Here is a 72,089-nt window from a genome sequence, read left to right on the forward strand (position 1 = left end):
GTCACCACTGGATGTCACGCTGGAACTCTGTCGCCTCTGAGGTATCTGCTGGTGGGTTGCAGGCCTGGTCAATCTCCATTAGCTCGGTGATGAGAGTCGCTTTGGATTTGTTGCTGGAGACTTTTCCACGGGCTTCCAAGAGATCTTTCAAGGTGCTGCGCTTGAGTCTGGCGTAGTGATGTTCCATCTGCTGTTAAGAGCAGGGGGTCCCGGTGGTGATTTGGGTGTGCCTAGGCAAGAGGAAGCATCCCAGAGCTTGCCACCAATTGTGACGGATCCTATCCCACACTCCACTGAGTGCTTCCGTCAGTAACACCGCTTCCTCCAGTCTGACCATCAGAGAGATATATTATTATAGCTGCATTGAATACAAATCTAGCCGAAAATAGCTTGTAGAATCATGAATGGGGTTAGATAACGAGGTAGGGCTGACTCATGGATACTCCCCCCTCCCCTCTAGCAAAAACTTAAAAGACAATAATATAATTAACATGTTAATTAACACAACACTTAAGGCAGACCTGGTGACCAGACAGTTCGTCTCCGCAGCTCTTTCAAGAATCATGTATTGTTCAGAATAAACAACCAAGAATAGTCTTTGGGCAAGTCACAAAAAAATAACAAAAAAAAGATTAATATAGAAATATCAAATAACAGGGTGAATGTGGACAGAAAACGGTCCTTGCAGCCAGTGTCCGCAACAGAGTGTAATAAGGTCCTGGCATTCCAGAGGTCAGGAGCAGCAGCAGAGGACGTGTATGTACCCAGTCTGTGGTACTACAACAAAATGCATTTTCTGGAAGACCAGACTTAAGTTAGGTCATCACTTTCCACACTTCCTTCCCCCCCAGCTGAGGCTTCCGAGGACCAACCCGGGCCTTCCATCCAGGAAGAAGTGGAGGAGCCCAGCTTGAGGCAGGTATAGTATTTTTCTACATATTTCTTGTCCTAAAATTAATGATGTTAACTTGATGTTATTATTGATAAGAAATTAATGATTGAACAAAAAGTGTTTTACATATAAATAGACAGTAGTGGCCAAAAATGATTGGGACAATAATGAAAAATGCTGGGGTCAGAATGATAGTCTGGAGATAAAAGACAAGATGTGCCAATCTAAGTGCAGTATCAAAATGAATTTTAATATAAATATAAAAAAAAGAACGGCCAAGTGGCTACTCACAAGGATTAAGTAAAAGTAAGGCACATAAAAACATGTAGATAGCCCAGGGACGACATCTCAGCTGCTCACAGTGCAGGATCCAAAGGATGTTACAAAACACTGGGAAGACTGTAAAGAGGCTGTCCGCAGTGTGTGAACCTCCGCCGGTGGGTGCTTTGCTGTGGGGAGGATGGTAAGACCCAGGTGTCCGCAAGGTAGAGCCGGCATCTAGTTCTGGTTCTGGTTCCGGAAGCCTGGAACCGGAAGCAGGAACTGGATGAGGACCAGCGTGGAGCGCACCTTACACTGTAGAGAGGGCAGAGGAAATGTCATATGGACGTGTCAGATGACGCGTTTCAATGCATCCGCATTTTCTTCAGCTCTAATAGGCTGATGGAGTAGGCATCATTTATATAGAGGGGCGTTTTCTGGAGAATGCTTTCATCTTTCTTCCTTTTCAGAAGGCCACAATTTATGTTCTGTCATCTACATTTGAAAAGCCTTTTGTGTTCCAGAGAATCTTCTTCTTGTTCCACCTTGTCCTTTCTCAGACTGCCATGGATGGGCGAGTCGTCCTTCGTTATCACCACCACCTGAGCAAAACCCAATAGAACCAGTAAAGTTGACAAAATCGCGGCGGCAAATCGCGGTAAAATCTCACGACTTTGAAGTCGCACAAGTTTGAAAGGGGCCTAAATAAGGGCTTGAGTGGCCAACTTACAGAAAATACACACCTTTCTGAGTTCGTCCATCCTCCTCCACCTCCTCTACCTCCTGCCACAACTCGACGAACAAAGCCACAGTGTGCAGGGAAGCATGCAAGTAAGACAAGAGAGTGATGGCCTGGGTTCAGTCTGGTCTGACAGAAGACGCAGGATGTTGTAGTACCACAGCCTGGGGACATATACAGTGGGGCAAAAAAGTATTTAGTCAACCACCAATTGTGCAAGTTCTCCCACTTAAAAAGATGAGAGAGGCCTGTAATTGTCATCATAGGTATACCTCAGCTATGAGAGACAAAATGTGGAAACAAATCCAGACAATCACATTGTCTGATTTTTGAAAAAATGTATTTGCAAATTATGGTGGAAAATAAGTATTTGGTCACCTACAAACAAGCAAGATTTCTGGCTCTCACAGACCTGTATCTTCTTCTTTAAGAGGCTCCTCTGTCCTCCACTCGTTACCTGTATTAATGGCACCTGTTTGAACTTGTTATCAGTATAAAAGACACCTGTCCACAACCTCAAACAGTCACGCTCCAAACTCCACTATGGTGAAGACCAAAGAGCTGTCGAAGGACACCAGAAACAAAATTGTAGACCTGCACCAGTCTGGGAAGACTGAATCTGCAATAGGCAAGCAGCTTGGTGTGAAGAAATCAACCGTGGGAGCAATAATTAGAAAATGGAAGACATACAAGACCACTGATAATCTCCCTCGATCTGGGGCTCCACGCAAGATCTCACCCCGTGGAGTCAAAATAATCACAAGAACGGTGAGCAAAAATCCCAGAACCACACAGGGGGACCTAGTGAATGACCTGCAGAGAGCTGGGACCAACGTAACAAAGGCTACCATCAGTAACACACACTACGCTGCCAGGGACTCAGATCCTGCAGTGCCAGATGTGTCCCCCTGCTTAAGCCAGTACCTGTCCGGGCCCGTCTGAGGTTTGCTAGAGAGCATTTGGATGATCCAGAAGAGCATTGGGAGAATATCATATGGTCAGATGAAACCAAAGTAGAACTGTTTGGTAGAAACACAACTCGTCGTGTTTGGAGGAGAGAGAATGCTGAGTTGTAACCAAAGAACACCGTAACTACTGTGAAGCATGGGGGTGGCAACCTCATGCTTTGGGGCTGTTTTTCTGCAAAGGGAACAGGACGACTGATCCGTGTACATGAAAGAATGAATGGGGCCATGTATCGTGAGATTTTGAGTGCAAACCTCCTCCCATCAGCAAGGGCATTGAAGATAAAACATGGCTGGGTCTTTCAGCATGACAATGATCCCAAACACACTGCCTGGGCAATGAAGGAGTGGCTTTGTAAGAAGCATTTCAAGGTCCTGGAGTGGCCTAGCCAGTCTCCAGATCTCAACCCCATAGAAAACCCTTGGAGGCATTTGAAAGCCTGTGTTGCCCAGCGACAGCCCCAAAACATCACTGCTCTAGAGGAGCTCTGCATGGAGGAATGGGCCAACATACCAGCAACACTATATTGCCCAAATGTTTGATGAAATATAAAAGATGATCTTAGGCCGAGTACATGGATACCAAACATGACATGCTTTAAAATTGCGCACAAACGTGCAGTGGCGACAAACTACATGCATTTTTAAAAGCCTTTAAAAGCCTTTACAGGTTACCACCTTAGGTTTACCGAGGAGATCTACTGCTAAAATTACTGCCCTCGATCTGACCTTTGCGGTGATACCTCACATGCATGGTGCAATTGCTGTTTACATTTGACGCCAGACCAATGCTTGCGTTCGCCTTTGCGCGAGAGCAGGGGGGGACAGGGGTGCTTTTTTTTTTTTCTTTTTTTTTTTTTCTTTTTTATCTTATTTTTAAACTGTTCCTTTCATATTTTTTTTAATCATTTTTTTTGTTATGTCAGGGAATGTAAATATCCCCTAATGATAGCAATAGGTAGTGACAGGTACTCTTTTTTGAAAAAAATGGGGTCTATTAGACCCTAGATCTCTCCTCTGCCCTCAAAGCATCTGACCACACCAAGATCAGTGTCATAAAATGCTTTCCCAATTTCCCAATGGCGCTGTTTAGCTGTTAAATCTAAGTCATGAAATGCTCGTAGCTTCCGGTTTCTTAGGCCATAGAGATGATTGAAGCCATTCTGGTCTCTGATCAGCTCTATGGTCAGCTGGCTGAATCACTGGCTGCATTCTCAGGTTCCCTGTTGGGACAGGAGAGCCAGAGAAAAACATGGAAGACGGTGGGAGGGGGGACATTCCCTCCCACTGCTTGTAAAAGCAGCCTAGAGGCTAATTAGCCGGAAACCCGACTGCTGGCTAAAAAGAATGATACCAAGATGATACCTAAACCTGCAGGCATCATTCTAGTATAACCACTCAAAGTTCAGCAACATACCAGTACGTTGCTGGTCCTTGTTGGGCATATATTGTAATCTTTTTATTCATGCAGCCTGTGGGCTGAACGAAAAAAAGAGATTGATTGGTGGGTATGCCTCCCTTCATCCACTCACTTCTAATGATGGGCATACATGCACCATTTATATATGCCGAAGCATGGGGGCATCCGCCCCAAAAGTTAGGGGCAAATTGTTCCTCCGCCCCTGCTGCCCCCATGCTTTGGCATATATCACCTCCGATAGCGCTGGAGTCACGGCCTTATGTATCGTCGGAGCAAACGCTGTTGCTGTCAAGATAAATAAATCCACGTTGCAGCTGAATGGCGTACCTGAAAACAAAAAAATGGTTAACAATAAAACACAGTAAACAGTGAAGTATAAAAAATTGCCAGTTTGGTAGTGTAAATCCCACCCTACAAAATTGGCTGCCTTTCTATACAGTTGTTTCTCTTATTACAACACAGAGACAGGCCATACGATTATAGAAGACCTAGTGGAAGTGAATGGAAACCATGTATCTGACTGAATAGAAACAGCAGCAGGAGACCCAAAACGATCGTTGGAGGACGAATTCGTGGTACCGCTCAGGATTGGGGACCCATCCAGGACCCTTTTGCCATGGACCAAGGACAGCTGTAACCTTACCGTACCTAATGGTGTAAGCTCGTTTGACTCACCGCCAACGGCCTGTGAGTCCACCACGTCCGGTAAGGGTATTCTATATTGCTTTTTGCTTGGTTGAATATTGGAAAAGTTCACAGGGGACAGGACTAGATGCTACTGTGAGATTTACATCTATGCTCTAGGACATCTTTGCTCGATCGAATGAACTATTTAATACCCCGGAGACTTACCATTTACCTCCATCTTAATTTTTATTATACATGTTTGCCTTTGATCTGAGAGTCTGGGACTATTTTACTATGTACACCTAAATTCACATTATCGTTCACTATACAGCACATTGTTATTTATGATTTTTAGATCACTTGATTTGTGTACACATGTTATGATTAACTTGTCTAATATATTTTTTTATGGGTCTAGCAGGACCTAGTTTTGATATATGCACAGGTGTTTCATATAAAACATTTCACATTAATGTTTATTGGCACAATATAGCGCTACACTTTTTCTTTCTTTCATTGATTTATACAATTAGTCTAATTGGTGGTGTTGGCTGCTTGATATTTTTTGGGTTGGCGCAGCAGATTTTTCTTATTTTATAAAAAATTGCATACCTGAAAAGCAATCATGATAAAACATAATAACAATAAAACATTGCAGAATAGAAGTAATACAGTAAAAAAGAGCAGAACAACAGAGAGAGAAAAGAGAGAGAGAGAACAATAAAACAATAACTATTTTTGTTTTTTTTATTCTATATATATTTTTTTGTTTTTTTTTTACACTTTTTTTGTAACTATAACTTTTATAACTGTAACCGGTTCCAGGTTCAGGTCTCTCAAAATGCAATGGCATCTTGGGAGACCCTGTGAAAGTGTGCCTAGTCTGTGCAGTGCTGTACCCTACGCTAATACTCAACTAGTGCATGGTAGCATTCAAAACAGTCACCAATGCAAAGACCAGGATTGTCAGGACAGGAGGGACAATAATAGTGGGTGTCCCGCCTATATCCGCACTTGCTGCAGACACAACATCTTTTTTGGGGGGTTCGTTAGGTAGGGGTACTCGGGAGGACATAAAGAAAATGCCTCTCATGCAGCCAACTGCATTTGGTTGGGGATGTGAATGGGTGAAGTACGGGTGCTGCAGAAGTGGTGGGTTCCCAATTAGGATTGGCGAATGCAGCAGGAAGGGCATTATGGGCACGACGGGCCTGTGTTTGTCTTCTTCTTGGTGGCAGCGGGACACTACTTGTGCTTGCCAACTTACCAGCTTGAACTGCACTTATGGGACTCACCACGTCACCAAGTGTTACTACAGTGCTGGTTTGACTACGACCGGGGTGTACTAGGCTGCTGGTGCTTGCCAGTTCACCAAAACGCTACCAAAAAAACTGTTAGCGATCACAGGGATCAGGCCTGACTCTGTGAACACTGCAGTTATGTATTTAGTGTTTTGTAAGTGACAGTGATCGATCGATACATTGCATTTTTGGGAACCCTAAACTGCTGGGGACGCTAGCATAGATCTGATCGGATCAGATATTGATCCGTTCAGATACTATACCACTAAGGGAGGTGTACGGTGCGTGCGTGGGTGTTAGCGTTACTGGCACTAACCTGACACTGCCTGGGGCTGGTGCTTGCCAGTTCACCAAAACGCTACCAAAAAAACTGTTATCGATCGCAGGGATCAGGCCTGACTCTGCAAATGCTGCAGTTATGCGCTTAGTGTTTTGTAAGTGACAGTGATCGATCGATACTGCACTTGGGTGGGCTGGGCTGGGCCGGGCGGAGGGGCAAAACGCAGGTGCTAGCAGGTATCTGGGCTGATCCCACTAACACTGCATTTTTTGGAACCCTAAACTGCTGGGGATGCTAGTATAGATCTTATCGGATCAGATATTGATCCGTTCAGATACTATACCACTAAGGGAGGTGTATGGTGCGTGTGTGTGTGTTAGCGGTACTGGCAATGAACTGACGCTGCCTGGGGTGACGCAGACCCTATCTGACCCTAAAATCTAACTTATATCACCGCCGGGCGATCAGGGGGTTAAACCTTTATTAGGTAATAAATGGCGGGTGCCCTGACACTATAAAAAATAAACTAACTAACCAGCGTCACCCGTAACAGTTATACGGTGATCACTGGTGAAAGGGTTAACTAGGGGGCAATCTAGGGGTTGAAACCTTTATTAGATAGTATATGGGGGTCCCTGACGCTATAAAACGCTGACAGCAAACCTATATATTTACCTCCCTAACTAGCATCACCAGTGACACTAATACAGCGATCAGAAAAACGATCGCTTCGTGACACTGGTGACGGGGGTGATCAAGGGGTTAAAACTTTATTAGGGGGGGTTAGGAGGGTACCCTAGACCTAAAGGGGCTAACACTAAGGCTATGTTTCCACTACTGCGTCCCCAAAGTGGCGCGATTTACACTGCGACTTTGCAATGCGATTTGTGGTGCGTTTTGTTGCGACTTTAAATACGACTTTGTGCGACTTGGATGTTCTGCGATTTAGCCATAGTGATGTAATTCCTTATCCTGCTTACTTATTTCCCCTTCCTCTTTCGTTGTCACGTGTTGTATGTTTGTTAGCAAACATGTTGGCTATGCAATATGTTGGGTCAGCAGTCATTTTGGCTGCTGTAGCAGCATTTATAGATGAAGAAGAGGAGGATAACCGGAGGAGGAGAAGGCATAGGTTTTGGATCCATCCCATCATCGCCCAAAGGGAAGTGAGAGGCCAGTTTGGGGTCCTTTACAACGACCTCCGTGCTCATGAAGACAAATTCTTCAACTACACAAGGATGTCAATTAGAAGGTGAGAACATTTTTGGATGTCAACTTGCAAATGCTGCCAGATATATTTAGGAAAATGTGTATATGCCTGGTCAGTATGACTCTTTTTAGAATTTTAAGGTTTGAATAGCTAGAAGTGTTAACTATAACCTGTTCAAATTGTTATAATAATGGAACTCGAATTGTAAATATTTTATTTTTACATGGTCAATGTAAATAATAGCCATATTTTATCTCTTTACAGTTTTGATGAATTGTTGGCTTTGCTCTCTAGCCATTTAGAGCGACAAAACACAAGTTTCCGAAGGAGTATTCCAGCTGTAGAAAGACTCATTATAACATTGAGGTAACTTTTCATACCTAATTTTTCTTCTATGTGGCATTTGGATATCCACAGCATTCTTTCATCCTCTTTACATGAAGTAAACCAAAAAATACTAGCATGTAATTGTGCGCGAGATTGTTTTTACAATATTAACTTTGCCTCTACATCACCAGTGTCTTTCTCCTGATCCTCTTCTTCCTTCACTTCCTCAGGAACCTCCTTCCTAGCTTATTTTATTTTAGTTTATTGAAGTAGCTTAGTGTAAATATGTATCATTATAATAAACTGTATGTACTTTTCCATTTTAGGTACCTGGCAACTGGACATTCCTTTGCAAGTTTGCATTATGAGTTTTTGGTTGGCAAAACTACTGTCAGCAATATTGTCCACGATACCTGCAGAGACATCTGGAATGTCCTTAAGGATTTGGTCCTGAAGAAGCCCACTTGGGAAGATTGGTGCAAGATCGCTGAAGTTTTCTGGGATCGTTGCAATTTCCCGAATTGTCTCGGGGCAATTGACGGAAAACATATGAGGGTAGTGATGCCCATCGGCAGTGGAACAAAATACTTTAACTACAAAAAATATTTTTCTTTTGTATTACTAGCAGTGTCTGATGCCAATTATTGTTTTACCTATATAGACATAGGATCATATGGCAGCAGCTCAGACTCCAGTATTTTCCAAAGATCATCGTTTGGAAGAATGTTGCGGGAAAATGGTCTGGACCTGCCACAGGACTGTCCGTTGCCAGGAACAAATGGGCCGCCAATGCCATTTGTGTATGTTGGGGATGAGGCCTTTGCTCTCAGTGAGCATCTATTAAGGCCTTATTCCAATAGGTGTCTAAGTGAAGAGAAGCGAATCTTCAATTACCGGTTAACGAGGGCAAGACGAGTGGTAGAATGTTCATTTGGCATTTTAGCCAACAAGTGGCGTTTGCTACATACACCGATTAATTTAAAACTTGAGAATGCAATATCTGCAGTAAAAGCAGCATGTGTGCTTCATAATTTTGTTCGAATTCGTGATGGCTACCTTTTTGAAGATTCCCTCATGCACGATCTGGAAGGTGCACAATGGAGTGCCAGTAGGGGCACCACCAATGGTGCCACTGTGCGTGAGGGATTCTCGTCTTATTTTATGTCTGCTGCTGGTTCTGTCCCCTGGCAGCAGGATGCCATTGCATAATGTAATTCATGCATTTTATTGTAATATTATTTAAATGTCTGTTATGTTTCATTGCATCCAAATGCAGAATAACAGGTCTTGAACACAAATTCTAAAAAAGGATAAGCAGAAAATGCATAATGTAACCAGAATAATATTTATTTTCCAGATTTTTGTGCAAGAATGCACCGAAAATGTTTTTTTTTTGGTTTTTGGTGAACTACACCATTTTCTTTTACTTTTTAACAAGCACAACAAATATTAAAAAAATAAAAGATTTCACTTTCAAAAACACAAACATAAAAGTCATAAAAAAAATAAAATATATAATCTGAATCTTTTTTACAAGACAAATCTTTTTTCAAAAAGGAAAAAATAAAGAAAGAACTTCCATGAACTGAAAAATTCTACAGTTGTTGTTTTGGCCTCCACAACCAACCAAAAAATATAGAACAAGTGTTAAACCCACATAAAAAATTATCAAAAATTACAATTGCTCGTATGTTTTGTTTTCATTGGTCCCGGAAACGGAACTATTGGTTGGTCTAGGGAAATCCACTGATGAACCAGGGTAATATTTCCTTTCCAGAAAAGGCGGAACCTGACTGGGTGTAGGCTGCCTAAGTTGGTGAGTGGTTGGGGGGCCAAGGGTAGAGGTAGAGGGGGCAGGAATTGGATGCAACATGCGTGGCCTTGAGGGATTCAGCATATTACCATACTGGTCACAGTATGGACGGTTTATTGGTGGAGCATACTGTGTACTTGGAAAGTGAGTGTATTATTGATAAGGGGGATATTGGGGAAGGGGGGGTTGCATATATGCAGAGGATGTTGTTGGCCCCTCACCCACAAATGATTGAGCAGTTGACATCAAAGCCATCCTGAGTGCATATTTTTTCTCAGGGGGTACCTGTTTACATATGCCTAAAATTACAGTGAGAAATGCTGTGTCTTCACACTGGTTTTCTGCCATTTTAGTGGACATCTGACTAACTACATTTAAAATTTTTTCCATGGGTTTCACAGGCCGGGCACTTCCCCTTGAAGATCTTCGCAAAGGCCTAGAGACATTGCTAGGCCCTGGTTCTGCATCCTCCTCATTCATTGAGTTTGATGTTGACCTTGATTCATCTACGAACAGTTCCTTGTCAACATTGTCTTGGAATTGTTCTTGCTCCTCCTCCGCAGCAGCTTCCTCTGACTCATCCTCTGCTGCCAAACCCTGTGTGCTGTCTTCCCAGCTTGCTTGGGTTCTGAAATACCAATCACAGATTTGTAAAGTAAGCATTACAATTTGATATGTACAATTCGTAACATATGCCTGCTGATAACTTACTCTCGCATTTCCAACACTGGTTTTAAAAAATCCAGATCCCCGGCATGGGCATATGGGGCTAATCTTTTGGAGCCGGAACCACTCCTTCCTTCTTTTAATTTTCGTAAGTACCGGTTGTAGCAGTCTTTGAGACTTCTCCATCGAGTTTGTAACGAGTGCACTACAAAATATAAAGCAAATAATAAATTAAAACAAAAAACTTTATTAACTGCCTATAGGTCATTCATTTGCTAGGCCGCATAATTGATATGGATGGTGTTAAAACAACCGCTAAATATATTAACCATGACACCTACATAATTGGACATGTGCTGGAGGATGTTGACAGGGCCATCTTTAATATTATTTTATATTATTAGGACCGTGGTCAAATATTATTTGTTGTCCCACACACACACACACAGATTTACTTTCCTGCAGCCACAGGTTACACGAAAGTAACTATATAAATTCCACCATCAACACAGATAGTGTTGACAAGGGATTCCCTCCTGCCGAACCACTGTGATCTAAGGCAGGAGAAGCGGTCCCCACCAAGAAAACACAGTGCACATTGTTAACACACACCCATTTGTTGCAGAATATTTAAATAGGTGCAAGGCACAAAGTGCTAAGCAGCATATATCAACCACTTACTTTTTGAAGAACGTTCTGTGGCTGATAAAGAGTCCCAGGTCTCATAATATATGCGAGCCACTTCCAACCATGCTCTCTCCTTCTTTGCATGATCTTTGTAACCTGCATCTCTGAGGTCATTCATATATTGCCGGACGTTGTCTGACAAGCCTAATAATTTCCTCATTGTCATGCACTTGTCGCTTGTTTTTTCTAGCCCTAGGCATGCTTCCTGCTGTCTTCCACACTCACAGACATCAATATAGGAAGTGATGTATTTGGGAGGAGCAGAGATCATGTGCTTCCGTAGACTTCCGTGGAAGTCGCAACAAAGTCGCGGTGTCAGACATGTACATACGACTGCATTGCGACTTAATACCTTTCTATGGAGAACAAGTCGCACCGAAGACGGAACAAAGTACTGCAAGAACCTTTTTTGGAGTCGCTGCGACTTGAGTCGCACCAATTAGAACGGGGACCATTGAAATACATGGGTTTTGACTTGTCATGCGACTTGACATGTGTCAAGTCGCAAAATAAGTCGCAGTAGTGGAAACAGAGCCTAACTGCCCTACCACTTATAACTGTCACAAACTGACACCAATGCAGTAATCAGAAAAAAAACTGCTATTGGTGTCACTGTGACAAGGGGGGGTGATCAGGGGGTGATCGGGGGGGTGATGTGGGGTGAAAAGTGTGCCTAGTGTGTTTTACTGTAATGTGTTGTGTTGTGCACTTACTCAGATGTCTTCTCTCCTCGGCGCCGGAACGGAAAATACCGACCCGAGGAGAGATGACATCACTTCCTCTGCCGCTGTTTACATTACAGCAGCAGAGGAAGATTCTCATTCGTTGGGAGCGATCGCGAGGGGGTGGCCGCGAATGAGTGGTCTCCCCCTCAGCCTGGATCACTCCCCTAATGAAGCCGACCGCCTCAGGCACCGGGGGGGAGCGTGATGCGCCCCCCGCCCACGGGAAGCAGATCACGTACCAGGTACGTGATTTTGCCTGCCCGTGCCATTCTGACTCAGTATATCTTTGTTAGGCGGTCGGCAAGTGGTTAAGAATGTTTAAAGTGAAACAATAAAAGTGTAATATTCCTTTAACCTCCTGACATCCGGCCGTAGCCGAATGACGGCTTCAGCGCGGATGTCAATTCCCGGGAGGACGTCATATGACGGCCTCCCCTTTCCTCGCTCCCCGTGCACGCTCACGAGCGCGCAACGGGGAAATTCTGTGTTGGCCGTGTCCCTTGGACACAGCCAATCACAGATCGCTGTAAACGGCCAATCACAGCGGCCGTTTACAGCGCGATCGCTGCCTCCAATGAGAGATGATCTAAAATGTAAACAATTGAGATCATCTCTCATTGCCTGCTCTCTCTCCTCACACAGAGACAGCGTGTGAGGAGAGAGAGATCTGTCAGCCTTCAGTGAGTGTTTGTTTGCCATTTACTGTGCCCACAGTGCCCATCAATACAGTGCCCATCAACACAGTGCCCCATCAACACAGTGCCCCATCAATACAGTGCCCCATCAATAGTGCAGCATCAGTACAGTGCCAAATCGGTGCCCACCTGTGCCAATCGGTGCCCACCTGTGCCAATTGGTGCCCACCTGTCTGCCCAGCGGTGATCAGTGCATCAGTGATCCAGCTGCACATCTGCACAATCAGTGACCACCTGTGCCACCTCATCAGTGCCCACCTGTGCCACCTCATCAGTGCCCACCTGTGCCAATCAGTGCACATCTGTGCTGCCTCAGTGCACATCTGTGCCGCCTCATCAGTGCCCATCTGTGCTGCTCCATCTGTGCCGCCCCATCTGTGCCACTCCATCTGTGCTGCCCCATCTGTGCCGCCCCATCTGTGCCGCCCCATCTGTGCCGTCCCATCAGTGCCCAGATGTGCCACCTCATAAGTGCACATCTGTGCAATCTCAGTGCAGATCTGTTCCACCTCATCAGTGCCCACCTGTGCCGCCTCCTTAGTGCCCACCTGTGCCACCTCATCAGTGCCCACCTGTGCCGCCTCATCAGTGCCCACCTGTGCCACCTCATCAGTGCACATCTGCACATCTGTTCCACCTCATTAGTGCACATCTGTTCCACCTCATCAGTGCACATCTGTTCCACCTCATCAGTGCCCCTCTGTGCCACCTCATCAGTGCCCATCTGTGCTCATCAGTGCCGCCTCATCAGTGCCCATCAGTGCAGGCTTAGCAACCATGGCCAAAAGAAGCTTTTCCGCCGAGGAGGCGTACCAAATACTGTCCCAGGCCGACGAGAGCAACGGGGAGCTCTCTTTTTCAGATTCCCTTTCCGATTCCGAGTCGGACATAAATTATGAGCCAGTCCTCAGTAGTGAAACACTGAGTGACTCAGAGGAGGAAGAGATTCGGCCCGCCAAACGAAGGCGTTCTGGTGGGGAGGCAGTGGCATCTACCAGCACCGCAGTCCCGTCCACCAGCACGGCAGTCCCGTCCACCAGCACGGCAGTCCCGTCCACCAGCACAGCAGTCCCGTCCACCAGCACCGCAGTGCCATCCACCAGCACCGCAGTGCCTCGGCAAGAAAGGCCAAGGACCCATGCCAGCCTTCCCTATGCCCTGCAGAACCCCTTGTGGCTTCCTCCTAATTCAGGAGAAGCCAACATTCCCCCTTTCACTGCCCAGCCAGGAGTCCAGGTGAACACGGGGAATTTTTCCCCAATAGATTTTTTTAATTTAATTTTTACCGAGGACATGCTGTCAAGTATTGTGGCCCAGTGCAACCTTTATGCACAGCAATTCATTGCGAATAATCCAACGTCCTACTATGCCCGTCCCTACGAATGGAGAGACCTAACGGTGGAGGAATTGAAGGTGTTTTTTAGGGCTCACATTTAACATGGGACTCACGAAAAAAAACACTTTGCTGTCCTATTGGTCAACCCACCCCCTCCAACACATGCCAATATACTCCAAGGTAATGCCCAGAAACAGATACCTCATGATAATGAGGTTTCTTCATTTCAACGACAATACCCAGTGCCCTCCCCGAAATGACCCAAACTATGATAGACTTTTCAAAATTCGGCCACTTTTAAATTATTTTTCTGCACTATTCCCCCTGCTGTTTACCCCAGACAAAAACATATGTGTGGATGAGTCCCTTCTTAAGTTTAGTGGCAGGCTTAAAATAAAGCAATATATTCCCAGTAAAAGGGCACGCTATGGGGTGAAGGTATACAAATTATGTGACCGAGTCACAGGTTACTTGTATGCCTTCAAAGTGTACGAAGGGAAGGACACCCAGCTGCAACCCCCTAATTGCCCAGACTACTTGGGATCAAGCGGGAAAATTGTTTGGGATCTCACATACCCCCTACTGGAGAAAGGCTACCACCTGTACGTAGATAACTTCTACACATCTCTGCCCCTGTTCCACAACCTGCATCGGATGAAGACGCCTGCATGTGGTACCATCAAAAAGAACTGGAAGGGCTTTCCTCAAAGTCTGGTCAATAAAAAATTGAGAAAAGGAGAAACGGCGAGTCTACGAAACAACGAGATTTTGGCAGTGAAGTGGAGAGACAAAAGAGATGTGTACATGTTGTCTTCAATCCACGATGATACTTTCATGGAAATCCCCAGAAGAAATGGCCCCATACAGAAACCTAAATGCATCTTTGACTATAATTTGTTTATGGGGGGAGTCGACTTGAATGACCAGATGCTGGAACCGTACCTTGCCACAAGACGGACATACCATTGGTATAAGAAAGTTGCAATTTATTTTTTTCATTTGGCCATCTACAATTCTTATGTCATTTATCGTAACTCCACCCAAAACCCCAAACGCTTCCTTGGCTACCAGGAGGAAGTTTTCACTGCCCTTACATTCCCGAACGGCCCCCCAGAAAATATCCGATCTGATGTTCTAAGTTGACTCTCCGAACGCCACTTTCCAGATAAGATCCCTCCCAAACCAACAGGCCAACGATGGCAAAAAAAATGTAAGGTGTGTACCAGAGCTGGATTCAGAAGAGACACATCTTATTATTGTGCACAATGTCCTTCTGAACCAGGCCTCTGCGTAGGTGAATGTTTTCGTCGTTACCATACTTCAGTAAATTATTAGTGAAGTATGGTAAACGTAAGCCTCCGTTCCTGCAATTTACCCTCACACCCCTTATGCCACTGCCTCCTCTGTAACTGACCCTGGCTTGTTATTTGACCACGCTTCTGCCTAACGATTCTGCACATACCTCTGCCTGATCTGGAACTGACCCTGGACTGTTATTCGACCATGCTTCTGCCCAACGATTCTGTACATACCTCTGCCTGATCTGGAACTGACCTTGGACTGTTTGACCATGATATTTGCCTGCCTCTTGGACTGATCTTGTACCCTGCAACTGGACTAGTGGGATTCAACACAGGGGTCTCACATATGTGAGGGGCTCCAGAATTGTTTTTCTGGATGAAGAAAACAATTTATTTTGTTTTCTCAATCCTAGATTAGGGTCTGGAGACTCGGAGGCTTCAAAGAGATTTGGGTGGGGGAAGCCTCTATCCCTGTCCCCATTCTGTCCTGAATGAGGCCCTACTTCTGCCTGTAGGACTTACTGCCGTCATGCCTCTGCCTGTTGTACTGACCACACCACATGGACCTGCCTACTACCAGGACCAATATTTTTGGCACTGCGGACAATATCTCTGCCTGCACTGACCCTGGACTTTATATGTACAGTAACCCTGCCTGCTGCCTGGACAATTGTGTTCGCCACTGCTGACCAAGTCCCTGCCTGCTGCCTGGACCAGTGCTATCCTCCTGTGTACAACTGTGCTACTACAACCACAGGTAATCTTTTTTGTTTACGCTTTGCTTAGCATAATGTATTTTTGGGTGTAATTCTTGGTATGTGCATGCTATGTGTCCCTGGAACACCTGACGGTGTTCCTTGCATGTTGGATCTCTGTATGTGGCCAGGCTGTGTAGAAGTCTCACACATGTGGTATCGTCATACTCAGGAGGAGTAGCAGAATGTATTTTGGGGTGTCATTTTTGCTATCCAAATGCTATGTGTTGGAAATATCTTATAAACTGACAACTTTGTGTAAAAAAAAATGCGTTTTCATTTTTTTCCACATTTTCCAAAAACTTCTGGAAAAAAATAAACGATTCAAAAGACTCATTATGCCTCATAGATTATACGTTGGGGTGTTAGCTTTCCAAAATGGGGTCATTTTGTGGGTGTTTCCATTGTCCTGGTGCTCCAGGACCTTCAAAAGTGCAATAGGTGGTTGAGAAATGTGATGTGTAATTTATGCTCCTAGAACACCTGATGGTGCTTCATGCATGTTGGACCTCTGTATGTGGCCAGGCAGTGAAAACGTCCCACAAATGTGGTATCGTAATACTCAGGAGGAGTAGCAGAATGTATTTTGGGGTGTCATTTTTGCTATCTAAATGCTATGTGTTGGAAATATCTTATAAACTTACAACTTTGTGTAAAAAAAAAATGCGTTTTCATTTTTTCCACATTTTCCAAAAACTTCTGGAAAAAAATAAACCATTCAAAAGACTCATTATGCCTCATAGATTATACGTTGGGGTGTTAGCTTTCCAAAATGGGGTCATTTTGTGGGTGTTTCCATTGTCCCGGTGCTCCAGGGCCTTCAAAAGTGTAACAGGTGGTTGAGAAATGTGATGTGTAATTTATGCTCCTAGAACACCTGATGGTGCTCCATGCATGTTGGGCCTCTGTATGTGGCCAGGCAGTGAAAAAGTCCCACACATGTGGTATCGTAATACTCAGGAGGAGTAGCAGAATGTATTTTGGGGTGTCATTTTTGCTATCTAAATGCTATGTGTTGGAAATATCTTATAAACGGACAACTTTGTGTAAAAAAAAAATGTGTTTTCATTTTTTTCCACATTTTCCAAAAACTTCTGGAAAAAAATAAACCATTCAAAAGACTCATTATGCCTCATAGATTATACGTTGGGGTGTTAGCTTTCCAAAATGGGGTCATTTTGTGGGTGTTTCCATTGTCCTGGTGCTCCAGGGCCTTCAAAAGTGTAATAGGTGGTTGAGAAATGTAATGTGTAATTTATGCTCCTAGAACACCTGATGGTACTCCATGCATGTTGGGCCTCTGTATGTGGCCAGGCAGTGAAAAAGTCCCACACATGTGGTATCGTAATACTCAGGAGGAGTAGCAGAATGTATTTTGGGGTGTCATTTTTGCTATCTAAATGCTATGTGTTGGAAATATCTTATAAACGGACAACTTTGTGTAAAAAAAAATGCGTTTTCATTTTTTTCCACATTTTCCAAAAACTTCTGGAAAAAAATAAACCATTCAAAAGACTCATTATGCCTCATAGATTATACGTTGGGGTGTTAGCTTTCCAAAATGGGGTCATTTTGTGGGTGTTTCCATTGTCCTGGTGCTCCAGGGCCTTCAAAAGTATAATAGGTGGTTGAGAAATGTGATGTGTAATTTATGCTCCTAGAACACCTGATGGTGCTCCATGCATGTTGGGCCTCTGTATGTGGCCAGGCAGTGAAAAAGTCCCACACATGTGGTATCGTAATACTCAGGAGGAGTAGCAGAATGTATTTTGGGGTGTAATTTTTGCTATCTAAATGCTATGTGTTGGAAATATCTTATAAACGGACAACTTTGTGTAAAAAAAAATGCGTTTTCATTTTTTTCCACATTTTCCAAAAACTTCTGGAAAAAAATAAACCATTCAAAAGACTCATTATGCCTCATAGATTATACGTTGGGGTGTTAGCTTTCCAAAATGGGGTCATTTTGTGGGTGTTTCCATTGTCCTGGTGCTCCAGGGCCTTCAAAAGTGTAATAGGTGGTTGAGAAATGTGATGTGTAATTTATGCTCCTAGAACACCTGATGGCGCTCCATGCATGTTGGGCCTCTGTATGTGGCCAGGCAGTGAAAAAGTCCCACACATGTGGTATCTTAATACTCAGGAGGAGTAGCAGAATGTATTTTGGGGTGTCATTTGTGGTATACACATGCCATGTGAGAGTAATAAGCTATTACAATGACAATTTTGTGGGAAAAAAAAAATCTCAATTTTGCAAAGAATTGTGGGAAAAAAATACAACTTCAAATAACTCACCATGCCTCTAACTAAATACATTGAAATGTCTACTTTCCAAAAAGGGGTTATTTGGGGGGCATTTATACTTTCCTGGCTTGTTAGGGTCTCAGGAAATGAGATAGGCCTCAGTACATCAGATGTGATAATTTTTTTGTGATTTGCACCATAGCTTGTAGACTCTAAAACTTTCACACAGACCAAATAATTTCCACAAATTTTTGGTTATTTTTACCAAAGATATGTAGCAGTATAAATTGTGGCCAAAATTTATGAAGAAAAATTAAGAATTTGCAAAATTTTATCACAGAAATTAGAAAAAATTTGTTTTTTTTCAAAATTTTTGGTCTTTTTTCATTTATAGCAAAAGAGGGAAGACACATTAAGGAGTCAATGCTGCTCACCCCAATATGGACAAAAAAATGGAAAAAGGTCCCCCGAGCGGGGTTTTTAGGCAGCTAACCATAGATATGAACAAGGCATTAAATAAAATATTATATTAAAGTGCTTTATTGAAGGGTAATGAATGAATGTAACATATAAATATAAATTGGGAGCTCCAGTGGGAAAATACCCATACCAAATACATATAATAGCAAACATAGGTTATACACAGCATATGATAAGGCTATTGCATAACAATCCTGACGCGTTTCGACCCATGAATTTTGGGGTCTCTTCAGAGGATGAGTTTGCTACAAAAAAGAAGAAAAATTTATAACAGTATGTCCAGCTTATTTAAAAGAATTACAGCATAGGCAAGTTTGTTTAGCAACACTTTGCACATAATTACCACTGAGTTTGGATGTACCCCTCGATCAGAGCCTCCCCACACAGCAGCCAGACCATCCAGTGTGCCCGCACGTAGCAGTACCCCAGGAAGAAGGGGGAACAGGAATCCACTTGATATGGCTTGCAAGGAGTCACACGTATAATTGCCCCCCTACCAACACACCACTGGGGGGTGGGGCCGGAACCTACGAAAATTGTCAGAGCGTTAGCTCCTGAATATACCCATATAGGTTAGTAGTTAGATTTAACTATTGGGCGGTCAGAAAGTATTGTAATAATCTATTGCAACTTGAATTGATCATGTGAAGGATAATAGAATGAGTGGAGTGACTATATTGGTATAACCAATATAGAATATGTCAGGGATGACCTTGTCCTTAAATGCTGACAATGGCAGTGATAGGAAGAGAAGTGAAGGATGTGTACAGTGAATGTGATGTGTGAATTTGAGGAAAAAGTGCATGATATTGCCAAGTATCTAAGTCTACGGCATCCAAAGCTAGTGTGCACAAAAATCAAAATTAAATATAAGTAAAATATTATTCTATGGGGTCTGACAAAGCATTGATAATCAGAGGTATCATAAGTTCTTACTCACTCCTACTGTTGAGGAAAAGAGTCTGGCCGTCCAAGGAGGAAGTGGAGGGATCACACCCAAATCCACCCTCATTAAATAGTGTCCTTAATTAGTACTGAAATTAACAACAGGTATCGTTTCTTCCGCCCCTTAACCCCGGAGTGTAGAGGGAGACTATGGCTGCCATTGGCAGGCCTCGTGTGGCTCCCTCGGCATCCATCAAGGCGAAGCCCCGACATCTGTCGTCACCTTCGCCGTAAAATACGTGACACCATGAGGCCGCACGCACATGCGACCCGCACATGCGCGCACACCGCACGCAATGTCCGAAGGTGATGAGGGATGCCGCCGGCAGGGTAATCACACCCGTGGGTGGCCAACCCGGGAATCCGGGCATCCACGGGGAGAGACAAGGGGAGCGCAGGTAACTGAGCTCCCCACCCTGCCGGGAAGACACATCAGGGAACGTGATCCCCGACCCAGGGAGCATGCGACAGTGCAGGCATCACAGGGGCCCCGATGGCGCAAGCTGCAAGCGGGGAGGCGCCGATCGAGAGGCACACAAACGAGCTCACATATGCGATTTGTGAAAAACAACAAATGACAAAAGTTTTCTACATAATTACTTGTTAATAATACAAGGTAAAACATTAGAAACTGCGCACTGACAATTCTAACAATATTCCCAAAAGTATGCAAGAACCACAGCCACCCAGAAATGGCAACATAATTTCAACGTTTAAATAGATTTGTTTGAAAGGACATAACTCTCAAATACACAGAAATATCTCCCAGATACACAAAATAGTATAACAACCCAGATAAGGAAATTTGCATCGGATCCAATGGATCCCTCATTGCTCACGGTTGCGATGCGATTTTACTCTATTCGCAACCACGAACAAGGCTATGGATTATAGACTCAATTAGGTATAATAATAATACAGACTCATAATACAAGAGCGTAACTAATTTAGTGAGCTCAAGGGAAGAAATATTTAATCCTCTTATTGAGAGTCTACTTAAAATCCTAATGTGCGATTTAACATGCGATTTAACACATTTTTTTGGAAAATATGTGGATAAAATCTAATGTGGTGTCTGGGATTAACACAGAGGGATATATACAGGAGAACAGACAGTGCACAGCTCATGTCTAACTCCCATGTGTCAAATGGGGGAAGGGGTGTTTAACCACCCAAATTTGTATAGCAAAAGAGGGAAGACACATTAAGGAGTCAATGCTGCTCACCCCAATATGGACAAAAAAATGGAAAAAGGTCCCCCGAGCGGGGTTTTTAGGCAGCTAACCATAGATATGAACAAGGCATTAAATAAAATATTATATTAAAGTGCTTTATTGAAGGGTAATGAATGAATGTAACATATAAATATAAATTGGGAGCTCCAGTGGGAAAATACCCATACCAAATACATATAATAGCAAACATAGGTTATACACAGCATATGATAAGGCTATTGCATAACAATCCTGACGCGTTTCGACCCATGAATTTTGGGGTCTCTTCAGAGGATGAGTTTGCTACAAAAAAGAAGAAAAATTTATAACAGTATGTCCAGCTTATTTAAAAGAATTACAGCATAGGCAAGTTTGTTTAGCAACACTTTGCACATAATTACCACTGAGTTTGGATGTACCCCTCGATCAGAGCCTCCCCACACAGCAGCCAGACCATCCAGTGTGCCCGCACGTAGCAGTACCCCAGGAAGAAGGGGGAACAGGAATCCACTTGATATGGCTTGCAAGGAGTCACACGTATAATTGCCCCCCTACCAACACACCACTGGGGGGTGGGGCCGGAACCTACGAAAATTGTCAGAGCGTTAGCTCCTGAATATACCCATATAGGTTAGTAGTTAGATTTAACTATTGGGCGGTCAGAAAGTATTGTAATAATCTATTGCAACTTGAATTGATCATGTGAAGGATAATAGAATGAGTGGAGTGACTATATTGGTATAACCAATATAGAATATGTCAGGGATGACCTTGTCCTTAAATGCTGACAATGGCAGTGATAGGAAGAGAAGTGAAGGATGTGTACAGTGAATGTGATGTGTGAATTTGAGGAAAAAGTGCATGATATTGCCAAGTATCTAAGTCTACGGCATCCAAAGCTAGTGTGCACAAAAATCAAAATTAAATATAAGTAAAATATTATTCTATGGGGTCTGACAAAGCATTGATAATCAGAGGTATCATAAGTTCTTACTCACTCCTACTGTTGAGGAAAAGAGTCTGGCCGTCCAAGGAGGAAGTGGAGGGATCACACCCAAATCCACCCTCATTAAATAGTGTCCTTAATTAGTACTGAAATTAACAACAGGTATCGTTTCTTCCGCCCCTTAACCCCGGAGTGTAGAGGGAGACTATGGCTGCCATTGGCAGGCCTCGTGTGGCTCCCTCGGCATCCATCAAGGCGAAGCCCCGACATCTGTCGTCACCTTCGCCGTAAAATACGTGACACCATGAGGCCGCACGCACATGCGACCCGCACATGCGCGCACACCGCACGCAATGTCCGAAGGTGATGAGGGATGCCGCCGGCAGGGTAATCACACCCGTGGGTGGCCAACCCGGGAATCCGGGCATCCACGGGGAGAGACAAGGGGAGCGCAGGTAACTGAGCTCCCCACCCTGCCGGGAAGACACATCAGGGAACGTGATCCCCGACCCAGGGAGCATGCGACAGTGCAGGCATCACAGGGGCCCCGATGGCGCAAGCTGCAAGCGGGGAGGCGCCGATCGAGAGGCACACAAACGAGCTCACATATGCGATTTGTGAAAAACAACAAATGACAAAAGTTTTCTACATAATTACTTGTTAATAATACAAGGTAAAACATTAGAAACTGCGCACTGACAATTCTAACAATATTCCCAAAAGTATGCAAGAACCACAGCCACTCAGAAATGGCAACATAATTTCAACGTTTAAATAGATTTGTTTGAAAGGACATAACTCTCAAATACACAGAAATATCTCCCAGATACACAAAATAGTATAACAACCCAGATAAGGAAATTTGCATCGGATCCAATGGATCCCTCATTGCTCACGGTTGCGATGCGATTTTACTCTATTCGCAACCACGAACAAGGCTATGGATTATAGACTCAATTAGGTATAATAATAATACAGACTCATAATACAAGAGCGTAACTAATTTAGTGAGCTCAAGGGAAGAAATATTTAATCCTCTTATTGAGAGTCTACTTAAAATCCTAATGTGCGATTTAACATGCGATTTAACACATTTTTTTGGAAAATATGTGGATAAAATCTAATGTGGTGTCTGGGATTAACACAGAGGGATATATACAGGAGAACAGACAGTGCACAGCTCATGTCTAACTCCCATGTGTCAAATGGGGGAAGGGGTGTTTAACCACCCAAATTTGTATAGCAAAAGAGGGAAGACACATTAAGGAGTCAATGCTGCTCACCCCAATATGGACAAAAAAATGGAAAAAGGTCCCCCGAGCGGGGTTTTTAGGCAGCTAACCATAGATATGAACAAGGCATTAAATAAAATATTATATTAAAGTGCTTTATTGAAGGGTAATGAATGAATGTAACATATAAATATAAATTGGGAGCTCCAGTGGGAAAATACCCATACCAAATACATATAATAGCAAACATAGGTTATACACAGCATATGATAAGGCTATTGCATAACAATCCTGACGCGTTTCGACCCATGAATTTTGGGGTCTCTTCAGAGGATGAGTTTGCTACAAAAAAGAAGAAAAATTTATAACAGTATGTCCAGCTTATTTAAAAGAATTACAGCATAGGCAAGTTTGTTTAGCAACACTTTGCACATAATTACCACTGAGTTTGGATGTACCCCTCGATCAGAGCCTCCCCACACAGCAGCCAGACCATCCAGTGTGCCCGCACGTAGCAGTACCCCAGGAAGAAGGGGGAACAGGAATCCACTTGGTATGGCTTGCAAGGAGTCACACGTATAATTGCCCCCCTACCAACACACCACTGGGGGGTGGGGCCGGAACCTACGAAAATTGTCAGAGCGTTAGCTCCTGAATATACCCATATAGGTTAGTAGTTAGATTTAACTATTGGGCGGTCAGAAAGTATTGTAATAATCTATTGCAACTTGAATTGATCATGTGAAGGATAATAGAATGAGTGGAGTGACTATATTGGTATAACCAATATAGAATATGTCAGGGATGACCTTGTCCTTAAATGCTGACAATGGCAGTGATAGGAAGAGAAGTGAAGGATGTGTACAGTGAATGTGATGTGTGAATTTGAGGAAAAAGTGCATGATATTGCCAAGTATCTAAGTCTACGGCATCCAAAGCTAGTGTGCACAAAAATCAAAATTAAATATAAGTAAAATATTATTCTATGGGGTCTGACAAAGCATTGATAATCAGAGGTATCATAAGTTCTTACTCACTCCTACTGTTGAGGAAAAGAGTCTGGCCGTCCAAGGAGGAAGTGGAGGGATCACACCCAAATCCACCCTCATTAAATAGTGTCCTTAATTAGTACTGAAATTAACAACAGGTATCGTTTCTTCCGCCCCTTAACCCCGGAGTGTAGAGGGAGACTATGGCTGCCATTGGCAGGCCTCGTGTGGCTCCCTCGGCATCCATCAAGGCGAAGCCCCGACATCTGTCGTCACCTTCGCCGTAAAATACGTGACACCATGAGGCCGCACGCACATGCGACCCGCACATGCGCGCACACCGCACGCAATGTCCGAAGGTGATGAGGGATGCCGCCGGCAGGGTAATCACACCCGTGGGTGGCCAACCCGGGAATCCGGGCATCCACGGGGAGAGACAAGGGGAGCGCAGGTAACTGAGCTCCCCACCCTGCCGGGAAGACACATCAGGGAACGTGATCCCCGACCCAGGGAGCATGCGACAGTGCAGGCATCACAGGGGCCCCGATGGCGCAAGCTGCAAGCGGGGAGGCGCCGATCGAGAGGCACACAAACGAGCTCACATATGCGATTTGTGAAAAACAACAAATGACAAAAGTTTTCTACATAATTACTTGTTAATAATACAAGGTAAAACATTAGAAACTGCGCACTGACAATTCTAACAATATTCCCAAAAGTATGCAAGAACCACAGCCACCCAGAAATGGCAACATAATTTCAACGTTTAAATAGATTTGTTTGAAAGGACATAACTCTCAAATACACAGAAATATCTCCCAGATACACAAAATAGTATAACAACCCAGATAAGGAAATTTGCATCGGATCCAATGGATCCCTCATTGCTCACGGTTGCGATGCGATTTTACTCTATTCGCAACCACGAACAAGGCTATGGATTATAGACTCAATTAGGTATAATAATAATACAGACTCATAATACAAGAGCGTAACTAATTTAGTGAGCTCAAGGGAAGAAATATTTAATCCTCTTATTGAGAGTCTACTTAAAATCCTAATGTGCGATTTAACATGCGATTTAACACATTTTTTTGGAAAATATGTGGATAAAATCTAATGTGGTGTCTGGGATTAACACAGAGGGATATATACAGGAGAACAGACAGTGCACAGCTCATGTCTAACTCCCATGTGTCAAATGGGGGAAGGGGTGTTTAACCACCCAAATTTGTATAGCAAAAGAGGGAAGACACATTAAGGAGTCAATGCTGCTCACCCCAATATGGACAAAAAATGGAAAAAGGTCCCCCGAGCGGGGTTTTTAGGCAGCTAACCATAGATATGAACAAGGCATTAAATAAAATATTATATTAAAGTGCTTTATTGAAGGGTAATGAATGAATGTAACATATAAATATAAATTGGGAGCTCCAGTGGGAAAATACCCATACCAAATACATATAATAGCAAACATAGGTTATACACAGCATATGATAAGGCTATTGCATAACAATCCTGACGCGTTTCGACCCATGAATTTTGGGGTCTCTTCAGAGGATGAGTTTGCTACAAAAAAGAAGAAAAATTTATAACAGTATGTCCAGCTTATTTAAAAGAATTACAGCATAGGCAAGTTTGTTTAGCAACACTTTGCACATAATTACCACTGAGTTTGGATGTACCCCTCGATCAGAGCCTCCCCACACAGCAGCCAGACCATCCAGTGTGCCCGCACGTAGCAGTACCCCAGGAAGAAGGGGGAACAGGAATCCACTTGATATGGCTTGCAAGGAGTCACACGTATAATTGCCCCCCTACCAACACACCACTGGGGGGTGGGGCCGGAACCTACGAAAATTGTCAGAGCGTTAGCTCCTGAATATACCCATATAGGTTAGTAGTTAGATTTAACTATTGGGCGGTCAGAAAGTATTGTAATAATCTATTGCAACTTGAATTGATCATGTGAAGGATAATAGAATGAGTGGAGTGACTATATTGGTATAACCAATATAGAATATGTCAGGGATGACCTTGTCCTTAAATGCTGACAATGGCAGTGATAGGAAGAGAAGTGAAGGATGTGTACAGTGAATGTGATGTGTGAATTTGAGGAAAAAGTGCATGATATTGCCAAGTATCTAAGTCTACGGCATCCAAAGCTAGTGTGCACAAAAATCAAAATTAAATATAAGTAAAATATTATTCTATGGGGTCTGACAAAGCATTGATAATCAGAGGTATCATAAGTTCTTACTCACTCCTACTGTTGAGGAAAAGAGTCTGGCCGTCCAAGGAGGAAGTGGAGGGATCACACCCAAATCCACCCTCATTAAATAGTGTCCTTAATTAGTACTGAAATTAACAACAGGTATCGTTTCTTCCGCCCCTTAACCCCGGAGTGTAGAGGGAGACTATGGCTGCCATTGGCAGGCCTCGTGTGGCTCCCTCGGCATCCATCAAGGCGAAGCCCCGACATCTGTCGTCACCTTCGCCGTAAAATACGTGACACCATGAGGCCGCACGCACATGCGACCCGCACATGCGCGCACACCGCACGCAATGTCCGAAGGTGATGAGGGATGCCGCCGGCAGGGTAATCACACCCGTGGGTGGCCAACCCGGGAATCCGGGCATCCACGGGGAGAGACAAGGGGAGCGCAGGTAACTGAGCTCCCCACCCTGCCGGGAAGACACATCAGGGAACGTGATCCCCGACCCAGGGAGCATGCGACAGTGCAGGCATCACAGGGGCCCCGATGGCGCAAGCTGCAAGCGGGGAGGCGCCGATCGAGAGGCACACAAACGAGCTCACATATGCGATTTGTGAAAAACAACAAATGACAAAAGTTTTCTACATAATTACTTGTTAATAATACAAGGTAAAACATTAGAAACTGCGCACTGACAATTCTAACAATATTCCCAAAAGTATGCAAGAACCACAGCCACCCAGAAATGGCAACATAATTTCAACGTTTAAATAGATTTGTTTGAAAGGACATAACTCTCAAATACACAGAAATATCTCCCAGATACACAAAATAGTATAACAACCCAGATAAGGAAATTTGCATCGGATCCAATGGATCCCTCATTGCTCACGGTTGCGATGCGATTTTACTCTATTCGCAACCACGAACAAGGCTATGGATTATAGACTCAATTAGGTATAATAATAATACAGACTCATAATACAAGAGCGTAACTAATTTAGTGAGCTCAAGGGAAGAAATATTTAATCCTCTTATTGAGAGTCTACTTAAAATCCTAATGTGCGATTTAACATGCGATTTAACACATTTTTTTGGAAAATATGTGGATAAAATCTAATGTGGTGTCTGGGATTAACACAGAGGGATATATACAGGAGAACAGACAGTGCACAGCTCATGTCTAACTCCCATGTGTCAAATGGGGGAAGGGGTGTTTAACCACCCAAATTTGTATAGCAAAAGAGGGAAGACACATTAAGGAGTCAATGCTGCTCACCCCAATATGGACAAAAAAAAAAATCTCAATTTTGCAAAGAATTGTGGGAAAAAAATACAACTTCAAATAACTCACCATGCCTCTAACTAAATACATTGAAATGTCTACTTTCCAAAAAGGGGTTATTTGGGGGGCATTTATACTTTCCTGGCTTGTTAGGGTCTCAGGAAATGAGATAGGCCTCAGTACATCAGATGTGATAATTTTTTTGTGATTTGCACCATAGCTTGTAGACTCTAAAACTTTCACACAGACCAAATAATTTCCACAAATTTTTGGTTATTTTTACCAAAGATATGTAGCAGTATAAATTGTGGCCAAAATTTATGAAGAAAAATTAAGAATTTGCAAAATTTTATCACAGAAATTAGAAAAAATTTGTTTTTTTTCAAAATTTTTGGTCTTTTTTCATTTATAGCGCAAAAAATAAAAAACCCAGAGGTGATCAAATACCACCAAAATAAAGCTCTATTTGTATGAAAAAAGGACAAAAAAATCATTTGGGTACAGTGTTGCATGACTGAGTAATTGTCATTCAAAGTGTGAGAGCACTGAAAGCTGAAAATTGGTCTGGATAGGAGGGGGGTTTAAGTGCCTAGTAAGCAAGTGGTTAAATATTGTGCCTGGGGGTGTCTATAGTATGCCTGTAAAGTGACGCATTTTTCCTGTGTTTAGAACAGTCCCTGCACAAAATGACATTTCTACAGGAAAAAAAGTCATTTAAAACTGCTTGTGGCTGTAATGTAATGTTGCCCCCCCAGCCCATTACCGGGCCTTTTGGGTCTGGTATGGATATTAAGGGGAACCCCACACCTAAATAAAAAAAAAGGTGTGGGGGCCCCAGGCCCTATATACTCTGAACAGCAGTATACAGGCGGTCCCTGGGTTACAAAAAAGATAGGGACTGTAGGTTTGTTGTTAAGTTTAATCTGTTTGTAATTTGGAACAGGTACATTTTTTAAGAGTAGCTCCAGCCCAAAAATCTATTTTTAAGCTTTTTGGATAATATAGGGAAGGGTTATCACCCCTGTAACATTTGTTTTGTTGTCTGTGCCCCTGTTCAGAAGATTTCACTTTCTGTCCCAATGACAATTGAATTTTAAACATTTTGGGTTATTAGGGAAACAAGGATTGGTGATAAAGCATCAGTGGAGACACCTTTTTCCCATATTAACTCTTACAGGAGAGAGTATCCCTTCCTAGAGGTAGATTTCCTCTCACTTCCTGTTGTCTCCCTCCGTTTGTAAGTAGGAGTCATTTGTAAGTCGGATGTTTGAAAATAGGGGACCGCCTGTATATACTATACGGCCTGCCCTATACACTCTGTGGAAAATTTGGCCTTAGGTGTTGGTGGTACCACAACACTGTAAGCCCTCACAGTTACTCTTGGTGGGCGCTGGAACGGGCCCTTCTGTGAAATATTATATCAACAATTGTAATTACATGCCCCTGTTAAACAGGGGCAGAAAAATTGGGCCTTAGGCAGTGGTGGTGGGGGTGGTGCCACAACACTGTAACCCCTCTCAGATACTCTTGGTGGGCACAGAAATGGGCTCTGCTGTGAAATATTAGATCAAAAATTGTAATTACAATACAGTGCAGCCATAGTGCAGTTGCTACTACTTTTCTGGTGGTGTACACAGTACACAATACAGTGCAGCCATAGTGCAGTTGCTACTACTTTTCTGGTGGTGTACACAGTACACAATATAGTGCAGCCGTAGTGCAGTTGCTACTACTTTTCAGGTGGTGTACACAGTACACAATACAGTGTAGTGGGGTGTTGCAAAACAAAATATACATCATGTCCAGAAGGCCACCAAGGAGAGGCAGACACTCATAGGCCACTAAAAGAGGGCAAGCAGGCTCTGTGTCTATATTTAACAGAGCTGGTCATGGACATGGTGCATCCTCTGCTGGTGGCCGTGGGGCACACTTGTCCTTTTTTTCTGCTGCTGGCCGTGTTATTGAGGCAGAACATGCAGAAGAGTTGGTGGAGTGGATAACAAAGCCGTCCTCATCCTCCTCATCCACATACAAAATCTTAGAATCCCCCTTTCATGACTTTACATATTGTCAGCTTTATTGTACACATCGATTTTATACTTATACTATACTGCATATTTACATTTAGGGACCTGCACCTCTCTCCTTTTTTGCTGTTCCTTTTTGGCCTGACATATGCGATGCGATGTTGAATTCTACTTAGACATACTGGAGGAATTTCAGATAATGTCTAATTTGTAGCTCTCGTTCTACTTTTCAAAAGACAACTTTGACTGGTATTATGGAGATTGGAACTCGGAATGTCATTTGATAAACCATCAAAATTTCATCTATCTAGGATACGTTTATGGTTTTATGAATTAGTAAGTCTTTCTACTATTATCAGCTGTTTCCCCTTAATCCGAGAATAATTGTACTAATAAGTAATAATCCGAAACATGTTGGGTTTCTACCATATCATGTTTATATGTGTTTCTTTACCCTAGAGCTCTTGTTAACATGCTATAGGAATTATTTGTATGAGCTGTTCATTGTCTTTTAATTATCTATTCCTTGTAGTTTTTGAATTAAGAATATTTTTACTACATTTTTCAGTACCCGTGTTATACCAATCATATACCTACTACTCCCCCTATAAACCCCCCCACCCATACAATCCCTGGGGCATTTTTTTCCTTTCATTCCTTCCATTAGATTTTTGGGATGAGGTGAGGGGCTTTATATACATAGATATATTTATTTCTACTACGATTTGGTAGTCTGACATTTTATAATTTTCAAATTCGGGTAGTAGATACCCAAAAATCTCCTTTTGTCCCCCTCCTGTACTACCAACAATATTTATATCCAGTGTGGGGCTCTAGCCTTATCATGGCAGAGTTCATAGGTCAAGCTTGGGTTGCATTTGCAAACAATCTCCAGAAAGAATATGGACAAAACGAATCAAAAGAATCAGAATTGTCATTTTTGTTCTTAAATCTCACCAAATGGCTAGAACAGAAATCCTCACTTTTTTTGGCACACTTATGCCGCGTACACACGAGCGGACTTTATGTCAGACTTTGCCCGGCGGACTTTTCGTCGGACTTTACGACGGACTTTCTGAATGAACGGACTTGCCTACACACAATCAACCAAAGTCCGTTGAATTCGTATGTGATGACGTACGACTGGACTAAAACAAGGAAGTTCATAGCCAGTAGCCAATAGCTGCCCTAGCGTGGCTTTTTGTCCGTCAAACTAGCATACAGACGAGCGGACTTTTCGACCGGACTTGAGTCCGTCGGATAGATTTGAAACATGTTTCAAATCTAAGTCCGTCCAACTTTTGAGAAAACAAAGTCCGCTGGAGCCCACACACGATCGAATTGTCCGACTAAATCCTGTCCGGCAGACATAGGGATGGAGACAGCTCTGAGGGGAGACCCAAACGCAGTCAGGGGAACAGCACACGTAAAACTCCCACTAAAACACCTACCTCAACTCCACAAACATCTGACAGCACCTCTGTTTCAACTCATTCTGGGTCCAATATAAAAGAAAGAGTTCCCGCTACTAATGTCAGAATCCCTAGCCTATTTCAGCCAAAAAACTTGAGTTTCCCTCTGGCCCCTCCAATGTAGAAGATACTATATCACAATCAATACCTCAATACAATATTATTAATCTTTCTTCTTACCCCCTTAAGCAGATGAAATTTCCGTACTTTCTAGGGGACTTATGTTTTTCCCTAACCGTAAGATTGATAAGTTTGAAACAATAAAAGATTTACATTTATTTACACAAAAGCTCCAATTACAGAGCATGTTCGACAAAGCCGATGTAGATTCAACTACTTTTCAAACTCTTAAAGAATGTCAAGCTTTAGCTCATTTAAATGCACTCCTAGAAGAGAGTGACACCCGAGACCTCATTGATGTCATCGATTTGGAATCTTTCCTAAATCAATCCATCAACTCTACAGTGACTGGGCAGACAACCTCGAAATTGAAGAAAAAATCTGATCTTTATCCCCCCCAGCTCTAATCATGGCATAGCTACTTTTCTAAAATTAATTACTCAGGATATAAAAAGTATGAGTATAACCTCAAGCTTACCTGATATTCTAACAACCAATGAAAAAATAGCCCTTAATGAGCTATCAAATAACCCGAATTTGGTTATTCAACGTTCAGATAAGGGTGGAAATATTGTATTGATGAACAATGATAAGTACATATCAATGTGCATGAAAATACTTAACAATGCTGACGGGTATAGACCCATTAAATTTGAAACAATCACTCTGTTTAACAAAGGAGTTTTGCATCCTCGTTGACAGAGCACTCAACAACAATATAATTTCCAACCAATTATGGAAGTTTATTCATACTTCATTTCCGGTCACATTTTACTCCCTCCCCAAGATCCATAAAAACAAAATGGATCCTCCAGGCAGACCCATTGTGTCGGGTAATGGATCCATCACTGAGAACCTTTTGAAAGTAGTGGACGAACCTCTTAGACCATTAGTGTCTTCTTTAACTTCATATCTCAGAGACACGATCCACCTACTTCAAATCATCGATGGAGTCCAGGTGACTGATCACACTATCCTGAGAAACACTCTACAGTTCCATACCGCACAACAAGGGCTTAACCTGCATTCAAAAAATTCTATCTCAAACTACCCCTTTAGAAAAATTGTTTAATGAGTTTATACTGTTGGCACTAGACTTTATACTTCGACATAATGTTTTCAGTTTCCAAGGACAATACTTCCTCCAGGTGCCCCTGGCTACGCCAATCTGTACCTGGGGGAATGGGAAAGAACCCTATTTGATGACGAGGATCTCTCTATGTACCTGCCCAACATTACTATGTGGCGCAGGTACATCGATGACATCTTCGTCCTATGGGAGGGACCGATTGATTTAGTCCATACTTTTTTAACCACCTTGAATTGTAATGAATTCAACTTAAATTTTACAATGATTTATGATCATACATCTATAACATTTATAGATGTTGAGATATTCAAGGACTCCAGTAACTCATTAGCCTGTAAACTCCATCACAAACCCACATCAGGGAATACTATCCTACATTCCGATAGTTTTCACCTGAGACCACTAATCAATTCTATTCCTTTCAGCCAATTTCTTAGGGTCAAACGAAATTGCTCCAATAATGATGATTTTCTTCGAGAAGCCAGAGCCCTTAAAAATCATCTTTTAGATACAGGCTATAGCCACAGATGTCTAAAAAGAGCCTTTAACAAAGCAAACAATCGCGATAGACGAGATCTGTTATAATCACAGAATAAATCTACTCCCAGCACAAACCCTTATACTAGGATAATCACTACCTTTTCAAATGAACATACTGAGCTAAGACATATTCTGACCAAGTATTGGCACATTTTAACCAACGATCCACCAGTGGGCCCCTTTGTTTCCCCAAACCCTTTAGTTACCTTTAGATGCAGCACGTCAGTTGGCGACCGTCTAGTCAAAAGCAAATTTAAGGGACCTACTCGCGGAGACCCTTGCAATACTCTCGGCACCTTTCCCTGTGGCTCTTGTGGCTACTGCCGGTAAATTAACACAGACAAAAACCCACGCCTCCCTAATGGATGGATTTTTTCCCCCAAACATTACGCCAACTGCCAGTCCACATTTGTAGTGTATCCACTACAATGCGAATGTGGCTGTTACTATGTGGGTAAAACCATCCAAAAATTGTGCAAGCGCCTATATCGTCACATAGCAGCCATGAAAACAATAAACCCAGACTTTCCTTGGGGTCACCATGTAGCTTTAGTCCATAGTGAACATTTTCCGAAGGTATCAGTTTTAGTATTGGACCATCTACACCAAACTCCCAGAGGAGGGGACCTTAACAAATTACTCCTCCAACGAGAAATGAGGTGGATTTTGAATTTGAATGCCACCTCACCTCCAGGCCTGAACGAAATATTAAGTTTCAAACCTTTTTTACGGGGTTTCACATCAGGGGGCTATGAAGGGGATTTATAATTAATTATATATACTCCATATCTGTATTAACTTCCTCCAATTTGTTGCCACATAGATGGGTTGCAGCTAGGTATGTTCTATATTATCTTTAATACCTATTAGTTTGTTGCTATACAGATGTTTTGGAGTCATGTAACCTTCACATTTTTATCAGTGATTGTATGTGTTCTACCCTATATTGTTTGTGTATTTACAATGTTGAAATTATTATTGGCTTTACCTCCGACATCTATATTGTATAACCTATGGCTTGTACTTATTACATCAATGCATTGTGATGGATATATAATCAGTGTATGTTCCTTGTTTTTTAACTTCTAGCTCCACCCCTATTTTCAATCTCCTATACCAGGTCATATATACTTTTTTGTATCTCCACCAGTTAATATCCATCATTTGATAATTCGTCGGATGACTGTCCGGTACCTCACTGATGTCCCCCGGCATGGGTAGGCCCCACACCTTTTGGTTTGGGGCCTTACTAAGGGCTCCTTGTGGTCCGATTCGACCCGTCGTTTGCGCTTGCGTGATACGACTGCTCTTCGGGCCAGCTTTGAGTGTGCCCTCCTCTCCCATGCTGGCGGCGCTCCGACTTCTGACGTCATCACGCCTTTTGGCGCCTTTTGGTATCTCCTTGCTGACACTTCAGTCAGCTGCTGGAGATATGCCGCCGAGCTCGGTCTGCCCTCCCCACATATCACTATAATATGTGGTATTCCCCGCCCCTTGCAGGCGGGGTTTTCCTCGTTAAGCTGGTAATTCAATCCCCAGGTGGCAACATTTCTGTGTTGCACACCTAGACCACACATCTAAGAACAGGAGATCTCACTGCAGATTCAACCATTGAGTAAGTACTTGGCTTTGCTGCCTGACTTCGTCCCTCCTTTTTTGCACCTTTATTGTTTACTTAATCTTCACAATTAACTATTTATATGGACACCCAAATGGTTCAATCTGTAAATACAGTTTCCAGCTGCACTGTATATTTCACTGCATCGGTTCCTGTCAGTTCTTATACAGTGTCTTTATTCAAGTTTTTTACCCTCCTCCTTTTGGTATATTTTATCCCATCATCCTATTACCCTTATATGCCCCTCTTTTAAGCAACTTATATATATATGTAAATTCATTATATATTTGTTTGCAATTTCTTGCATTTAATTATCGCTCTACTGAGCATGTGACCATACACATACAAAATCTTAAAATCCCCCCTTTCATGACCTTACATATTGTCAGCTTTATTGTACACATCGATTTTATACTTATACTATACTGCATATTTACATTTAGGGACCTGCACCTCTCTCCTTTTTTGCTGTTCCTTTTTGGCCTGACATATCCGACGTGTCCCTAATGCGATGTTGAATTCTACTTAGACATACTGGAGGAATTTCAGATAATGTCTAATTTGTAGCTCTAAATATATGAGCCCACATATCGTTCTACTTTTTAAAAGACAACTTTGACTGGTATTATGGAGATTGGAACTCGGAGTGTCATTTGATAAACCATCAAAATTTCATCTATCTAGGATACGTTTACGGTTTTATGAATTAGTAAGTCTTTCTACTATTATCACCTGTTTCCCCTTTCTTTTTTCCCAAGCTCCTATCCCCACAATTCATACTCTATTGCATATATGTATGTGTTTTTGTAATAATGATTGGTATGTTTTATTTACACATTTTTCTATATCATACAATATATCCTCACAGGAAACCCCTGAAGAAGGAATTGTACTAATAATAATAATCCGAGAATAATTGTACTAATAAGTAATAATCCGAAACATGTTAGGTTTCTACCATATCATGTTTATATGTGTTTCTTTACCCTAGAGCTCTTGTTAACATGATATAGGAATTATTTGTATGAGCTGTTCATTGTCTTTTAACTATCTATTCCTTGTAGTTTTTGAATTAAAAATATTTTTACTACTTTTGGGTACCCGTGTTATACCAATTATATACCCACTACTCCCCCTATAAACCCCCCCCCCCCACCCATACAATCCCTGGGTAATTTTTTCCTTTCATTCCATCCTCCTCATCCTCTGTCACCCAGGCTCAGAGTAGTTTTCCTTCCTATGCAGATGCCAAAGTGGCCTATTCCACCGGCTCCTTGTCCACAGTCACTCCTTCCGTAGCCCCACCATCATGCACGGAGGAGTCCCCCGAACTATTCGACCACAGTGTCGGGTACATGCTGCTGGAGGATGCGCAGCGATTTATAGGCTCCGATGCTGGTTCCCAGGTTGAGGAAGGGAGTAACGTGAGCCTAGAGAGAGGGGGTGCCCAAGAAGGACAAGAAACTGGCAGTCATGTTCCCCCAGCTGCGGCATAGTGCCAAGTTTGCTCCAGTGATGAGGAGGGAGGGGATGATGAGGTCACTGACTCTACTTGGGTGCCTGATAGAATAGAGGAGGAGGAGGAGGAGGCACAACTCCAATGAGGCAGGATGTCCTCTAGGGGCAGCTTAAGGGCAGCCACCCTACTGCATCACACCACAGAGCTCCGCAGGTGCAGGGCACTGCTGACTCCCTGCTGGTTTTGAAAAGTTCCTTGGTGTGGGCCTTTTTGGACACGTGTGCAGCAGATTGCTCCGTTGCTGTTTGCAACCTATGTCTGAAGCGGATCAAGCGTGGCCACAACAGCAACCACTTGGGCACCACATGCTTGACCAGACATATGACGACCTACCATGCATTCTTTTTCCCATATACTATATTTGAGATTTAATACCTCTCAGATATGATTTGGGTTAAATGAGAGTTCTTTGACCATGAGTGAAAGCTTAAGCACAATAACAACATTTATTGGTGAGTAGTTGAAAGTCTATCTAATCTATCTATAGTCTACACCAAGGAAGAAAATATTAGGTTAAAATAAAAGAATTACATGAAGGAATACATAGTATATTCCTGAAAACATTCATCTACAAACATATTTAGTTACAAGTAAAATGAAGACCTTTCCCATAATTACCCTTTGCACCAATGTTCCATTCTGATGGTTGCTCTCCCAAAAAAGTGTGTGTTTCCCTCCCATCTAGTCAGTGTATATCATTACATGCTGATGCCTCATTGGTTGGCATAGCGTGGCTCTGATTGGTGAGCTTCCCTATTCCTGGTTAAGGACTGGCTACATCTCCAATCCCTATACTTTGCATAAGTCAGCCCCTTTAATGCAAATCCTTGTTACTATTCTGAGCAGGAGCTTAACTTGAATTTTCCTGCGAAGTTAAGTATTGATTACGGGTTGGCCTCCCTTCATTGCATATCCCAGCATGGGATCCTTTGAAGTGAGTATGTGTAAAACAATGAGGTTTGGATCCCATTGTTTGTATACACAAGCCTAGGCACCGACTTGTCCAGTCTACCAGAGATTTCTGTGAAGATAATATGCTCCGCCCTACATAGATAAAAGCTAAATTAAATATATTCATAATTCCAATATTTTACAGCTATTAATGTAGATTTCACATAAACTCATAAGGCAACAAGTCCGTTGGCAACAGCACTTGAAAGACCCACATCAAAGAAAAAGACAGACTTCTCCTTGCTCCTCATCTGGGATCTCCAACCCTACTATACCTCCAGTCCTCTCAAAAACCTGCACTGAGAGGAATGAAGGTATAGAAATAGGTGTCCCAAGTACTTGCAGCCAATCTGCTAGCAGTACACCACCATGTGATTTTAGCAGGCAAATTTCCCTACCCCAGTTGCTAAATCGTAAAAAGAAATTCAGTCCCAGCTATCCACATGCTCAGCGTCTGAATGCTAGCTTGGCCAAATTGCTAGCACTGTAACTACTGCCTTTTCAGCTGGTAGACTCTGCCCCCTTTCGTGAATTTGTGGAATGTGCTATACCTCAGTTGCAGGTTACAAAATGCCATTTCTTTTTACGGAAGGCAATTCCAGCTCTCTACCGGCATGTGGAAGGCAATGTTTTTGTCTTGTTGGACAGGGCAGTCAGCAGTAAGGTGTATATTACCGCAGACTCATGGTCTAGCAGGCATGGGCAGGGATGTTACCTTTCCTTCACGGCGCACTGGGTAACTCTGCTGGCAGCTGGGAAAGATGCAGGACAGGGTTCAGTATTGTTGGAGCTTGTTCTGCCACCACGTCTCCAAAATGCTAGCAGTGATTCTGCCACAGCTCTCTCCTCCACCTCCTACTCTACTTCTTCCTCTATGGCCTTTTCTGCAGATTTGTTCTCTGAACCAGTGGTGCTCTGTAAGCGTTCAATGGGCTACGCAAGCACTCAGGCAAAAAGATGCCATGCAGTGCATGAGTTACATAGTAACATAGTAGGTGAGGTGGAAAAAAGACACAAGTCCATCAAGTCCAACCTATGTGTGTGATTATATGTCAGTATTACATTGTATATATGTTGGGGTCGTTCAGGTGCTTATCTAATAGTTTCTTGAAAATATTGATGCCCCCCCTGCTGAGACCTCCATCTGTGGAAGAGAATTCCACATTCTTGCCGCTCTTACAGTAAAGAACCATCTACGTAGTTTAAGGTTAAACCACTGCTTAGGGGACAGGAGCCACACTGGGGCAGAGATTCTGTCAGATTTGCAGGGGCAGGCTCAGAGGTTGACGCCATGCCAGCTTCAGCCAAGAATGATTGTATGTGACAATGGCACCAACCTTCTCTCCGCCCTCCGACAGGGACGCTTGACCCATGTTCCATGTTCAGCAAACATCCTGAATTTGGTGAAAAATAAACAAAAAGAAACTGCTGCGCCAACTCAATCTTGTCAAGCTGCCAACACTACCAATTAGACTAATTGTGTATATGGATAGAAAAAAGAAAAGTGTAGCGCTATATTAATAAGTGTGAACATTAATGTAATTCACCCTTATATGGACTTGTAGTCAATGCTGCAAGTCAAGCATAAAAAAGGCCTTATGACAGCACCTTTCTTACCAGAAGCGGTGGACTCACAGGTCGTTGGCGGTGAGTCATATAGGCTTTCACCGTTTATACGGTAGGGTTAAAGCTGCTTTAACCCTACCGTATAAACGGTGAAAGCCTATATGACTCACCGCCAATGGCCTGTTAGTCCACCGCTTCTGGTAAGGGCATTTTATTTTACTTTCCCCCTTACTGGACATAAGAAGAATCACTCTGGATGTGAATATATATTGCTGTGTGATCCACATTTATGCTTTATGACCATCTCTACACTTAGATGAACTGTCCAAATATCCCAGAGACTTGCTTTGTATCTCATTTTAAGTTTAATTGTACACGTGTCTTTGGTTTTATGGGATTGTTTTGACACAACCACACAGTCCAGAGGAAGTTTTATTATTATTTTATTTTTGTTGTTCTCTTTACACTTTGTTCATAGGTGCTGTCATAAGGCCTTTTTTATGCTTGACTTGCAGCATTGACTACAAGTCCATATATGGGTGAATTACATTAATGTTCACACTTATTAATATAGCGCTACACTTTTCTTTTTTCTATCCTGAATTTGGTGGTGCAGCGGTTCTTGAGCAGGTACCCAGGCTTACAAGATCTCCTGAGGCAGGCCAGAAAAGTCTGTGGTAATTTCAAATGGTCATACTATGCCAGTGCTCGGCTGGCTGACATTGAAAGGGAATACAACCTGCCCACCAACCGCCTCATTTGTGACATGTCCACCAGGTGGAACTCAACGTTGGCAATGCTGCAGCGGCTGCACCAGAGGGCCATCAATGAGTACCTGTGTGAGTATGGCACCAGGACAGGGTCAGGGTAGCTTGGCTTCTTTTCGCCATGCCAGTGGCTACTGATCAAGGATGCATGCACTGTCCTGTCACCATTTGATGAAGCCATGAGGATGGTGAGCAGCGGGAGGAGGTTGTTACAGATTATGTGATCCTTAGTGACCCAAAGGACTCAGAATCGAATGCCTCTGCAAACTTTCACAGGCTTTGCAGAATCAGGGAGGCCATGCAGCAAAAGGACCCTAGGATTCGTGGTATTAAAGAGAGGGATCATTACTGGTTGGCAACCCTTCTTGATCCACGTTACAAGGGTAAGGTTGCAGAACTCATCCTGCCTTCACAGAGGGAGCAGAGGATGAAACATTTTCAGGAGGCCTTGAAGAAAGGTTTGTAAAATGCAATTCCAGACCCTGTGAGGTTACAATTTCCTGGTGCTTGACAACATGTTGCTCAGGCTTCGTTCAGTCAGAGGAAGAGCAGTGAAGAAGGTGGCTGGCTGACCGATGCCTTTAGACAATTTCAGTCCTCAGTGCCAAGGTCTGATCGGTTCAAGCAACCATCGCCAGCGTCTGTATTACATGGTGCAGGAATATCTGGGGGCAAGAGCAGACTTAGAGTCCTTTCCAACAGAGCATCCACTGGGTTACTGGGTCTTGAGGATGGACCACTGGCCAGAACTAGCTCCATATGCAATTCAGCTACTGGCCTGTCCTGCATCCAGCGTTCTTTCTGAATGCACATTCAGTGCTGCTGGAGGGTTTGTAAGGGATCATAGAGTGCGCCTGTCCACAGACTCCGTTGATAGGCTCACATTCATAAAAATCAATCAGTCTTGGATCAGCAGCAGCTATCAAGCACCTGATGCTGATGTAACTGATTCATTTTTCGATGGATGTGGGATCCCTTGAAGACTGCCTTTGCTGAGTGACTATCCTTTTCCTCCTCAATCTTGATGATGCTAGCTTCCAACAATATTTTTGGTTTAGGGCACCACCACCACTGCCTAAGCCCCAATTTTTCTGTCCCTATTTAACAGGGGCATGTAATTACAATTTTTGATCTAATATTTCACAACTGGGCCCGTTCCTGCGCCCAACAAGAGTATCTGTGAGGGGTTACAGTGTTGTGGCACCACCACCATCAAAGGCCCAATTTTTCTGCCCCTGTCCCAGCAGCAAAAAAAAAGGACAAGCGTGCCCCACAGCCACCTGCAGAAGATGCACATGTCCATGACCAGCACTGTGGACTGTAGACACAGAGCCTGCTTGTCCTCTTTTAGTGGCCTGTGAGCGTCTACCTCTCCTTGGCGGCCTTCCGGACATGATGGGGATTTTGTTTTGGAAAAGTAGTAGCAACTGCACAAGGGGTGCATGGTACTGTGTACACCAACAGAAGTCTAATAGCAACTATGGGTGCACTGTTTGTATTGTGTACTGTGTACACCACCAGAAAAGTAGTAGCAACTACACTATGGGTGCATGGTACTGTGTACACCAACAGAAGTGTAATTACAACTATGGGTGTACTGTATTGTGTACACCACAAGAAAAGTAGTAGCAACTGAACTAGGGGTTCATGGTACTGTGTACACCAACAGAAGTCTAATACAACTACAGTATGGGTGCACTGTTTGTACTGTGTACACTGCCAGAAAAGTAGTAGCTAATGTACTAGGGGTGCACGGTACTGTGTACTGTGTACACCACCTGAAGTATATTAGAAAAAGTACACCAGGAATGGCCTGCAGTCAGATATGGCTAAACTGTATGCAGTGGATATATATATATCCACTGCAGCTAACTGAATAACCTGCCTGCCTGAAGAATATTAGAAACAGTACACCAGGAACCAACTGTAGTCAGATACAGCTAAACTGGATGCAGTGGATATATATATCTATATATATATATATATATATAGATATATATATATATCTATATATATATATCTATATATATATATATAAAGATATATATATATAGATATATATATATATATATATATATATATATATATATATACACACACACACACACACACACAAGACTGTCTGTGTCTATATATATATATATATATATATATCTCCGTCCCCCTGAGCCATTATTGGCCAAAGGCACCCTGCCTTTGGTCAATTATGGCTCTCTTAGCTGAGGGTGCTGGGCATGCACCATGACCGGCAGGTCATGCTTTGGCCAATCATCATACAGCAATGCACTGCGCTCCCGCATTATGGGCCATTACGCGCCACTCAAATTTGGCACGAACGGGCCATAATGTTCGGTTTTCGACGAACGGGCGGACAGCCAATGTTTGAGTCGAACTCATGCCCCGAACAGAAAGTTCATCCCTAAACCATAACATACAGCGGTATACGATGTACTAATGATATAAACACACACACCTTAGGTTGAACTGGATGGACTGGTGTCTTTTTTCAACCTCTGTAGCTATGTAACTATGTAAGGGTGAATATGAGTGGAATCTGAAGGTGCCGATTATCAAATGGCAATTTAGGCAGACTTATTCACTAGCAGAATCCACTTGTGGGGAGGTATTTATTAAAAACTGGAAAAAGCTAAAATGAAGTTGCTGCCCTTGATGTTACATTGTTTACATTCTGGGGAAATTAAACAAGGAATGTCATCATTAAGAACAACACGTCCACTTGTATTCTCATATTTTTTGCCACTTTTTTAAAAATGGTTCTAAAGCTACAGGTAAAACATTTCTTACCTTAATGCATTCCCTGCATTAATGTAAAAAAATTTTTTACAACTTTGCTCCTTCATCTCCCTAAATACTAACCCGAGTCCCAGTGGCGCCCAGTCCATAGGGGGCGCATGGGCGCTGCCCCCCCCCCCCCTTTCAGGCAGTCACAAAAAAAAATCAATTTTAATACTGGTCCTTTAAGAAAAAAAAATACAAAAAAAGGTCCTTAAGTGCACTGTGTGCGGACGCCGGACACAGTGCACTTATGGGAAGCGCCACGTCTATGCAATCACGAGATGCAGGCATGGCGCTGCATTTGCGGACGTTTAGCCTGCCTTGCGGCGCTTTCTGAAGCACCGAGTAGCCGGGCGGTTTGAATGACATCTCAGTTTGATGTCACTTCCTGTTTTCTTTCTCCTATTGCGCCTGGAAGAGAGGAAACAGTAAGTATCAAGAAGACACCGCTGGAGAGGACAACAGCAAGGTAAGTAGTACACTACCGCTGTGCTCCCGCGGAGAACGGGGGGCTGCACAGGCTGCATTGGGGGACACAGGCAAGGCTGCATTGGGAGACACAGGCAAGGCTGCATTGGGGGACACAGGAAAGGCTGCATTTCGGGACACAGGCAAAGGCTGCATTTCGGGACACAGGCAAAGGCTGCATTTCAGGACACAGGCAAGGCTGCATTGGGGGACACAGGCAATGCTGCATTGGGGGACACAGGCAAGGCTGCATTGGGGGGACACAGGCAAGGCTGCATTGGGGGGACACAGGCAAGGCTGCATTGGGGGACACAGGCAAGGCTGCATTTCTGGACACAGGCAAAGGCTGCATTTCGGGACACAGGCAAGGCTGCATTGGGGCACACAGGCAATGCTGCAATGGGGGACACAGGCAAGGCTGCATTGAGGGACACAGGCAAGGCTGCATTGGGGGACACAGGCGAGGCTGCATTTGGGGGACACAGGCAAGGCTTCATTGGGGGATACAGGCAATGCTGCATTGGGGGACACAGGCAAGGCTGCATTGGGGGACACAGGCAAGGCTACATTTGGGGGACACAGGCAAGGCTGCATTGGGGACGCAGGCAATGCTGCATTTGGGGGACACAGGCAATGCTGCATTTAGGGGACACAGGCTGCATTTGGGGGACACAGGCTGCATTTGGTGAGACACAGGCTGCATTTTGGCAAGACACAGGCTGCATTTGATGGACACAGGCTGCATTTGGTGGGACACAGGCTGCATTTGGTGGGACACAGGCTGCATTTGGTTGAGACACAGGCTGCATTTGGTGGGACACAGGCTGCATTTGGTGGGACACAGACTGAATTTGGGGGACACAGGCTGGCTGTATTTGGTGGGACACAGGCTGCATTTGGTAGCATACAGGCTGCATTTAATGTGACACAGGCAAGGCTGCATTTGGTGGGACACAGGCAAGGCTGCATTTGATGTGACACAGGCAAGGCTGCATTGGGGACACAGACAATGCTGCATTTGGGGGACACAGGCAAGGCTGCATTTGGTGGACACAGGCAAGGCTGCATTTGGTAGACACAGGCAAGGCTGCATTTGGTGGACACAGGCTGCATTTGGTGGACACAGGCTGCATTGGGGGACACAGGCAAGGTTGCATTTGGGGGACACAGGCAAGGCTGCATTTGGTGAGACACAAGCTGCATTTGGTGAGACACAGGCTGCATTTGGTGGACACAGGCTGCATTGGGGGACACAGGCAAGGCTGCATTGGGGGGACACAGGCAAGGCTGCATTGGGGGGACACAGGCAAGGCTGCATTGGGGGACACAGGCAAGGCTGCATTTCTGGACACAGGCAAAGGCTGCATTTCGGGACACAGGCAAGGCTGCATTGGGGGATACAGGCAATGCTGCAATGGGGGACACAGGCAAGGCTGCATTGAGGGACACAGGCAAGGCTGCATTGGGGGACACAGGCGAGGCTGCATTTGGGGGACACAGGCAAGGCTTCATTGGGGGATACAGGCAATGCTGCATTGGGGGACACAGGCAAGGCTGCATTGGGGGACACAGGCAAGGCTACATTTGGGGGACACAGGCAAGGCTGCATTGGGGACGCAGGCAATGCTGCATTTGGGGGACACAGGCAATGCTGCATTTAGGGGACACAGGCTGCATTTGGGGGACACAGGCTGCATTTGGTGAGACACAGGCTGCATTTTGGCAAGACACAGGCTGCATTTGATGGACACAGGCTGCATTTGGTGGGACACAGGCTGCATTTGGTGGGACACAGGCTGCATTTGGTTGAGACACAGGCTGCATTTGGTGGACACAGGCTGCATTTGGTGGGACACAGACTGAATTTGGGGGACACAGGCTGGCTGTATTTGGTGGGACACAGGCTGCATTTGGTAGCATACAGGCTGCATTTAATGTGACACAGGCAAGGCTGCATTTGGTGGGACACAGGCAAGGCTGCATTTGATGTGACACAGGCAAGGCTGCATTGGGGACACAGAAAATGCTGCATTTGGGGGACACAGGCAAGGCTGCATTTGGTGGACACAGGCAAGGCTGCATTTGGTAGACACAGGCAAGGCTGCATTTGGTGGACACAGGCTGCATTTGGTGGACACAGGCTGCATTGGGGGACACAGGCAAGGTTGCATTTGGGGGACACAGGCAAGGCTGCATTTGGTGAGACACAAGCTGCATTTGGTGAGACACAGGCTGCATTTGGTGGACACAGGCTGCATTGGGGGACACAGGCAAGGCTGCATTTGGGGGACACAGGCAAGGCTGCATTTAGGGGACACAGGCAAGGCAGCATTGGGGACGCAGGCAATGCTGCATTTGGGGGACACAGGCAATGCTGCATTTGGGGGACACAGGCTGCATTTGGGGGATACAGGCTGCATTTGGTGAGACACAGGCTGCATTTTGGCGAGACACAGGCTGCATTTGGTGGACACAGGCTGCATTTGGTGGGACACAGGCTGCATTTGGTGGGACACAGGCTGCATTTGGTTGAGACACAGGCTGCATTTGGTTGAGACACAGGCTGCATTTGGTTGAGACACAGGCTGCATTTGGTGGACACAGGCTGCATTTGGTGGGACACAGGCTGCATTTGGTGGGGCACAGGCTGCATTTGTTGGGACACAGGCTTCATTTGGTGGAGCACAGGCTGCATTTTGTGGGGCACAGGCTGCATTTGGTGGGACACAGACTGAATTTGGGGGACACAGGCTGGGTGTATTTGGTGGGACACAGGCTGCGTTTGGTAGCACACAGGCTGCATTTAATGTGACACAGGCAAGGCTGCATTTGGTGGGACACAGGCAAGGCTGCATTTGATGTGACACAGGCAAGGCTGCACTGGGGACACAGACAATGCTGCATTTGGGGGACACAGGCAAGGCTGCATTTGGTGGACACAGGCAAGGCTGCATTTGGTGGGACACAGGCAAGGCTGCATTTGATGTGACACAGGCAAGGCTGCATTGGGGGGACACAGGCAATGCTGCATTTGGGGGACACAGGCAAGGCTGCATTTCTTGACACAGACAAGGCTTCATTTGGGAGACACAGGCAAGGCTGCATTTGGGGGACACAGGCAAGGCTGCATTGGGGATACAGGCAAGGCTGCATTGGGGACACAGGCAAGGCTGCATTTGATGTGACACAGGCAAGGCTGCATTTGATGTGACACAGGCAAGGCTGCATTGGGGGACACAGGCAATACTGCATTTGGGGGACACAGGCAAGGCTGCATTTGGTGGACACAGGCAAGGCTGCATTTGGTGGACACAGGCAAGGCTACATTTGGTGGACACAGGCAAAGCTGCATTGGGGATGCAGGCAATGATGCATTTGGGGGACACAGGCAATGCTGCATTTGGGGGACACAGGCTGCATTTGGGGGACACAGGCTGCATTTGGTGAGACACAGGCTGTATTTGGTGAGACACAGGCTGCATTTGGTGGAACACAGGCTGCATTTGGTTGAGACACAGGCTACATTTGGTGGACACAGGCTGCATTTGGTGGGACACAGGCTGCATTTGTTGGGGCACAGGCTGCATTTGGTGGGACACAGGCTTCATTTGGTGGGGCACAGGCTGCATTTGGTTGGGCACAGGTTGCATTTGGTGGGACACAGACTGCATTTGGGGGACACAGGCTGGCTGGATTTGGTGGGACACAGGCTGCGTTTGGTGGCACACAGGCTGTATTTGGTGGGACACAGGCTGCATTTGGTGGGACACATGCTGGCTGTATTTAGTGGGACACAGGCTGCATTTGGTGGGACACGGGCTGCATTTGGTGGGACACAGGCTGCATTTGGTGGACACAGGCTGCATTTGGTGTGACACAGGCTGCATTTTGTGTGACATAGGCTGCATTTTCTGGGACACAGGCTGCATGTAAGGACAGACTCTGCTGGGGACACCTGATGGCATCTGGTGGCAGGCGACGTGGCTAGTGACACGCTCAGGGCTCCCACTGATTCTGCATTATGGTGAGTTGAATGATTTCTTTTTATATTACAATGTAATAATAGAAATAATGCGCTTCAATTATCCTGACACTATGGTGACGGGATGATTGAAGTGCTAACACCAGGTGTTTGGAATATCTTTATCTGCTGATTGTTAAACTTTCTAGAATACACATATTTCTGTTGTTGTGTAGGATCTGGGACACAGGCAAGGCTGCATTTGATGTGACACAGGAAAGGATGCATTGGGGGACGCAGGCAAAGCTGCATTTGGGGGACACGGGCAAGGCTGCATTTGGGGGACACGGGCAAGGCTGCATTTGGGGGACACAGGCAAGGCTACATTTGGTGGACACAGCAAGGCTGCATTTGGTGGACACAGGCAAGGCTGCATGTGATGTTACACAGGCAAGGCTGCATTTGGTGGACACAGGCAAGGCTGCATTTGATGTGACACAGGCAAGGCTGAATTGGGGGATGCAGGCAAGGCTGCATTTGGTGTGACACAGGCTGCATTTTGTGTGACACAGGCTGCATTTTATGGGACACAGGCTGCATGTATGGACAGACTCTGCTGGGGACACCTGATGGCATCTGGTGGCAGGCGACGTGGCTAGTGACACGCTCAGGGCTCCCACTGATTCTGCATTATGGTGAGTTGAATGATTTCTTTTTATATTACAATGTAATAATAGAAATAATGCGCTTCAATTATCCTGACACTATGGTGACGGGATGATTGAAGTGCTAACACCAGGTGTTTGGAATATCTTTATCTGCTGATTGTTAAACTTTCTAGAATACACATATTTCTGTTGTTGTGTAGGATCTGGGACACAGGCAAGGCTGCATTTGATGTGACACAGGCAAGGCTGCATTGGGGGACGCAAGCAAGGCTGCATTTGGGGGACACGGGCAAGGCTGCATTTGGGGGACACGGGCAAGGCTGCATTTGGGGGACACAGGCAAGGCTACATTTGGTGGACACAGCAAGGCTGCATTTGGTGGACACAGGCAAGGCTGCATGTGATGTGACACAGGCAAGGCTGCATTTGGTGGACACAGGCAAGGCTGCATTTGATGTGACACAGGCAAGGCTGAATTGGGGGATGCAGGCAAGGCTGCATTTGGGGGACACAGGCAAGGCTGCATTTGGGGGATGCAGACAAGGCTGCATTTGGGGGACACAGACAATGCTGCATTTGGGGGACACAGGCAAGGCTGCATTTGGGGGACACAGGTTGAATTTGGGGGACACAGGCTGCATTTGGTGAGACACAGGCTGCATTTGGTGGACACAGGCTGCATTGGGGGACACAGGCAAGGCTGCATTGGGGGACACAGGCAAGGCTGCATTTGATGTGACACAGGCAAGGCTGCATTTGATGTGACACAGGCAAGGCTGCATTTGATGTGACACAGGCAAGGCTGCATTTGGGGGACACAGGCAAGGCTGCATTTGGTGGACACAGGCAAGGCTGCATTTGGTGGACACAGGCAAGGCTACATTTGGTGGACACGGGCAAGGCTGCATTGGGGACACAGGCAATGATGCATTTGGGGGACACAGGCAAGGCTGCATTTGGGGGACACAGGCTGCATTTGGGACACACAGGCTGTGTCCCCCAGTAGGCTGTATTTGGTGGGGCAAAGGCTGCATTTGGTGGGACACAGGCTGCATTTGGTGGACACAGGCTGCATTTGGTGTGACACAGGCTGCATTTTGTGTGACACAGGCTGCATTTTATGGGACACAGGCTGCATGTAAGGACAGACTCTGCTGGGGACACCTGATGGCATCTGGTGGCAGGCGACGTGGCTAGTGACACTCTCAGGGCTCCCACTGATTCTGCATTATGGTGAGTTGAATGATTTCATTTTATATTACAATGTAATAATAGAAATAATGCGCTTCAATTATCCTGACACTATGGTGCCGGGATGATTGAAGTGCTAACACCAGGTGTTTGGAATATGTTTATCTGCTGATTGTTAAACTTTCTAGAATACACATATTTCTGTTGTTGTGTAGGATCTGGGCCTGCTGTCCCTCCATCCCTCTCTCCCTCAAGCCCTCATTCATCTCAGATGCTAACCACACCATCTTAGAGCCACGCCCACTATTTTGCTGAAACCACACCCATTTTCACCAGGTGTGAGGGGTCAAAAAGGAAGGGCGGGGTCTGGCGCCCCCCTATCCTAAAGTTTCACCAGCCGCCACTGCCAAGTCCTCAATTGATCCAGTGCTATGAATGGCTGCATTTGTTCTCTCCCCTCTTCCTCTACTCACAGGGACTGAGGCAGCAGCAGAAATTATTGGCTCCTGTTGCTGTCAATCAAATCCTTTTGGAAGGGGGCGGTACCAAGCTGCTATTTGTATGTTAATAGATGCACACAGCCCGGCTTAGGATCAAGCCCACTCATCTGCCCTCACAGCAAGTGGACTGCTATGGCGCAGACAGAGAAGAGGAGGAGCCAAGAGTACTGGCGGGGGACCCCAAAAAAGGAGGATCAGGGTTGCCTGAGTAGATAAGTATATCATGTTTATTATTTTAACCCCTTCCCAACCAGCCTAAAATATGTAGAAGAATACATATCGGCCTAAACTGATGAAGACATTTTTTTTTTAATTTGGAGATATATATATTCTTATAGCAAAAAGTACAAAATTTTGTGTTTTTTTCAAAATAGACGCTCTTTTTTTGTTTATAGCGCAAAAAATCAAAACCGCAGAGCTGATCAAATAAAACCAAAAGAAAGCTCTATTTGTGGGAAAAAAGGACATCAATTTTGTTTGGGTACAACATCGCACAACTGTGCAATTGTCAGTTAAAGCAATCCTTCCTGGGCTGAAGTGGTTAACCTAAAAACATGTTTAACTTCAGAAACACTTTAAATAAGGAGCCCCCTTTATTGTGCTTACATAGCTTTATTGATTCAAATTGCACAGTTGTCTAGAGTTATCCTTTAAACTGCTGATGCTGGGAGTTCAGAATATTTGTGTTGTTAATACCTGAAATTCATTTTCATCTTTTCTTACTCAGGTGTCTTACTTCAAGTTATCCATCATGGTAGTGTCATCCATTCTGTAACGAAAAGAATCTACCTACTTGTCTTCCAGATGATATACAAGTGTTACTTTTATCTTATTATAAAGCCTTGTTATGAAGCCTTGTCAGACTTCCTGTAGAAGAGCTACTGTAGATAATGATCATCATTTCATTTAATTATGTTTTGAAAACACAACACAATAGTAATTTATTCTGCTTTTAGATCAATTAAGAAAATATCAAACTTTGTTTTAACTGAAAGGAAAAAAAAGAAGAAGATTGCGAGAAACCTTAAAAGCTTGTATTTGATTGTGCAAAGTGTAAATTTAACCTCACTAACAAAACACCAGTTGTCTGTCAAAGCTAAAATTAGAACAGCAAATGGACGCTGCATTCTAGGAGTCACAAGAGAGATGTTTAATGAAATTGCTCCTTCATTTTAGACATGCCATTTAAAGTTGTATTTTAAACAAAGGTTTTGAAAGGTTTGTTTATGTTTAGTATCAGGGGAGGGGAAAGAGGAGAAGGTTAGCTGAAAGTTAAATACCATTTGAAAACCAGGATGATCTAAGCCCTTTATTGAAGAACCATTGACTAATGGATCAGAGAGTTTACAGACTAGGCATACAGAAGCCATCTTCCTAAAAGGTTTAAAACTCTGAAGTGAGGATAAATCATTCATTCAAACACTTCCACAGGCACATCAGTTTAAAATGTGCTTGACTGAAAATGGGAGTAATAGTTAACAATGTTTCATCGACACTTTAAAGCAAACACACACACAAATACATTTGTTCAGTCTCTTTATACATGCCATTATTTTCAAAGTGCAAGCTATTTACCTCCTGTAATCATACTTAAAATGACCATATCACCAACCTAAAAAAAATCATTTAATAGTAGAGAAAAATTAAGTATTTTTTAAATGCTTACCTGCAGCCTTTTTTTTTCTTTCCATTAACTATTTTTTATTCACTTGCTCGCAAAAATAGGAACGTTTACTTACCTGTAAAATCCTTTTCTTGGAGTACATTACAGGACACAGAATGTTTGCCTTAGACCATGTGTTATGCAGCTATTATCAGATGATACAGATACAGTTACAAACAAAGCTGTAAGGACAGCCCTAGCTTAACCCCTCTCACTCCCAGCAAGTCTGACTTTTAAAAGGGGAATAACCTGTATAGGAATGAGCCAAACACCCCCTGGTTCGGTTTGCATCAGAACATTTGAACGGACCGAAAGTTTGCGCAAACTTTCAAACCCCGTTAAAGTCTATGGGACTCAAACGTGAGAAATAAAAAGTGCGAATTTTAAAGGCCAATATGCAAGTTATTGTCCTAAAAAGGGTTTGGGGACTTGGGTCCTGCCCCAGGGGACATGTATCAATGCAAAAAAAAAGTTTTAAAAACGTCCGTTTTTTCGGGAGCAGTGATTTTAATGATGCTTAAAGTGAATAAATAAAAGTGAAATATTCCTTTAAATATCGGGCCTGGGGGTTTCTATAGTATGCCTGTAAAGTGGCGCGTGTTTCCCGTGTTTAGAACAGTTCCTGCTCAAAATGACATTTCTAAAGGAAAAAAAGTAATTTAAAACTGCTTGCGGCTTTAACGTCATGTCTGGTCCCGGCAATATTGATGAAAATCATTTAGAAACCCCACCCAGCCCATTACCAGCCCCTTTGGGTCTTGTATGGATATTAAGGGGAACCCCGCACCCAGATAAAAAAAAGGAAAGGCATTGGGCCCCCAGGCCTTATATACTTTCAACAGCAGTATACAGGCAGTGCAAACAAGACAGGGACTGTAGGTTTGTTCTTAAGTAGAATCTGTTTGTAATTTTGAACTGGTACATTCTTTACGTGTAGCTCCAGCCAAAAAATCTATTTTTAAGCTTTTTGGAAAACATAGGGAAGGCTTATCACCCCTGTAACATTTGTTTGGCTGTCTGTGCACCTGTTCAGAAGATTTCACCTCACCTTCTTTCCCAATGACAATTGGATTTTGAAAATTTGGGGGTTTTAGTGAAACAAGGAACTCTTACAGGAGAGAATTTCCCTTCCTAGGGGTAGATTTCCTCTCACTTCCTGTTGTCTCCTTCCATTTGCAAGTAGGAGTCGTTTGTAAGTTGGATGTTTGAAAGTAGGGGCCTGCCCTATATACTCTGCAGAAATTTGGGCCTTAGGTGTTGGTGTTGCCACAACACTGTAAGCCCTCACAGTTACTCTTGGTGGGCACAGGAACGGGCCCTGCTGTTAATATTAGATCAAGAATAATAATTACTTGCCCCTGTTGAACAGGGTCAGAAAAATTGGGCCTTTGGTGGTGGATGGTGTGGTGGTGTTGCCACAACACTGTAAGGCCTCACAGTTACTCTTGGTGGGCGCAGGAACGGGCCCTGCTGTGAAATAATAGATCAACAATTGTAATTACATGCCCCTGTTGAACAGGGTCAGAAAAATTGGGCCTAAGGCACTGGTGCTGGTGCCACAACACTGCAACCCCTCACAGATACTCTAGTTGGAGCGCAGGTATGAGCCCTGCTGCAAAGTATTGCATCAAAAATTGTAATTACATGCCCCTGTTAAACAGGGGCAGAAAAATTGGGCCTTGGGCACTGGTGCCACAACACTGCAACCCCTCACAGATACAACACTGTTGGAGTGCAGGAATGAGCCCTGCTGCAAAGTATTGCATCAAAAATTGTAAATACACGTCCCTGTTAAACAGGGGCAGAAAAATTGGGCCTTAGCCACTGGTGTCGGTGCCCAGAACCAAAAATGTTCTTACAAGCTATCAGCCCATGAACATTGAGGGGGAAGAGGATTGTCACTCAGCATAGCAGGATAGTCACTCAGCATCAGCATAGGCAGTCTTGAAGGGATCTCACAAAGCATCCAACAGCCTTGAATGTGCGTTCCGAAAGAACACTGGATGCAGGACAGGCCAGTAGCTCAGTTGCATACTGTGCAAGCTCTGGCCAGTGATCCATCCTCAAGACTTACGTGATTAATCATGGATGGCACAGTCATATAATGGCACCGATCCCCAGGAGAAAATGAAACTCACAGAGGGAAAAAGAATGGGGATTTTGAAGGTGCAAAAAATGATATCAGATGCATTCAATAAAAGATATTATTGTTTTATTTCTTGTCAAAAGGAACAAAACAAGATAAAATCAGTAAACACAGGCAGGTACAATGTTATTAGCAAGATATTAGATCGGGACAGCATACGGAACCCGACATATTTCACCCAGGGGAGCTGTCCTTGCAGGGGTACACGCCTTCTAAAGTAACGGACATACAAACACCGTACACATAGAAAAAATATATATAAGTATCAAGTAACAAAGAAAGTGAATGTAGACATATCACCACCAAAACATTACAAAATATATAGACAAAGAAATATGTACACATAAAATAAAATAGTGTATGCACCTGTATATCCAATCCCAGAGCACTGCTTCTATCCCGAATCTACCAAGGTGAGAGGGGCAGCAATCACACCTAAAGCCCACTTACGCAGTCAGGGCCGCAAACGGCTGGGGGTCACAGAGGGGACAAATGGACCAGCTAAACAACATATATTAAAAAAGAAAAAAAGGGGGAAAAGGGAGTCTATATGTAGGTAAGGATAGCATATATCCATTGGTGTATACTTATGATACATACATAAATGTGTAAATAGACATTAAGTTAAATGAATGTTCAATCTATGCAACAGTGTAACCACCAATTAATTAAATACAAAAAGAAAGAGGGAACTCACAGTATGAGCGTAGAAGGGATTTGAAACCGAGGGACTTGGTATAGCCACCTTACAACACAAGGAGCAAAGGGTAGGCTCGTGCTGGAAAAAATTGGGAAATAGTGGAATTAGGGATTGATTAGGGAATCCATTATTCAGATAGCAAGGAGTCAGTAGTACAGAGCAGTAATGTACTGCTCAGAAAGGAGGATCAAAGGGAGCAAGGGTAGTCACAAACAGGACGACCAGGCAGCCAGTGATAACTCAGTATAAACATAGATTTAAAGAGCATAACGGCATGGGTTACCTTAAGAGAATGGTGGCACAGCATGTCCCAAGGGGCTCCGGCAGTGAATGAACGCCGAAGCAGCTGCGTTTTTATCCCCCCATCTGGTCCAAAAGAGGGCCAGAAGCGGACGCTAAGCTGCATCACACCTGCGCACCTGTTACATCTCATCTCTCCGTCCGTTGCCGCTGGGTCCTAAGGACCGTGTGCACGGCGGGACGGAGCGGCTCCCCCCAGTGGTGACCAGGAGAAAAGGGGGGCATCTCCTCTGTATATACAGAGGGAAAAGGTGCAGAGTGCACCGGGGGGAACAGAAAGGCGGGCATCCTGTCAATAGGCAGGATCGCCCCCGGGCGTCCAAGTGACCACCATATGCCAAGGCTCAAGCTGGAGTGTGAACGAAGGTGCAAGGGCAAGGACAGGCACCAATCAAATGGGAGAAAAGGGGAAGTCGGTCCCAGAGTGTAAATGGGAGTTTAAGCAATGCCAAGGTTTTTGAAATATACAGGTGCATTTACATAACCAAACAATGAACATTACAGTGCAAGAACTTATTAACATAGTGTAGCCAATACAGTGCGAATCGTATTAAAATATGAATTATAATCATAGGTGATTATAATCTATTGTGTACCTATATAAAGAAAAAAATGTTTACTATTCTTCTCCCTTGCATATTTTTATTCTTATTTTTTGTTCATGTCTGTACTTCATATTTTAATACGATCCGCACTGTATTGGCTACACTATGTTAATAAGTTCTGTTAACACTCCAGCTTGAGCCTTGGCATATGGTGGTCACATAGACACCTGGGGGCGATCCTGCCTATTGACAGGACGCCCGCCTTTCTGTTCCGCCCGGCGCACTCTGCACCTTTTCCCTCTTTATATACAGAGGAGATGCCCCCCTTTTCTTCTGGTCACCACTGGGGGGAGCCGCTCCGTCCCGCCATGCACACGGTCCTTAGGACCCAGCGGCAACGGACGGAGCGATGAGATGTAACAGTGCGCAGGTGCGCTGCAGCTTAGCGTCCGGTTCCGGCCCTCTTTTGGACCAGATGGGGGGATAAAAACGCCGCTGCTTCGGCGTTCATTCGCTGCCGGAGCCCCTTGGGACATGCTGTGCCACCACTTAAGGTAACCCATGCAGTTATGCTCTTTAAATCTATGTTTATACTGAGTTATCACTGGCTGCCTGGTCGTCCTGTCTGTGCCTACCCTGGCTCCCTTTGATCCTCCTTTCTGAGCAGTACATTACTGCTCTGTACTACTGACTCCTTGCTATCTGAATAATGGATTCCCTAATCAATCCCTAATTCCACTATTTCCCAATTTTTTCCAGCACGAGCCTACCCTTTGCTCCTTGTGTTGTAAGGTGGCTATACCAAGTCCCTCGGTTTCAAATCCATCCTACGCTCATACTGTGAGTTCCCTCTCTCTTTTTGTATTTAATTAATTGGTGGTTACACTATTCGATAGATCGAACATTCATTTAACTTAATGTCTATTTACACATTTATGTATGTATTATAAGTATACACCAATGGATATATGCTATCCTTACCTACATATAGACTCCCTTTTCCCCCTTTTTTTCTTTTTTAATATATGCTGTTTAGCTGGTCCATTTGTCCCCTCTGTGACCCCCAGCCGTTTGCGGCCCTGACTGCGTAAGTGGGCTTTAGGTGTGATTGCTGCCCCTCTCACCTTGGTAGATTTGGGATAGAAGCAGTGCTCTGGGATTGGATATACAGGTACATACACTATTTTATTTTATGTGTACATATTTCTTTGTCTATATATTTTGTAATGTTTTGGTGGTGATATGTCTACATTCACTTTCTTTGTTACTTGATACTTATATATATTTTTTCTATGTGTACGGTGTTTGTATGTCTGTTACTTTAGAAGGCGTGTACCCCTACAAGGACAGCTCCCCTGAAGAAGCCCGACTCATGGGCGAAACATGTCGGGTTCCGTATGCTGTCCCGATCTAATATCTTGCTAATAACATTGTACCTGCCTGTGTTTACTGATTTTATCTTGTTTTGTTCCTTTTGACAAGAAATAAAACAATAATATCTTTTATTGAATGCATCTGATATCATTTTTTGCACCTTCAAAATCCCCATTCTTTTTCCCTCTGTGAGTTTCATCCTCAAGACCCAGTAACCCAGAGGATTTTCGATGGGAAAGGTGTCCAAGTCTGATCTTGCCGCTAGGAATTCCTGTACCATGTGAATCAGACGCTGGCGATGGTTGCTGGAACGGATCATACCTTGGGGCTGTGGACTAAAAAATTGTCTGGATGCATCGGTCAGATGGCCACCTTCTCCACCGCTCCTTCTGTGACTGACTGAAGCCTCAGCAACATGTTGTCCAGGAGGACCAGGAAATTGTAACCTCCCAGGCTCTGGAAACGCGTTGCACAAACCTTTCTGCAAGGCCTCCTGAAGATGTTTCATCCTCTGCTCCCTCTGCGATGGCATGATAAGGTCCGCAACCTTACCCTAGTAACGTGGATCAAGGAGGGTTGCCAGCCAGCAATGATCCCTCTCCTTGATACCACAAATACAAGGATCCTTCCGCAGGCTTTGCAGGATCAGGGAGGCCATGCAGCGTAGGTTTTCTGAGGCATTTGGTACAGAGTCCTCTGGGTCACTAAGGACAACGTGATCCACAGCCAATGAAAGTGGGGGGTTGGTGCTGTGCTAATCCACAGGAAGAACAATGTATTTTTATAGGTAGCAGTACAAAATAAATTGTAGTAGGTAGCACTCTAAAACAGGAAGTATAGTATAAACAATCCCAGGATGGATAGAGAACACTACAGGTGAGTAAGTAGGGGGTAATACTATGACATGATATAATCCATATATATTACAATAACAAAGTGCACAGTGCAAACATAAACCAAAAGGAATCATTCAAATTGTGCTAAATATGGACGTGCAAATATAAGAGAACCATGTAATAAAATCAAACGTGCAAACCTTTGCAATAGATAAGAATTCCTGTGCAAAATAAATATAAATGGTACAGTGCGGTGTGTGCTTATAAATAAAGCACATACACTGCAATACAATAGTGCCAACTGAAAAATAAATAAATGACAAAAAAAAAAAAAAAAAAAGTAAAATTGTTCCTTGGTGTGCAGGTACTGCAAAACAGTAGTGAGATAAAGTCTAATGGGAGTATTTCTTCTCAGAGTGGGTGAACGTTCCAATGTGCAAATAGCCAGGTGGGGTGTTTGAAAGGAGAATGAATGGTGACTCCTCTTCATGCAGAAAACACACACTAGTGAGCAGTGACCCCTTACCTTGCAGTAATGAGGTAACAGCATAAGGTTAGGTACTGGTAATAGCTGCCTCTTCTTCAGCACCAACCCCCCACTTTCCTTGCTGGGTTTGGCTTGACCCTCATTCAGTGCATGCAGCTCTTCCACCTGTCCCTTTCTACATGGTAGCGCAGGAATAACCTTTTTACTACTCTTATGATCCACAGCCACCTCCTCCCAGCCACGTACAAGTCCATGGGTTTCTTCGGACTGTAAATGATCCCTTGAAGACTGCTGCTGATGCTGAGTCCTAAGCCCCACCTCCATGCTGACACAATCCTCCTCCTCCTCCTCGTCCTCTTCCTGTGTGATCGGCGGGCACACAGGAACACTGTCTGGATAAAGGGGGCCTTGAGAGGTAAGAAAGTCCTCCTCTTCCTGCCTCTGTTCTGCCTCAAGTGCCCTGTCCATTATTTCATGCAGTGTGTGCTCCAACAGGTGGACATGTGGGACAGTGTCACTGATGCATGCACTGTCACGGCTCACCATCCTCGTGGCATCCACAAATGGTGACAGGACAGTGCATGCATCCCTGATCATGGCCCACTGGCGTGGGGAAAAAAAAACAAGCTCCCCTGACTTTGTCCTGAAGCCATAGTCCCATAGGTACTCATTGATGGCCCTCTGCTGCATATACAGCTGCTGCAGCATGGCCAACGTTGAGTTCCACCTGGTGGGCATGTCAGATTAGGCAGTTCTTGGGCAGGTTTAAAATCCTTTTGGAGGTGAGCCAGCCGAGCACTGGCATTATATGACCGGCGGAAATGCACACAGACTTTCCTGGCCTGCCTCAGGACATCCTGTAAGCCCAAGTACCTGCCCAAGAACCACTGCACCACCAAGTTAAGGATGTGCGCCAAACAGGGCACATGGGTCAGTTGTCCCTGTCGGAGGGTGGAGAGAAGGTTGGTGCCATTGTCGCAAACCACCATACCTGCCTTAAGCTGGCATGGCGTCAACCACCTCTGAACAAACCTCTGCAGAGCTGACAGAATCTCTGCCCCAGTGTGGCTCCTGTCCCCCAAGCACACCAGCTCAAGCACCGCATGGCATCTTTTTGCCTGCGTGCTTGCGTAGCCCCTTGAATGCCTATGGAGCACCACTGGTTCCCGAGGACAAATCAGCACAGGAAGAGGCCATAGAGGAAGAAGAAGAGGAGGGGGTGGAGGAGAGAGGTGTGGCAGAATCACCACTAGTAGAATATTGGAAGCGTGGTGGCGGAGCAACCTCCAACACTACTGCACCCTGTCCTGCATCCTTCCCAGGTGCCAGAAGAGTCACCCAGTGCACGGTGAAAGATAGGTAACATCCCTGTCCATGCCTGCTGGACCATGAATATGCACCTTACCACTGACCGCCCTGTCCAGCGAGGCATGGACATTGCCTTCCACATGCCGGTAGAAAGCCAGAATCACCTTCCGTGAAAAAAAGTGGCGTTTGGGAACCTGCCACTGAGGTACCGCACATTCCACAAACTCTCGGAAGGGGACAGAGTCTACCAACTGAACAGGCAGAAGTTGAAGTGCTAGAAATTTAGCCGAACTAGCATTCAACCACTGGGCATGTGGATGGCTAGGAGCAAACTTCTTTCACCGGTGGAGCAAGTGGGGTAGGGAAATATGCCTGCTAGAATCGGACGTTGATGTACCGATAGCAGATTTCCCGCAAGTACTTGGCAGTGGCACACCTAATTCTACACCTTCATTCCTCTCAGCGCAGGTTTCTGAGAGGACTGAAGGTATAGTGGGGTTGGAGATCCCAGCTGATGAGGAGCAAGGAGAGGTCCACTTTGTTCTTTGGTGTGGGTCTTTTAGGTACGCTTGCCAACAAACTGCATGTCAGGTCGACATATGTCTGGTCAAGCATGTGTTGCCCAAGTGGGTGATGTTTTGCCCACACGAGATACGCTTGAGACATATGTTGCAAATAGCAACGGTGCGATCTGCTGCACACGTCTCAAAAAAGGCTCACACCGAAGAACTTTTGGAATAACGTGCAGAGTCACCAGCGCCCTGCACTTACGGAGCTCTGCGGTGTAATGCAGTCGGTTGGCTGCCCTTAAGCTGGCCCCTGGAGGGCATCCTGCCTCGTTGGAGATGATGCTCCTCCTCCGCCTCCTCTCTCCTATCAGGCACCCACGTAGAGTCAGTGAGCTCATCATTCCCTCCCTCCTCATCACTGGAGCAAACCTGGCAGTATGCTGCAGCTGGGGGAACATGACTGCCAGTTTGTTGTCCTTCTTGGGCAACCCCTCTCTCTGGGCTCACGTTACTGCCTTTCTCAAGCTGGGTACCATCATCGGAGCCTTCAAAACGCTGCGCATCCTCCTGCAGCATGTACCCGACACTGTGGTCGAACAGTTCGGGGCCTCCTCCGGTGGGGCTAGGGAAGGAGAAACTGATGATGACCTTGAGTCCAAGGAATAGGCCGCTTTGGCTACGGCATTGGCAGGCAAGGTAGCCTGGGTGACAGAGGATGAGGAGGATGAGGACGGCTTGGTCATCCACTCTACCAACCAGCACTGTTGCCTGTAGACACAGAGCCTGCTTGCCCTCTTTTATTGGCTTGTGACTGTCTGCCTCTCCTTGTTGGCCTTCCAGACATACTGTCTTTGATGTATTGGAATAGGTACACAAGGAATGGCCTGCAGTGAGATGTAGCTGCACAAAGATGGGATGTCTATATATATATATATATATATATAGATATATATATAGATCTATATATATCTATATATATATATAGATATATATATATATCTATATATATATAGATATATATATATATATACTGATTATACTGCAGCTAGCTGAATCGCCTGCCTGCCTGTAGTATTATTAGAAAGAGAACACCAGCAATTATCTGCAGTTAGCTTTAGTTGCATACTGTACGCAGGATACAGTACACTGACTGAAAATACTGCAGCTGCCTGCCTGTAAGTATATTAGGAAGAGAACACCAGCAATTGGCTGCAGTTAGCTTTAGTTGCACACTGTGCGCACGATACAGTGCACTGAATGAAAATACTGCAGCTGCCTGCCTGTAAGTATATTAGGAAGAGAACACCAGAAATTGTCTGCAGTTAGCTATAGTTGCACACTGTGCGCAGGATACAGTACACTGACTGAAAATACTGCAGCTACCTGCCTGTAAGTATATTAGGAAGAGAACACCAGCAATTGTCTGCAGTTAGCTTTAGTTGCACACTGTGCGCAGGATACAGTACACTGACTGAAAATACTGCAGCTGCCTGCCTGTGGTATTATTACAAAGAGAACACCAGCAATTGGCCGCAGTTAGCTTTAGTAGCACACTGTTCACAGGATACAGTACACGGACTGAAAATACTGCAGCTGTCTGCCTGTGGTATTATTAGGAAGAGAACACCAGCAATTGTTTGCAGTTAGCTTTAGTTGCATGCTGTGCACAGGATACAGTACACTGACTGAAAATACTGCAGCTGTCTGTCTGTAAGTATATTAGGAAGAGAACGCCAGCAATTGGCTGCAGTTAGCTTTAGTTGCACACTGTGCCCAGTATACAGTATACTGCAGCTAGCTGAATCAACTGCCTGCCTGAGGTATTATTAGGAAGAGTACTCCAGCAATTGTCTGCAGTTAGCTTTAGTTGCATGCTGTGCACAGGATACAGTACACTGACTGAAAATACTGCAGCTGCCTGTCTGTAAGTATATTAGGAAGAGAACACCAGCAATTGGCTGCAGTTAGCTTTAGTTGCACACCGTGCCCAGTATTAGGGATGAGCTTCGAGTTCGAGTCGAACTCATGTTCGACTCGAACATCGGCTGTTCGCAAGTGCGCCGAACAGCGAACAATTTGGGGTGTTCGCGGCAAATTCGAATGCCGCGGAACACCCTTTAAAAGTCTATGGGAGAAATCAAAAGTGCTAATTTTAAAGGCTTATATGCAAGTTATTGTCATAAAAAGTATTTGGGGACCTTGGTCCTGCCCCAGGGGACATGGATCAATGCAAAAAAAAAAGTTTTAAAAACGGGGGGCGTGGCTACCGCGCTAGTGAACGGCCGCATGATCTGTTAGCTCCGCACTAATGACAGGATTCAAAGCAATTCGAGGTGAACCAAACTGCTCCTTTTAGTACCAGTACCTACCTAAGGACCCGCACCACCGCTAGAGATGACGAGGAAGAGACAAAACTCCTCGCAGCCGAAGAAACTGAAAGATTTCTTCCCTCCTAAGATCCACAGCGAGATCCAAGATGGCGCCGCCGGCTGCTCTCCGGTCACATCGATCGGATCACACTCCGCCACACCGAGCCCAAGCTCCGGAAAAGGCCCACACAGCTACGCTCCAGATGCCTCCACTCCTCTCTCAGGCAGCCCTGCCAAATCGAAACCCCGCATGTCGGATGAGTCGCACAAACAAAAGGTCAGTACGGGCCATAACTCATTAGATGACACGAGGGAGACGGCTGACTCCATTAACTCCTTCCCTACTGGAAACCAACCTCTCTCAGATACAACCCTCAGAGACATGTTGGTTTCACTGCGCAGTTCTTTACATGCAGACACGATGGAATGCATGCGGAATTTTAAAGTAGAAGTGAAGGAACTAGGAGGCAGGGTAGACCACGTGGAGAAAAAAATGGGGGATTATGCAGCATCATACAACACCCTAGTAGATGCCCATAATGAACAGTCAGATGAGGTAACATGGCTTAAAGAAAAAGTCGCAGACCTCGAGGACAGATCACGCAGGAACAACCTGAAACTGCGTGGAGTCCCAGAAAGTGTTCAGCCCCAACAACTCCGTCAATACGTTCAGGAATTTATGTCAACCTACTTACCATCTACTCCCTCTTCGGAGTTAGTCATTGACAGAATTCACAGGCTTCCTAAACCTGCACACCTACCAGACAACATTCCTAGAGACGTTCTGATGCGGGTGCACTTTTTTCATGTTAAGGAGCAGTTCATGCTAGCCTTTAGGAAAAACTCACAACCGCCTGAGAAGTATTCCAATATACAAATGTTTGCAGACCTTTCACAGTTTACAATGCAAAAGCGTAAATCATTTCTAACTGTGACTAAGGCATTGCGTAACCATAACATTGTATACAGATGGGATTACCCAACAAAACTTATAATCACCCATGATAGCAAGACCTCGGTGATCACCAACCTAGAAGATGGCCTTTCTATGCTGCATACATGGGACATTCTTCTGGAGCAACCCCCTACAGGACTTTCCTCCTCACCGAGACTAGACGACCAAAGTGAGTGGAAAGTGGTAGCACACAAAAAGAAACAGAAAAGCCGCAACACCCAATCACCTCGAATGTCATAAACTACCTACAACCACAATTTTCCTGATTCCAAATGGAGCTAACACACTCCACGTAGTTCCCCTCCTAAGGAAAAAAAATGCACAGTACATCTGCCATCAGATTCCGGACGGAATCTAAAGTTTTTACACATAAGTTCTATTTTTGTTTATTGATCTTCTCTGCTTTACCTTTTCTTTTTCTCAATCCCTACCCCTCTGTATCGGTGATGGACTGTAAACTCATGCCAGTGGAAGAAACCTTCTCATTCAGCAAGAGGAAAAACTACAATCAAGACCTGCGGAAACCTACTCAGGATTACACAAGGTACCAACACATTATCATCATACCACACACCTCAAATGGCGATTAGAGTGACCTCTTTTAACGTCCACGGTCTAAACCACCCTGCCAAAAGAGCCTCAGTGTGGAGGGAGGCCCTCCGACTTAAGTCTGATATCCTGTGCTTGCAAGAGATGCACTGGATGGCTTCAGCAGCCCCCAAATTCTCACATCCTAAATACCCTCACATCTTTCAAGCGTCAGCCTCTAAAAAACAAAGGGGCGTACTTATTGCCATAAGAGACTCTGTTGCTCTCTCAATCCGAGAGACCCACACAGACCCGGAGGGTCGATATCTGGTCCTGATTGGGGAATTCAACAACCACCTATACACATTAGTTAACCTCTACGCAAAAAAACACACACCAAATAGGCTTCTTGAAAAAGATGTTTCAAAAGATCAACTCAATCAAAATGGGAGCAGTTATAATGTGTGGGGACTACAATATCACAGTGGATTATAGAATGGACACCACCTCCAAATCAAGACGCCCTCTTTCCTCAATCCAAAAGCTACTACATAAAGAAGAGATGTATGATGCTTGGAGATGCCAGCACTCCAATGAACGGGATTATTCTTTCCACTCCTCTAGACACAACTCATACTCACGTATAGACCTGATCTTGGTGGACAGAGCTCTCCTTCAGAAGGTATCTTCCTCTGCCGTGCATGACATAACGTGGTCAGACCACGCTCCTGTGTCTCTCACGATAGAGGAGAAATATACATCGGCACCGGCTTACATTTGGAGGGCCAACCCACAGATTTTCCAACAACCCTCCCAGGTTGCTCTGGTGACCAAACATCTAAAAGAATATTTTGATATCAATGCTAAATCTGTTAAAAGTCCATTTATTATGTGGTGCGCTCATAAGGCATTTATTAGAGGTATCTTGCTACAGATCAGGTCGCGGATGAAGAGGCAGAGGACACAAAAATTAGACTCCCTTCTAAAAGATATAAAACTCCTGGAGGTTCAAAATAAAAATTTACCTGACCTTAGCATAGCAAACAAACTAACCCAATTGCGATCGGATCTCAGGCTCTTGTTGCTAGAACAATAAGACAAACATATCAGATTCCTTAAATTAAACCATTACTCCTCTGGTAACAGAGCTGGTAAATTTTTAGCCCAGAGACGAAAAGACCATAGAACACAAATGAAGATCCCTTATCTGATTCGAAGCTCAGACAACAGCAAAATATTCAACCCAAGTGACATAGCAAACAATTTTGCTGACTATTACTCTTTTCTTTACAATTTAAAAGATGATGTAAATACACCACAGCCCTCAGATGATGCCATTCAATCATTTTTGGCAGATCTCAAACTACCCTCCCTCTCATCATCACATTTAGAACAACTTAACTCACCCATAACGGAGACTGAGATCCGAAAAGGTAAATCTCCAGGACCAGATGGACTACCAAACAGTTACTATAAGGTGTTCTGTGGGACCCTATCCCCCTCACTCAAAGACGTTTATATGGAAGCAATGTCCTCTGCCTCATTCCCCGCTGAGATGCTTAAAGCATATGTTGTTACTATCCCAAAACCTGGGAAGGACCCTATAACACCTGCTAACTTTAGACCAATTTCACTACTTAACACAGATGTTAAGCTGTATGCCAAAATCCTCGCCCAAAGACTTATAACACTCCTACCACTCCTGATCAATCCAGATCAAACAGGTTTCACTAAGGGCAGACAAGCATCAGATGCCACAAGGAGGATTGTTGATGTGCTCCACCACGCTGGGTCCTGTCGGGTGCCTTCTCTGCTACTCTCTCCAGTTAGATCTACAAAAACGATTCCCTTATACATGGAGCTCATTTAGCATCCCGTATCTAGGATTACAAATAACGGCCGACCCCTTAAAACTAGCAGACGCAAACTGCAATCCGTTGATAGACAAAATTAAGAAAGAAACAAAAAGACTTACCAAAATAGAATTATCGTGGTCAGGACGATTAGCTTCTTTTAAAATGCTCCTCCTTCCCCAGATTTTATATGTGTTTCGTACATTACCGATCCCACTCAAGAACACCCACCTCCAAATATTGAACTCTCTCCTTAAAAATTACATATGGGGATCCAAAAGACCAAGATGCTCTAGAGCTATTCTAATTAAACATAGTTTAATGGGAGGAATGGGCCTGATAGATATTAAAGACTACCATCGAGCATCTCTGCTAACTCAACTCAGGTATTGGTTATCACCATCTCCAGATATCCTCTGGTACAACATAGAACAAGCCCTTAGCCCAATCCAAGATCTCCGAATGCTTTTACTACTTGACACATGGATACCTTACCCCCTAAGATCATTACCACTAACTGTTCAGGCCTCTCTATTAGCATGGAGAGAACTCCACAAAACACCCCCACCTATAACTAAAAGCATAAAAATCCCTATCCCAATCACAATCTTAAACCACGCTATACCACACTCCAATTTCTCAAAATGGGCATCGAGAGGTATATCTCTGATTGCCGACCTATATAGCAACAACACACTCAAATCATTCAACGCACTGGTGAGGGAATACTCATTACCCCTGGCGGACCACTTTAAATACAGGCAACTTGTCCACCTTTTAAAATCTCTAAAATCAACCCACATACTTATACACGACTCAATATGGCAATTCTACACTAAAACTCCCACTACACCCAAGGGTATCTCCCTATTTTACAATTTTTTTCAAAACAAAACTACTTTTACAAAACTACCACCTTTTCTAAAGTGGGAACTAGAATTAGGGGAATCCTACACCGATAATCAATGGGAAATTGCATTCAAAACCATGTACAAGGCAACTAGATGTATAAACCATTGGGAACTCTCCCTAAAAATAGCTCAAAGATGGTACCTCATGCCCTATAGATTATCTAAATTCTCCTTCTCCAACTCACCGTTATGTTGGAGAACATGTGGAGAAGTGGGTAATATTCTACATGTGTTTTGGTCATGTAAGCATATCATCAGCTTCTGGAAAAGTATATTTAGGTGTATATCCCGTATTACAGGAATACTAATGCCCCGTACACACGGTCGGACTTTGTTCGGACATTCCGACAACAAAATCCTAGGATTTTTTCCGACGGATGTTGGCTCAAACTTCTCTTGCATACACACGGTCACACAAAGTTGTCGGAAAATCCGATCGTTCTAAACGCGGTGACGTAAAACACGTACGTCGGGACTATAAACGGGGCAGTGGCCAATAGCTTTCATGGCACTTTGTCCGTCGGATTTGTGTACACACGATCGGAATTTCCGACAACGGATTTTGTTGTCGGAAAATTTTGTCTCCTGCTCTCCAACTTTGTGTGTCGGAAAATCCGATGGAAAATGTCCGATGGAGCCCACACACAGTCGGAATTTCCGACAACACGCTCCGATCGGACATTTTCCATCGGAAAATCCGACCGTGTGTACGGGGCATAAGACCACCAAACCCTGGACTAGCACTGTTAAACTTGGGTATCGAAAGCTTCCCCCCTTGCTTCCGAACAGTAATTAAACATATACTCCTGGCTGCTAGATCACTGATTACCAAAAATTGGAAATCAAATATAGTACCCAATGTATCAGAAGTTCTTGTAATTACACAAACTAATTATATCTTTGAATCATTGATAGCAGCTAGAACTGAACAAAAATCTTCCTTCGATAAACATTGGAGGATATGGTCGGATTGGTTTAAAGACAATTAAAAAAGATTGGTGCGCCAGGAGCATACCACTGTCCTGCAAGCGGGTGGATACTCTCTCCTGACTATACCTCAGCTAAATTCGAACATTTAATGTAAAATAAACATACCTACATCACTCCATCACCTCTTCCTTTCCACTAACCCCCTTCAATTCCCTACTCTCTTCTCCCTCCTCCCCCCTTCTTTCCTTTCTATATTTTTACTCTATTGTTACATGGAAACACACTATGTTACATAAAGTGATATCTCACTATAAATTACTAACAAGGTAATAAGATTGTTTAATAATTCACCTCCTACAATATATACTTGAAACCTGTCTCTAATTCACGTGTATTCTCATGTTTTGTACTGTACAAAAAACTTGTACTATGTTTTGTACTTGAAAATCTTTAATAAAAATAATTAAAAAAAAAAAAATGTTTTAAAAACTGCCGTTTTTTCAGGAGCAGTGATTTTAATAATGCTTAAAGACAAACAATAAAAGTGTAATATTCCTTTAAATTTCATAGCTGGGGGGTGTCTATAGAATGCCTGTAAAGGGGCGCATGTTTCCCGTGTTTAGAACAGTCTGACAGCAAAATTACATTTCAAAGGAAAAAAAGTAATTTAAAACTACTCGCGGCTATTGCATTGCCGGTCCGACAATACACATAGAAGTTCATTGATAAAAACGGCATGGGAATTCCCCGCAGGGGAACCCCGAACCAAAAGTTTAAAAAAAAATGACGTGGGGGGTCCCCCTAAATTCCATACCAGGCCCTTCAGGTCTGGTATGGATATTAAGGGTAACCCCGGCCAAAATTTAAAAAAAAATGACGTGGGGGTCCCCCTAAATTCCATACCAGACCCTTCAGGTCTGGTATGGATTTTAAGGGGAACCCCGCGCCAAAATTAAAAAAAATAAACGGCGTGGGGTCCCCCCAAAAATACATACCAGACCCTTATCCGAGCACACAACCTGGCAGGCAGCAGGAAAAGAGGGGGGGACAAGAGAGCGCCCCCCCTCCTGAACCATACCAGGCCACATGCCCTCAACATTGGGAGGGTGCTTTGGGGTAGCCCCCCAAAACACCTTGTCCCCATGTTGATGAGGCAAGGGCCTCATCCCCACAACCCTGGCCGGTGGTTGTGGGGGTCTGCGGGTGGGGGGCTTATTGGAATCTGGAAGCCCCCTTTAACAAGGGGACCCCCAGATCCCGGCCTCCCCTGTGTGAAATGGTAAGGGAGTACAAAAGTACCCCTACCATTTCACTAAAAAACTGTCAAAAATGTTAAAAATGACAAGAGACAGTTTTTGACAATTCCTTTATTTAAATGCTTCTTCTTTCTTCTATCTTCCTTCATCTTCTTCTTCTTCTTGTGGTTCTTCTGGCTCTTCTGGTTCTTCCTCCGGTGTTCTCGTCCAGCATCTCCTCCGCGGCATCTTCTATCTTCTTCTCCTCGAGCCGCTCCGCACCCATGGCATGGGGGGAGGCTCCCGCTCTTCTCTCCATCTTCTTCTCTTCTTCATCTTCTTCTCCGGGCCGCTCTGCACTCATGCTGGCATGGTGGGAGGCTCCTGCTGTGTGACGCGTCTCCTCTTCTGACGGTTCTTAAATAACGGGGGGCGGGGCCACCCGGTGACCCCGCCCCCTCTGACGAACGGGACATGACGGGACTTCTCTGTGGCATTCCCCGTGACGTCACAGAGAAGCCCCGTCAAGTCACCGTGCGTCAGAGGGGGGTGGGGTCACCGGGTGGCCCCGCCCCCCGTTATTTAAGAACCGTCAGAAGAGGAAGCACGTCACACAGCGGGAGCCTCCCTCCATGCCAGCATGGATGCGTAGTGGCCCGTAGAAGAAGATGAAGAAGATGAAGAGAAGAGCAGGAGCCTCCCCCCATGCCATGGGTGCAGAGCGGCCCAAGGAGAAGAAGATAGAAGACGCCGTGGAGGAGATGCTGGACGAGAACACCGGAGGAAGAACCAGAAGAGCCAGAAGAACCAGAAGAAGAAGAAGATGAAGGAAGATAGAAGAAAGAAGAAGCATTTAAATAAAGGAATTGTCAAAAACTGTCTCTTGTCATTTTTAACATTTTTGACAGTTTTTTAGTGAAATGGTAGGGGTACTTTTGTACTCCCTTACCATTTCACACAGGGGGGCTGGGATCTGGGGGTCCCCTTGTTAAAGGGGGCTTCCAGATTCCGATAAGCCCCCCGCCCGCAGACCCCCACAACCACCGGCCAGGGTTGTGGGGATGAGGCCCTTGTCCTCATCAACATGGGGACAAGGTGTTTTGGGGGGCTACCCCAAAGCACCCTCCCAATGTTGAGGGCATGTGGCCTGGTACGGTTCAGGAGGGGGGCACTCTCTCCCTCTTTTCCTGCGGCCTGCCAGGTTGCGTGCTCAGATAAGGGTCTGGTATGGATTTTTGGGGGGACCCCATGCCGTTTTTTTTTTTTTAATTTTGGCACGGGGTTCCCCTTAATATCCATACCAGACCTGAAGGGCCTGGTATGGAATTTAGGGGGACCCCCACGTCATTTTTTTTTTTTAATTTTGGTTCGGGGTTCCCCTGTGGGGAATTCCCATGCCGTTTTAATCAATGAACTTTTATGTGTATTGTCGGACTGGCAATGCAATAGCCGCGAGTAGTTTTAACCACTTCAGTCCCGGAAGGATTTACCCCCTTCCTGACCAGAGCACTTTTTACAATTTGGCACTGCGTCGCTTTAACTGCTAATTGCGCGGTCATGCAATGCTGTACCCAAACGAAATTTGCGTCATTTTCTTCCCACAAATAGAGCTTTCTTTTGATGGTATTTGATCACCTCTGCCGTTTTTATTTTTTGCGCTATAAACGGAAAAAGACCGAAAATTTTGAAAAAAAATGATATTTTCTACTTTTTGTTATAAAAAAAATCCAATAAACTCAATTTTAGTCATACATTTAGGCCAAAATGTATTCGGCCACATGTCTTTGGTAAGAAAAATGTCAATAAGCGTATATTTAGTGGTTTGCGCAAAAGTTATAGCGTCTACAAACTAGGGTACATTTTCTGGAATTTACACAGCTTTTAGTTTATGACTGCCTATGTCAGTTCTTGAGGTACTAAAATGGCAGGACAGTACAAAACCTCCCCAAATGACCCCATTTTGGAAAGTAGACACCCCAAGGAAATTGCTGAGAGGCATGTTGAGCCCATTGAATATTATTTTTTTTGTCCCAAGTGATTGAATAATGACAAAAAAAATAAAAATTTACAAAAAGTTGTCACTAAATGATATATTGCTCACACAGGCCATGGGCATATGTGGAATTGCACCCCAAAATACATTCAGCTGCTTCTCCTGAGTACGGGGATACCACATGTGTGGGACATTTTGGGAGCCTAGCGACGTACGGGGCCCTGAAAACCAATCACTGCCTTCAGGATTTCTAAGGGCGTAAATTTTTTATTTCACTCCTCACTACCTATTACAGTTTTGAAGGCCATAAAATGCCCAGATGGCACAACCCCCCCCCCCCAAATGACCCCATTTTGGAAAGTAGACACCCCAAGCTATTTGCTGAGAGGCATGTTGAGTCCATGGAATATTTTATTTTTTGACACAAGTTGCGGGAAAGTGACAAATTTTTATTTTGTACAAAGTTGTCACTAAATGATATATTGCTCACACAGGCCATGGGCATATGTGGAATTGCACCCCAAAATATATTCTGCTGATTCTCCTGAGTACGGGGATACCACATGTGTGGGACTTTTTGGGAGCCTAGCCGCGTACGGGCCCCCAAAAACCAAGCAACGCCTTCAGGATTTCTAAGGGCGTAAAGTTGTGATTTCACTCCTCACTACCTATCACAGTTTTGAAGGCCATAAAATGCCCAGATGGCACAAACCCCCCCAAATGACCCCATTTTGGAAAGTAGGCACCCCAAGCTATTTGCTGAGAGGCATGTTGAGTCCATGGAATATTTTATATTTTGACACAAGTTGCGGAAATGTGACAATTTTTTTTTTTTTTGCACAAAGTTATCACTAAATGATATATTGCTCAAACATGCCATGGGCATATGTGGAATTACACCCCAAAATACATTCTACTGCTTCTCCTGAGTATGGGGATACCACATGTGTGGCACTTTTTGGGAGTCTAGCTTCATACAGGGCCCCGAAATCCAATCACCGCCTTCAGGATTTTGAAGGGCGTAAATTTTTGATTTCACTCCTCACAACCTATCACAGTTTCGAAGGCCATAAAATGCCAAGATAGCACAAAACCCCCCAAAATGACCCCATTTTGGAAAGTAGACACCCCAAGCTATTTGATGAGAGGCATGGTGAGTATTTTGCAGCTCTCATTTGTTTTTGAAATTGAAGAAAGACAAGAAAAATGTATTTTTTTTTCTTTTTTCAATTTTCAAAAGTTTGTGGCAAAAAGTGAGGTCTGCAAAATACTCACTATACCTCTTAGAAAATAGCTTTGGGTGTCTATTTTCCAAAATGGGGTCATTTGGGGGGTTTGTGCCATCTGGGCATTCCATGGCCTCCGAAACTGTGATAGGCAGTGAAGAGTGAAATCAAAAATTTACGCCCTTAGAAAGCCTGAAGGCGGTGCTTGGTTTTCGGGGTCCCGTACGTGGCTAGGCTCCCAAAAAGTCTCACACATGTGGTATCCCCGTACTCAGGAGAAGCAACAGAATTTATTTTGGGGTGTAATTTCACATATTCCCATGGCATGTTTGAGCGATATATCATTTAGTGACAACTTTGTGCAAAAAAAAAAAAAAATTGTCTTTTTGCCGCAACTTGTGTCACAATATAAAATATTCCATGGACTCGACATGCCTCTCAGCAAATAGCTTGGGGTGTCTACTTTCCAAAATGGGGTCATTTGGGGGGGGTTTGAACTGTCCTGGCATTTTATGCACAACATTTAGAAGCTTATGTCACACATCACCCACTCTTCTAACCACTTGAAGACAAAGCCCTTTCTGACACTTTTTGTTTACATGAAAAAATTATTTTTTTTGCAATAAAATTACTTTGAACCCCCAAACATTATATATTTTTTTAAAGCAAATCCCCTACAGATTAAAATGGTGGGTGTTTCATTTTTTTTTCACACAGTATTTGCGCAGCGATTTTTCAAACGCATTTTTTGGGGAAAAAACACACTTTTTAAAATTTTAATGCACTAAAACACACTATATTGCCCAAATGTTTGATAAAATAAAAAAGATGATCTTAGGCCGAGTACATGGATACCAAACATGACATGCTTTAAAATTGCGCACAAACATGCAGTGGCGACAAACTACATTTTTAAAAGCCTTTAAAAGCCTTTACAGGTTACCACTTTAGATTTACAGAGGAGGTCTACTGTTAAAATTACTGCCCCCGATCTGACCTTCACGGTGATACCTCACATGCATGGTGCAATTGCTGTTTACATTTGACGCCAGACCGACGCTTGCGTTCGCCTTTGCGCAAGAGCAGGGGGGGACAGGGGTGCTTTTTTTTTTTTTTTCTTTATTATTTTTTTGATTTTTTATCTTATTTTTAAACTGTTCCTTTCATTTTTATTTTTTTTTAATCATTTTTATTGTTATCTCAGGGAATGTAAATATCCCCTATGATAGCAATAGGTAGTGACAGGTACTCTTTTTTGAAAAAATTGGGGTCTATTAGACCCTAGATCTCTCCTCTGCCCTCAAAGCATCTGACCACACCAAGATCGGTGTGATAAAATGCTTTCCCAATTTCCCAATGGCGCTGTTTACATCTGGCGAAATCTAAGTCATGAAATGCTCGTAGCTTCCGGTTTCT

At 44.2% G+C, this 72,089-nt stretch overlaps 1 long non-coding RNA gene across 1 annotated transcript; it reads right to left on the reverse strand.

Annotated features, from left to right (window-relative positions):
* Positions 1-9,834: 9,834 nt before the first annotated feature.
* LOC141102465 (uncharacterized) lies at positions 9,835-50,614 on the reverse strand. The gene is made up of 3 exons (XR_012235117.1): positions 50,545-50,614; positions 10,547-10,706; positions 9,835-10,463 (listed from the first exon to the last, which is right to left on the reverse strand). It is a non-coding gene; the product is annotated as an uncharacterized lncRNA (long non-coding RNA).
* Between the last annotated feature and the right edge of the window lie 21,475 nt (positions 50,615-72,089).

The sequence above is a fragment of the Aquarana catesbeiana genome, linkage group LG07 (assembly GCF_042186555.1).
Source record: "Aquarana catesbeiana isolate 2022-GZ linkage group LG07, ASM4218655v1, whole genome shotgun sequence".
Taxonomy (NCBI): domain Eukaryota; kingdom Metazoa; phylum Chordata; class Amphibia; order Anura; family Ranidae; genus Aquarana; species Aquarana catesbeiana.